Source organism: Nycticebus coucang, chromosome 7 (assembly GCF_027406575.1).
Source record: "Nycticebus coucang isolate mNycCou1 chromosome 7, mNycCou1.pri, whole genome shotgun sequence".
In the NCBI taxonomy this organism is placed as follows: domain Eukaryota; kingdom Metazoa; phylum Chordata; class Mammalia; order Primates; family Lorisidae; genus Nycticebus; species Nycticebus coucang.
The window spans coordinates 44,588,996-44,661,084 of record NC_069786.1 but is presented as its reverse complement, the minus strand read 5'-3'; the positions used below and the strand labels follow the sequence as shown (position 1 = coordinate 44,661,084).

At 37.1% G+C, this 72,089-nt stretch overlaps 1 protein-coding gene and 1 long non-coding RNA gene across 2 annotated transcripts; one reads left to right on the top strand and one right to left on the bottom strand.

Annotated features, from left to right (window-relative positions):
• Positions 1-43,915: 43,915 nt before the first annotated feature.
• Positions 43,916-49,055, bottom strand: LOC128590206 (uncharacterized). The gene is made up of 3 exons (XR_008381241.1): positions 48,942-49,055; positions 47,089-47,311; positions 43,916-44,079 (listed from the first exon to the last, which is right to left on the bottom strand). It is a non-coding gene; the product is annotated as an uncharacterized LOC128590206 (long non-coding RNA).
• A 3,662-nt stretch (positions 49,056-52,717) lies between these two features.
• On the top strand, positions 52,718-71,714 carry MMADHC (metabolism of cobalamin associated D). The gene is made up of 8 exons (XM_053597464.1): positions 52,718-52,884; positions 53,345-53,404; positions 58,199-58,343; positions 61,454-61,671; positions 64,121-64,226; positions 64,808-64,938; positions 68,731-68,817; positions 71,185-71,714. The coding sequence occupies exons 2-8, from the start codon at positions 53,396-53,398 to the stop codon at positions 71,377-71,379; spliced, it is 891 nt and encodes a 296-aa protein (XP_053453439.1). The 5' UTR covers positions 52,718-52,884; positions 53,345-53,395; the 3' UTR covers positions 71,380-71,714.
• Positions 71,715-72,089: the final 375 nt, after the last annotated feature.

Below are 72,089 nucleotides of genomic sequence, written 5' to 3'. Positions count from 1 at the left end.
AAAAGTAAATAAAATAGATAAACCTTTGGCTAACCTAACCAGGAAAAAAAGAGTAAAATCTCTAATCTCATCAATCAGAAATGACAAAGACGAAATAACAACAGATTCCTCAGAAATTCAAAAGATCCTTAATGAATATTATGAGAAACTTTATGCACAAAAATATAAAAATCTGAAGGAAATAGACCAATACTTGGAAGCACATCACCTTCCAAGACTTAGCCAGAATCAAATAGAAATGTTCAACAGGCCCATATCAAGTTTTGAAATAACATCAATCATACAAAATCTCCCTAAAAAGAAAAGCCCGGGACCAGATGGTTTCACGTCAGAATTCTACCAAACCTTTAAAGAGGAATTAGTACCTATATTACTCAACCTGTTCCAAAATGTAGAAAAAGAAGGAAGACTACCCAACACGTTCTAGGAAGCAAACATCACTCTGATCCCCAAACCAGGAAAAGACCCAACAAGAAAAGAAAATTATAGACCAATATCACTAATGAATATAGATGCAAAAATATTCAACAAGATCCTAACAAACAGAATCCAGCAATACATCAAACAAATTATACATCATGACCAAGTTGGTTTTATCCCAGGGTCTCAAGGTTGGTTCAATATCAGTAAATCTATAAGTATAATTCAGCACATAAATAAATTAAAAACCAAAGACCATAAGATTCTTTCAATTGATACAGAAAAAGCTTTTGATAATATACAACATCCCTTCATGATCAGAACACTCAAGAAAACTGGTATAGAAGGGACATTTCTTAAACTGATAGAGGCCATCTACAGCAAACCTACAGCCAATATCGTATTGAATGGAGTTAAATAGAAATCATTTCCACTCAGATCAGGAACCAGACAAGACTGCCCATTGTCTCCACTGCTCTTTAACATTGTAATGGATGTTTTAGCCACCACAATTAGGGAAGAAAAGGTGATCAAGGGTATCCATATAGGGTCAGAAAAGATCAAACTTTCACTCTTTGCAGATGATATGATTGTATATCTGGAAAACACCAGGGATTCTACTACCAAACTCTTAGAAGTGATCAAGGAATACAGCAGCTTCTCAGGTTACAAAATCAACATTCATAAATCAGTAGCATTTATATATATACACCAACAATAGTCAAGCTGAAAAAACAGTTAAGAACTCTATTCCATTCACAGTAGTGCCAAAGAAGATGAAATATTTGGGAGTTTATCTAACAGAGGATGTGAAAGATCTCTATAAAGAGAACTATGAAACTTTAAGAAAAGAAATAGCTGAAAATGTTAATAAATGGAAAAACATACCATGCTCATGGCTGGGAAGAATCAACATTGTTAAAATGTCCATACTACCCAAAGCAATTTACAATTTCAATGCAATCCCTATTAAAACTCCAATGTCATATTTTAAAGATCTTGAAAAAACAATACTTTGTTTTATATGGAATCATAAAATACCTCGAATAGCCAAGACATTACTCAAAAATAAAAACAAAGCAGGAGGAATCACACTAGACCTCAGACTATACTACAAATCGATAGTGATCAAAACAGCATGGTACTGGCACAAAAACAGAGAAGTAGATGTGTGGAACAGAATAGAGAACCAAGAGATGAACCCAGCTACTTACCATTATTTGATCTTTGACAAGCCAATTAAAAACATTCAGGGGGGAAAAGAATCCCTATTTAACAAATGGTGCTGGGTGAACTGGCTGGCAACCTGTAGAAGACTGAAACTGGACCCACACCTTTCACCATTAACTAAGGTAGACTCTTACTGGATTAAAGATTTAAACTTAAGACATGAAACTATAAAAATACTAGAAGAGAGTGCAGGGAAAACTCTTGAAGAAATCGGTCTGGGCGAGTATTTTATGAGGAGAACCCCCTGGGCAACTGAAGCAGCTTCAAAAATACACTACTGGGACCTGATCAAACTAAAAAGCTTCTGCACAGCCAAGAACACAGTAAGTAAAGAAAGCAAACAGCCCTCAGAATGGGAGAAGATATTGCAGTTTATGTCTCCAACAAAGGTTTAATAACCAGAATCCACAGAGAACTCAAACGTATATAAGCAAAAAAAGAACAAGTGATCCATTCGCAGACTGGGCAAGGGACTTGAAGACAAACTTCTCTGAAGAAGACAGGTGCACGGCCTACAGACATATGAAAAAATGCTCATCATATTTAATCATCAGAGAAATTAAAACTACTTTGAGATATCATCAAATCAAAACTACTTTGAGATATCATCTAACTCCAGTAAGGTTAGCCCATATCACAAAATCCCAAAACCAGAGATGTTGGCATGGATGTGGAGAAAAGGGAATACTTCTACACTTTGGTGGGAATGCAAATTAATACATTCTTTTTGGAAAGATGTTTGGAGAACACTTAGAGATCTAAAAATAGATCTGCCATTCAATCCTATAATTCCTCTACTAGGCATATACCCAGAAGACCAAAAATCACATCATAACAAAGATATTTGTACCAGAATGTTTATTGCAGCCCAATTCATAATTGCTAAGTCATGGAAAAAGCCCAAGTGCCCATTGATCCACAAATGGATTAATAAATTGTGGTATATGTACACCATGGAATATTATGCAGCCTTAAAGAAAGATGGAGACTTTACCTCTTTCATGTTTACATGGATGGAGCTGGAACATAGTCTTCTCAGTAAAGTATCTCAAGAATAGAAGAAAAAGAATCCCATGTACTCAGCCCTACTATGAAACTAATTTATGGCTTTCACATAAAAGCTATAACCCAGTTATAACCCAAGAATAGGGGGAAGGAGGAAAGAGAAGGGAGGGTGGTGAGGGAGGGGGGTCGTGGGCAGAGGGAAGGTGATTGGTGGGATTACACCTGCCGTGCATTTTACAAGGGTATATGTGAAACTTAGTAAATGTAGAATGTAAATGTCTTAACACAATAACTAAGAAAATGACAGGAAGGGTATGTTAACCAGTGTGATGAAAAGGTGTCAAATGGTCTATAAAACCAGTGTATGGTGCCCCGTGATCACATTAATCTATACAGCTATGATTTAATAAAAAAAAAAAGAAAGAAAGAAAGAAAGAAAAAGAAAAAAAAGGTAACATTCTCAGGCAGGTCATTTAGGAGGTATCCAGAAGGAGACAGCTCTATATGTTATTACTGCTGAAGACCTTCCAGTGGGCTGAGATGTGGAGGTGAAAAACAGTGATATTCATGATCCTGACCCTGTGTACAGCAAGGCTCATGAGTGTGGCTCTTAGTTTTCAACAAAAAAAGTTTAAAAAATAAAACATTTTTAAAACATAAATAATCTTACAGAATATAAAGAAAATATTTTTGTACAGCTGTGCAGGATGTTTGGACTTTAAGCTAGTGCTATTATCAGAGTCAAAAAGCTAAAAAGAATAAAAAATATATTAAGAAAGTTATAGTAAGTGCAAGTTAATTCATTATGGAAGAAAAATATGTTTTATAAATTTAGAGCAGCCTAACTATACAGTGTTTATAAAGTCTATAGCAGTGTACAGTAATGTCCTAGGCCTTCACGTTCACTCACCTTTGACTCACCCACAGCAACTTCCAGTCCTGTAAGCTCACAGTGTACCCTGTACAGCTGTACCCCATTTTATCTTTTATACCGCAATCTCACTCTACTTTATCTATGTTTAGATATACAAATGCCATTGTGCTACAATTGCCTACAGCATTCAGTTCAGTAGTTTACTGTATAAGTTTGTAGCCTAGAAGCCACAGGCAGTACCACACAGCCTAGGTGTGCAGTAGGCTGTGCATCTAAGTTTGTGTAAGTGCACTCTACAACATTCCCACAATGGAATCATATAATAGCACATTTCTCAGAGCATATCACCATTATTAAGTGCATCATGAGTGAATAGAGAAAGGGTATAAATTTGGTTCAACAATACCTAGGCACAAATTGAGGGAATAAAGTCAATTCTTGGTCATTTTATAACATGACTTTAAAATTAATTTGCTGCTAACTTAGATAATTACCTGATACATTTCAGTAATGTCTGAGGACAATAAAAATAGCACAACTATACATAACCATATGGGTAAAAATGCCTTTCATATTTGTTCAAGTTAAATAGGAGCAATGCTGAGGACTGGAGAAGTTACAAAAACTAACAACAACAACAACCAAAGCTTCAGTCATCTCTCTTGAAAGGGGTAGCAACATCTCTGGTTCACTAAACTTGAATGTTAAACAAATTGACTTAAGAGAAGATAAAGAGTGGAAATGCTATTCTTTTCCATAAATCTACTGCTCTGTTACTGTGCCAGTACCATGCTGTTTGATCACTATAGATTTATAGTATAGCCTGAAGTCTGGTAATGTGATACCTCCTGATTTGTTCTTATTTCTGAGTAATGTATTTGCTATTTGAGGTTTTTTCTGATTCCATATAAAACGAAGTAGTATTGAACCCAGCTACTTATTGCCATTTGATCTTTGACAAATCTATCAAAAATATTCAGTGGGGGAAAGACTTCCTATTTAACAAATGGTGCTGGGTGAACTGGCTGGTCACCTGTAGAAGACTGAAACTGGACCCACACCTTTCACAATTAACAAAAATTGATTCTAACTGGATAAAAGATTTAAACTTAAGACATGAAACTATAAAAATACTAGAAGAGAGCGCAGGGAAAACACTTGAAGACCTGGGCCTGGGAGAATTATTTTATGAGGAGGACCCCTGGGTAATTGAAGCAACACCAAAAATACATTACTGGAATCTGATCAAACTAAAAAGCTTTTGCACAGCCAAGAGCACAATAAGTAAAGCAAACAGACAACCTTCAGAATGGGAGAAGATTTTTGCAGGTTATGCTTCCGACAAAGGTCTGATAACTAGAATCTACAGAGAACTCCACCTAATCAATAAGAAAAGAATAACTAACCCCATTTCTATGTGGGCAAGAGACTTGAACAGAAACTTCTCTAATGAAGACAGGCTCGTGGCCTACAAACACTTGAAAAAATGCTCATCATCCTTAAACATCAGAGCAATGTAAATTGAAACCACTTTGAGATATTATGTAACTCTAGTAAGATTAGCCAACATCACAAAATCCCAAAACTATAGATGCTGGCATGGATGTGGAGAGAAAGGAACACTTCTACCCTGCTGGTGGGAATGCAAATTAATACATTCCTTTTGGAAAGAGATATGGAGAACACTTAGAGATCAAAAAATAGATCTGCCATTCAATCCTGTAATCCCTCTACTGGGCATATACCCAGAAGACCAAAAATCACATCATAACAAAGATATTTGTACCAGAATGTTTATTGCAGCCCTATTCATAATTGCTAAGTCATGGAAAAAGTCCAAGTGCCCATCGATCCACGAATGGATTAATAACTTGTGGTATATGTACACCATGGAATATTATGCCTTTATTAATTATCACTGAGTCCAAAGGAAGTATAAGCCTCAGATGAACCCATTCGTGCAAAAGAAATAGAAGTCTGAAAAAAAGACAAAGAACATGCAAGAGAAGGAGCTGATAAAGATTCAAAATGAGAATAGCTGCCTTAGGAAAATTGTTCTGCATAATTTTCCTACCCTTCACTGAAGAAGTGCACTTTTAGCTATGACCGGATAGTCAAAATGGGAGAAAATTATTTTTTATAAGACAAAATTCTAATAAAAAATATAATAAGAAAAAATCATTCAGTGGTTTTAATAATGCAAAGATAGTATACTTAGAATAACTTAATCTTAAAGATAACTGTCTTTTTAAAAAATCAAGGCCTGGCATGGTGGTTCACTCTGGGAGGCTGAGGTGGGAGGAGCTCAGGAGTTCATACCAGCCTAAGTAAGAGTGAGACCTGATTCTACTGAAAATACAAAAAGTAGCTGGGTGTTGTGGTGGGTATCTTTAGTACCAGCTACTCAGGAGGCTTAGGAAGGAGGATTGCTTAATCCCAGGTGTTTAAGGCGGTGTGAGCTGAGTTGATGCCACAGCACTCTAACCTAAGCCAAGAGTCAGATTTTGTATCACAAAATAATTAATAAATAAGTAATAATAAATTTAAAAATCACAAAGGAAATAAAGAGGCAACAAAAGACTACTCGACATTTATGTACAGAGCACTTAGTATTATTTTATTTCAGTTCAACTTTATGCTTCCCATTTTTCAGACACACAAACCGAAGTATTGAATATAGTTGACTTGGCAAAAATTATAAAAGCATGTGGAAAAAACAGAACTAGAAGTAAATTAATTTCCAATTGCCTTTTTTTTTTACTAATTTCTCAGTCAGTTCCTTCCCCACACATCCTGACCATAAGACTCATTACTCTTAGGACCATGTGAATGGCTTTTAAGTGATCTAACATGAAGGAAATACTCTTCATAAAGCCTTTACTGGATAGACGGTCCTTGAATCAAGTTCCACGTTTTAAGACATTGTTCTGCAAAATCACACAGAACTCCTGCCCCCAAATGTGACTACTATTCAATAGTTAATGGTACATCCTTCAAACGTTTGTATAATACATACAATCATACAATTTTTTAAACCAAAATGAGATTGTGCTGTACATAATGTTCTAAAGTTTTCTGCTTCTGATATATTATAGACATTTTCCTTTTCGGTACTTTGTCATTTTTTTTAATCCACATAGTTTGCCACTCAACAAATGTCCCATAGCTTTCTCAACCACCACCACATCAATGACTATTTAGGTTATATACAATAAAACTATTGCAAATAATACTACAGTTGTATTCTTTGATTTATATTTTACAACTCAGATAATAATTTCACAGGATAAATTCCTTAAGTTAGAATTTCTAAATCAAACATTATTACATTTTTAGGGCTTTTGACACATATATTTAAAAATTACCCTCCAAATCACTTGAGCCAATTTACATTCTCACCAAAAATAAATGAGAAGTCCTATTTTCCCATATCAGCACCAACACTGTTATCAACTACAATAGATCTTCCATAGTTAACCACCTCCCTACATTGACCACCTCCTTAAGTTGAACTAATTTTCATAGACTGGACATGTACTGCATGCACATATCAGTACAGTTGGCCTAGTTCCTTATGTTGACCACCTCCCTATGTTGACCAATTTGGTGGTCAATTTACAGAGGTTCTAGTGAATTTTAATTATGCCTGACAGGAAATGAGGAACATACCTCAATTTTTACTTCATTTGAATTTTTTGGCAAATTAAAGATGAGAAGCTTTTTTTTCTTACTAAGTTTATTTTTTGTTCTCTGCACTTTTGTTTAATTGGTCTTTCCTGGAGTGTTATCTATGAAGTGGAAGATAATAATATTCAAAGTTCTATGACTTAAGACTTAAAAGGTATATTTAAAATATTTATTTGATTCCAGATATTGGCAAATATAATTCTGTGCTGAGTAAAGCATAAATTCCAGTTTTTTCCTAACATCTTTGGTTTAACTTTTCACCAAACAAGACAAAATCAGTCTTATTCCACATAAAGTACTTGGAGTAGGCATTATTTTAATTTGGCCTGTATTCAGCAAAAAAAAAAATTAAAAACTTTCAATATTACCCAATTCAAGATTTTAATACAGTATTTTCATGATTTTTCTCTTCAAAAAATTTCTGTCTTTCATGAACACTGACTCAAATCCAAAAAAGTTATTTTATAAGTTTATGCAAAAATAAGAGAAGTGCTTTGGGAGTAATTGACATTTCTACTATACATCTTAAAGACAATGTGTGAGAACATTAATGAAGTCTTTGAAAGTTTAAGATGCATCAAAATACAAACCATATCCATTAAAAAATTCTTCTGGCATCAATTTGTCAATGTTTCTGGGAGGAAGAAATAAGGTTTTTTTAAAGATTTTAAAATAGTCTAGGATAAATACATTTTATTTATAGAGACTATCTAGATAATTTCACTGTTGGATATTAATGTTAAGATAAAAGAAAAGCAGATTTTTGCCCATAGACATGACAGGAAGTGAGCTACAAAGAAAAAATAATTTTCAGATTATAAGAAATTAGAATGCTTACAGAGTATCATTAGACAACTTTAAAAGATAAACCGTTCAACCACTTATCTATCCAGTGTTGAAATCTTCTCCACAGTAGATAGAGCAAATGTTCATTCACCCAGTGTCTAAATACATGCAAGGATAGGGAATGCAATACTTTCTGGAGAAGGCCATTTAATCTCTTGGTAGCCATGGCCATCAATAAATCCTTCCTGGTATGCTCTACTGGTATTACACATAGTAGCCATTGATCCGCACTGGCGTCACACAGGAACTCTTGTTTGCTTATTCTACAACCTTTTCCTTTCATCATTTACAATACAGGCTGTTAAAGGAAATCCTCACAGAAAAAAACATTTTAATTAACTGGTACAGCTAGTCAAGTTTAAGATGCTCTCACCTCCAAATGTCAACAACTAGACTATATCTATAATATTACCACAATTTAAAAACTATCAGATAGAGTAAAACCAAAAGTAAGAGATTTTAGAGACCCAAGAATTCTGATAGAAGACAATGTAAGCAATGTCTTCATTGTTCCTGGTCAATTCCTTCTTTCCTATAATGTCTTTCCATTCCTGTCTTACTTCACCTCCAAGTTTACATTAAATTAAAATTTCTAACCCTAGAGAAGCCTTTTAGAACAATCCAATTGTTTTCCCTCTTTTCTTTTTTTTTTCAAGTCTATCAGAATGTCAGTTTTCTGCAAATTGTAGGCATATTTTAATCTCAAAGCAGAGCACTAAATTTCAGCTTTCCTAGGATTATCAAATTTCAGCCTCAAGTTGCAATGTCATTTAAAAATAGTTATCTGCTATAAGCTTTGTAGATTAATAGTGAAATACTCTACCAGAAATTTCTAAAACTTTGACCTATTTTTCCAACTTTTCTAAATACATAATACTAATAATGCTATAAGACAATTATTATAAGTAGTCTCTCCTAAGAATTAAAAATATATATTTTAATTTATCCCATAATTTATACCCAACTCGATCCTTTTTATTGTTTTGTTTTGTTTTTTTGAGACAGAGTCTAACTCTGTTGCCCAAGCTAAAATACCATGGTGCCATTTTAACTCACAGCAATCTAAAACTCCTAGGTTTAATCCTCCTGCCTCAGCCTCCTGAGTAGATGAAACTACACGTGCTTGAGACCACATCTGGCTAATTTTTCTATTTTTAATACAGGGTCTCGCTCTTGCTCAGGCTGGTATCAAACTCCTAAGCTCAAGTGATCTTCCTGCCTTGGCCTCCCAGTGTGCTAAGATTATAGGCATGAGCCACCATGCCCAACCTAAATTCAATCCTTTTCAAAGAAAAACTATAATTGTATAGTTATAGAATTCTGATTTCATGGATTGCATTTCTGAATCAATAGGCTTAATTATATATTTCTCATCTACTTCAAAGAGAACTTGACTAGTTAAGATAATAGACTTTGACAGTAAGAATTGAGTTTGAAATTACAGTTTGCCATTATGAGCTGACTGATTTAGGGGAAATTACTTCATCCCATTGAAATTCCTCATCAATAAAAATGGAGTAATTATACCTACCTCTTAGGTTTATTAAGGGGACAAATTTTAGTAATACTGTATGCCTTATCATCACTAGCACATAAATGTTCAATAAATGATTAGCTATCATTGTTTTTAAAAAGGTATTGGTAACTTTTTCTACCTCTATCCTGGTCTCCCTGAATTCTTCATTTTAATTCCAATGGACCAATAACCTTGGTTTCTAGTACTATGATTCAAAAACATTGAATATTTACTATGAATATAAAATGTTTGTAAAATTCCTTTTTTTAAAATCTCTAAACCAATGCACATTCTTTTGTAGAAAGAGAATTTAGGTGATTTGGCAGGTTATTAATAAGACAGAAATAGAGAGTCAAGATGGCTGACAGAGGCTGCCATTCAGAAGGAGAGTTAAAGGACAGAAATTTAGCAAATAACCTGGTGGATTAGAGCTGCGCCAAGAGAGAAGGTTGAAGAATGCACATCAACCCTGCTGAGGCGAGCTGCAACCCCAAGGATACAAATGAAAGGTACAAAAGCCATTGACAAGCAGACGGGAGTCCCCTCCCCATGAGAATGGCTCAGAGTGCTCCATAAAAACAAGCGAGCAGAGTCCAAAAGTCCTCTCATTATATCCCATGGGAGAGACCCTCTAAAACCTGGACCTACTTCCCCTACTAGGGTGCCATGGTGCTCTCCTGACAGGCATAAAACTGTATAAAATTGTACATATTCTCTACCTGCAATTCTGAACTCCCAGTACACCGCTCCACTCTCACTCTGAGGTCTGGAAGCGTGTCCCCTAGGAGTCCAGATTCTTGGGTATTTTCTCGAGAGGTGTGGACAGGGCATGGACTGAAGGGAACCATAGAGGAGCAGTAGTGTCCCAAGGCACAGAGCAAGAGGTGCTTCAGCAACAATAGGGCTCACCCCTGGATATCCTGGAGTCACACCCCCGTCTCTCTGGGCAACCAGAGGAGGCTGGGCATCTTCTCCAGTGGCAGCCACTGGCAGAACAGATCTGGGATGGAAACGCAGGCCCCATGAGTAAAGGGGTTGTCTGAGGCGATACTGGCCTGGGCAGAGCATGGGGACTAGAATATGCACACGCAGAATCAGCAGATTCCCAGGGTATGGGCTGACCCAGAGTACCGCTTTACTGAGCCTGGGATATACTGGCCTCAGGAGATCATTAGCTGAGACAAAAGAGGGCAGGCTGAGGCTGGAACTGACAGCTAACCATGCTGTGAATACAAACTATAGCTGAGACCAGGCAGCACCACAGACAGGGCCTGAGGCACAGGTTCTTCGCTTCTGCAGGGGAATTTAGCTGGGACAGAAACAAATTCCACAAAGTTGTTCTGTTCTATCAGTAACTTCAATCAGGGGCAGAGCTGGAACTGAGTGAAGAGCCCCAGCCTCCATTAAGCATCCGAGGTTGTCAGGCCTCACCTCCCCTTGCTGGATAGTGGCAGAGAGCAGCGGCCTGGCTGAGACATAGATCTCCCTGTGATTCAGGCAGGTGCAAACTCCTAGAGTATCTGCTCATTAGAGTCAACTGGGTCACAGCCCTGCGGGCTTATCAGTGACTGGGTGTGACAGAGGTGCAAGGTGGGGAAGGAGGCATCAACCTTCCCAGACTAATCTATTTGCTGGGTGGCTCCTCCTGGCCTCAGGGGACCGGAGCAAGTCATATTTGAGTTGTCAGCAGACCCCTGTGATCTAGTTGCCAGAGACCTTTTTAACTCTCCCACCTGAGACAGGTGCTGACTGAGACAATTGATTTGGACCTCTTGAACTAGGGCAATCGCCCAAGGACTATCCAAATGGTACCCTGGGTGTGTGGTTGTAGGAAGGTTTGATTTTCCTTTTCCAATTGTTGCCTGTGGGGGGCAGGGTGACTTAATTGCTGATACTTCTCCACAGCTGAGACTTCAACCCAGAGCAACTGATTCACTAGGGTCAAACAGAGACCAGCTGAAAACAAGTCAGAGCCCACTTAGCCCCACCACAGCAAGCAGGTTCCCAGTTTCTCAGGCCGTAGCACTGTACGGGTCCTTGGCAAACCTCCAGGAGAAAAGGTACAGACACCAGTCCAAGCTTTGGGCAAAGGGATGGTTAATCACTACTCATGGAGCCCTGAACCCAACTTTTCTTTATCCACTCTAGTCAAACAATGTAAAATAATCATGGGGTGGAATCAGCAAAAAACCTCTGGTAACATGAATAACCACAGTAGATCAACACACACACCCCTGCCCCCAAGGAAAGATATAGCAGACGCAACTGAAGATCCCATTCATAAACAGATGGCTGAGATGTCAGAAATCAAATTCAGAATTTGAATTGCAAACAGATTAATAGAATGGAGGAAAAGTTGGAATTAGAAATTAGAGGAGCAATTCAAAAGTTGTCTCAAGAATTCAATGAATTTAAAGACAAAATCACCAAAGATTTTGACACATTGAAGCAAGAATTTGCAGCCCTCAAAGATCTGAAAAATACAGCAGAATCTCTCAGTAACAGAATGGAGCAAGGAGAAGAAAGGATTTCTGACATTGAAGACAAAGCTTTTGAATGCTCCCAAACTCTCAAAGAGGAAGAGAAATGTAGAGCAAAAACAGATCATTCTCTCAGAGAGCTCTGAGATAATTCGAAGAAGGCTAAAATTTTCCTCGTATGAATTCCTGAAAGCGATGAAGTGACTTCACAAGGCACAGAGGCTCTTCTCCATGAAATTATGAAAGAGAATTTTCCAGATATGCCAACAGATTCTGAAATTCAGATAGCAGACGGTTTCAGAACCCCAGCATTACTCAACCTGAATAAGACATCCCCCAGGCAAATCATACTTAACTTCACTAAAGGTAATATGAAGGAGAAAATTCTGAAAGCAGCCATACCCTACAAAGGGAAGAATATTAGAATTACTGCAGATCTCTCTGCTGAAACTTTTCAAGCAAGAAGGTGGTCATCAATTTTTAATCTCCTAAAACAAAATAACTTTCAACCCAGGATCCTGTATCCAGTTAAACTGAGTTTCATTTATAATGGAGAAATTAAATACTTTAATGACATTCACATGTTAAAGAAATTTGCCATAACTAAACCAGCTCCTCAGGATATTCTCAGACCTATCCTCCATAATGACCAGCACAAATCTCTATCACAAAAGTAAACTCACTCAGAAACTTTTCATCAAACTCTAACTTCCACAGTGGTGAAAGGATTAAAAATGTCCACTAGACTTTCGAAAAACTCAATACCCAAAATTTTACCAGGCTTATCAATATTCTCCATTAATGTGAATGGCTTAAACTGTCCTCTAATGGCTTAACCTGTCCTCAATGGCTCCACAGGTTGGCTGACTGGATACAAAAACTCAGGCCAGATACCTGCTGCAACAAGAATTTCATCTTACCTAAAAAGATAAATATAGACTCAGAGGGAAGGGATGGTCGTCCATATTTCAGGCAAATGGAAATCAGAAAAAAGCAGGTGCTGCAATTCCATTTGCAGATACACTAGGCTTTAAACCAACAAAAGTAAGGAAGAATAAGAATGGACACTTATATTTGTTAAGGTTAATACTCAATATGATGAGATTTCAATTATTAATATTTATGCAACCAACCAGAATGCACCCCAATTTATAAGAGAAACTCTAACAGACACGAGCAACTTGATTTCCTCAAGCTCCATAATAGTCGGAGATTTTCATATTCCTTTGGCAGTGTTGGATAGATCCTCCAAAAAGAAGCTGAGCAAAGAAATTTTAGATTTAAACCTAACCATCCACCATTTGGATTTAACAGACATTTACAGAACATTTAATCCAACAAAACTGAATACACATTCTGCTTCAGCCCACGCAACATACTCCAAAATCGATCACATCTTAGGTCACAAGTCTAACCTCAGTAAATATAAAAGAATAGAAATTATTCCTTGCATCTTCTCGGACCACCATGGAATAAAGGTTGAGCTCAGTAACAACAGGAATCTGCATACTCATACAAAAACATAGAAGTTAAATACTCTTATGCTGAATGATAGCTGGGTCATAGACAAGATTAAGAAGGAAATTGCCAAATTTTTGGAACAAAACGACAATGAAGACATGAATTATCAGAACCTCTGGGATACTGCAAAGGCAGCCCTAAGAGTTATAGCACTGCAAGCCTTCCTCAAGAGAACGGAAAGAGAGGAAGTTAACAACTTAATGGGACATCTCAAGCAACTGGAAAAGGAAGAACATTCCAACCCCAAACCCAGTAGAAGAAAAGAAATAACCAAAATTAGAGCAGAATTAAATGAAATTGAAAACAAAAAAAAATTATACAACAGATCAATAAATCAAAAAGTTGGTTTTTTAAAAAAGTCAATGAAATAGTAAACCTTTGGCTAACCTAACCAGGAAAAAAAGAGTAAAATCTCTAATTTTTACTCATCAATCGGAAATGACAAAGACGAAATAACAACAGACTCCTCAGAAATTCAAAAAATCCTTAATGAATATTACAAGAAACTTTATTCTCAGAAATAGGAAAATCCGAAGGAAATTGTCCAATAGTTGGAAGCACGTCACCTTCCAAGACTTAGCCAGAATCAAGTGGAAATGTTGAACAGGCCTATATCAAGTTCTGAAATAGCATCAACCATACAAAATCTCCCAAAAAAGAAAAGCCCAAAACCAGATGGTTTCATGTCAGAATTCTACCAAACCTTTAAAAAGGAACTACTCAACCTTTTCCAAAATAAAGAAAAAGAAGAAATACTACCCAACACGTTTTATGAAGCAAATATCACCCTGATCCCCAAACCAGGAAAAGACCCAACAAGAAAAGACTGTTATTGACCAATTATCACTAATGAATATTGATGCAAAAATATTCAACAAGATCCAGCAACACATCAAACAAATTATACATCATGACCAAGTCAGTTTTATCCCAGGATCTCAAGGCTGGTTCAATATATGTAAATCTGTAAATATATTTCAGCACATAAACAAATTAAAAAACAAAGACTATACGATTCTCTCAATTGATGCAGAAAAAGCTTTTGATAATATCCAGTATCCCTTCATGATCAGAACAGTTAAGAAAATTAGTATAGAAGGGACATTTCTTAAACTGATAGAGCCATCGACAGCAAACCCACAGCCAATATCGTATTGAATGGAGTTAAACAGAAATCATTTCCACTCAGATCAAGAACCAGGCAAGGTTGCCCATTGTCTCCACTGCTCTTTAACATTGTCAAGGAATGAGGCACCTGTGGCTCAAGGAGTAGGGTGCCGGTCCCATAGGCCAGAGGTGGCAGGTTCAAACCCAGCCCCAGCCAAAAACCAAAAAAAAAAAAGAAAGAGGATCTTCAGGGCGGCGCCTGTGGCTCAAGGAGTAAGGCGCCGGTCCCATATGCCGGAGGTGGCGGGTTCAAACCCAGCCCCGGCCAAAAAAACCGAAAAAAAAACAAAAAACAAAAACATTGTCAAGGAAGTTTTAGTCATCACAATTAGGAAAGAAAAGGTGATCAAGGGTATCCATATAGGATCAAAAGACATCAAACTTTCACTCTTCGCAGATGATATGATTGTATATCTGGAAGACACCAGGAATTCTACTATAAAACTCTTAGAAGTGATCAAGGAATACAGCAGCATCTCAGGGTACAAAATCCACATTCATAAATTGGTAGCCTTTATATATACACCAACAATAGTCAAAAAACAGTCAAGGACTCTATTCCGTTCACAGTAGTGCCAAAGCAGATGAAATATTTGGGAGTTTATCTAACAGAGGATGTGAAAGATCTCTATAAAGAGAACTATGAAACTCTAGGAAAAGAAATAGCTGAAAATATTAACAAATGGAAAAGCATACCATGCTCATGGCTGGGAAGAATCAACATTGTTAAAATGTCCATACTACCCAAAGCAATATACAATTTTAATGCAATCCCTATTAAAGCTCCACTGTCATACTTTAAAGATCTCAAAAAAATAATACTTCATTTTATATGGAATCAGAAAAAAACTCAAATAACCAAGACATTACTCAGAAATAAAAACAAAGCAGGGGGAATCACGCTACCAGACCTCAGACTATGCTATAAGTTGATAGTGATCAAAACAGCATGGTACTGGCACAAAATCAGAGAGGTGGATGTTTGGAATAGAACAGAGAACCAAGAGATGAACCCAGCTACTTCTGTTATTTGATCTTTGACAAGCCAATTTAAAACATTCAGTGTGGAAAAGATTCCCTATTCAACAGATGGTGCTGGGCGAACTGGCTGGCGACCTGTAGAAGACTGAAACTGGACCCACACCTTTCACCATTAACTAAGATAGACTGACTGGATTAAAGATTTAAACTTAAGACATGAAACTATATAAATACTAGAAGAAAGTGTAGGAAAAACTCTTGAAGAAATAGGCCTGGGTGAATATTTTATGAGGATGAGCCCCTGGGCAATTGAAGCAGCATCAAAAATACACTACTAGAAAATGATCAAACTAAAAAACTTCTGCACAGCCAAGAAAACAGTAAGTAAAACAAGCAGACAGCCCTCAGAATGGGATAAGATGTTTGCAGGCTATGTCTCCGACAAAGGTTTAATAACTAGAATCCACAGAGAACTCCAATGTATTAGCAAGAAAAGAACAAGTGATCCCATCTCAGGCTGGGCAATGGACTTGAAGAGAAACTTCTCTTCAAGACATATGAAACTTCTCTTCCTACAGACATATGAAAAAATGCTCATCATCCCTAATCATCAGAGAAATACAAATCAAAACTACTTTGAGATATCATCTAACTCCAGTAAGATTAGCCCATATCACAAAATCCCAAGACCAGAGATATTGGAGTAGATGTGGAGAAAAGGGAATACTTCTACACTGCTGGTGGGAATGCAAACTAATAAGTTTCTTTTGGAAAGATGTTTGGAGGACACTTAGAGATCTAAAAATAGACCTGCCATTTGATCCTACAATTCCTCTACTAGGTATATACCCAGAAAACCAAAAATCACATTATAACAAAGATATTTGTACCAGAATGTTTATTGCAGCCCAATTAATAATTGCTAAGTCATGGAAAAAGCCCAAGTGACCATCGACCCACGAATGGATTAATAAGTTGTGGTATATACACCATGGAATTTTATGCAGCCTTAAAGAAATATGGAGACTTTACCTCTTTCATGTTTACATAGATGGAGCTGGAACATATTCTTCTTAGTAAAGTATCTCAAGAATGGAAGAAAAAGTATCCAATGTACTCAGCCCTGCTATGAAACTAATTTATGGCTTTCATATGAAAGCTATAACCCAACTATAAGCTAAGAATATTGGCAAAGGGTAGAGGGAGGGGAGGGGATGGGCTGAGGGAGGTGATTGGTGGGACCACATCTACAGTGCATCTTACCAGGGTACATGTGAAACTTACTAAATGTAGAATATAAATGTCTTAACACAGTAACTAAGAAAAAGCCAGGAGGGCTATGTTAAAAAATAAACAAATAAAATTTAAAAAAGACAGAAATATTAAGAGAGTGGTGTTAGAGACATGCCTTGGTTGCCACTGTCCCAGAAGGATACCCCAAGACTAGGATTTGAGTGCAAGTAGTATTGTTGAGAAATGCTAGGAATAATGGTGGGGAATAGGGAAGGGACACAAAGAAGGGTGCTTTATTGATCCCACTCCCACTCTAGGTGGCTTTAAGCTTAATCTCACTGAAGAAACTGAGAGCCAGGGCTTTGAATTATTTCGTCTGAGAGGCAGGGGAGCTGGGGTATTTATATCCCAACTCCAAGACCATGGGTTGCAGAATGTTCCTGGTGGTTGTTAATTCCCTGACATTTCTGACCTGCCGAGCATAGATCAAGGGACACAGCTCTTTTCTGTGCTTCTGGAAGAGAAGAAATCGGATCCTGAAATGTAAATTCTGGAAGATAGAAGTTGGGGGTGTTCACTGAATGATCAGAGGATGGGAGGAAGGGGCACTGATGGCGTGTGCTTCAGGGTACCAAGGACTATATCAAACCGGAAGAACAGGAGCTAAAACCAAGTCATGTCTTGTGACAGGATAAATTCCAAGGGTAAAAATTTTATACAAAAGTAATCTGAGCAGGGGAAGCAAAAGGCTGAAACTTTGGGTGGGAATGCTGGCAGCCCAGGAAAAAGCTAAACTTTGGGCTTAGCGTGTATTGTACGCGTCTGAACCCAAACGATTTCATTTGGGTATTCATTGGCATAAACCCACAGTGCTATAGGTCCTTCTCCTAAAGTCCATGAGAAGTGCCTGGCCTTTGGGTGTACTTTTTTATCTAACTGGCTGTCATAGAACATACGGTACTTCTCAAAGCATGCCCGTGCACGATGCCATCCCAGTTGCACTTTTCAGAGCCCTGGACGAAGTCCACTTGGAGCTCCTCCTCAGTCCTGATTTCTCCACTTTAAGAAAAATTCAGACATATCCAGATTCCAGAAATCCTTTGGTACCTGACATTTTGCATACTGGCACGACATTTTCTGCATTTTGCTGGCCTGCTGCGTGGAATTTGCTAGGGGCTGGGCCCAGCAGCGGAAATCCAGAGAGAAGCCTGGGGCTTCGGGCTAAAGCTCAGCGTCTAGACTGAAGTGGACCTACTATTGTGAGATCTCGCCTACGGTAACTTCCTCAGCAAACATTTAATAAGGAACTTTCTCCCATTTATATCTCTGGTTAAGACTTACAGGGGGCAAGGAAGGCAGGAGTGGAAAATCCCCCATACATAATCTGTCAGTTAGTGCTAAGGTCAAAGATGTTGACCAAATGAGCATGATTAGGTTGTCCCCTATTTTCTACAGTCTCTGAATGCCAAAGTCCGGCTCCACGCCAGCCCCAGCTTGACCCCACATAGACCTCAGTCAAATCCATCTTTGAGATTGGAGACCACAGATACAACTAGCATCAAATAGCTGTGGGGTCCTTTTCATACACAATGGATGGCATTAGCAATCACTTCATTCATGTTCATCAGCAGTAAAAGTGGAATAATCTGAGGGGCTTGTAGAACATTTGCAAAGAGCTATTCAGTAGTTTCTGTTGTGCTTCTCAGGGAACATTAAGAATTTAGGACTTTTTCAGGTAAGAATGACAGAATTTGGTTGTACAGAACAACTTTTTGGGGGGAATTATTATCACTTATTTTATTGATTGTTTTCATTTTTTATAAACCCCTGTGTATTTAATTATGTTAAAATAAAGATCCATGTGAAAAGGGCAATTCTCACTTAAGAGAAATGACTATTGATCAATGAAGAATTATCTTTACAGATTAATGTAAAAATAAAACATGTTTTTGAGGGGAATGGTTGAGACAGAAACTCACTCTGTTGCCCTGAATAAAGTGCTATGACCTCAGCCTAACTCATAGCAACTTACTTCTGGGTTCAAGTGATCTTCCTGCCTCAGCCTCCTGAGTAGCTGCGACTACAGGTACCCTCTCTGACACGCAGCTTATTTATCTATTTTTAGTAGAAACAGGGTCTCACTCTTGCTCAGGCTGCTCTTAAACTCTCAAGCTCAAGTAACCCTGCTGTCTCAGCCTCCCAGAGTGCTAGACTAGTAAGAGTGAGCTACCATACCCAGCCACAAAACATGTTTAAAAACCTACTTGAAATTAAGTTGGGGACATTTTAAAAAGAAAAATTAATTAAGTAGCATGTTTCTAGATCCTTCCCTGAAATATACTAACTTTTCATTTCATATAATGAGTTTTTTTATCCCCAGTCCCTAGAGACGTCAGTGCACATCCAAAATGTAACTGAATCCTTACCTCTTTGGGAGCACCATTATTCTTTTTTTTTTTTTTTTTTGTAGCGACAGAGTCTCACTGTACCGCCCTCGGTAGAGTGCCGTGGCATCACACGGCTCACAGCAACCTCTAACTCTTGGGCTTAGGTGATTCTGTTGCCTCAGCCTCCCGAGTAGCTGGGACTACAGGCGCCCGCCACAACGCCCGGCTATTTTTTTGTTGCAGTTTGGCCGAGGCTGGGTTTGAACCCGCCACCCTCGGCATATGGGGCCGGTGCCCTACTCACTGAGCCACAGGCGAATCAAGAAGATAAAAGTTGAGAACCGTACCATCAAATCAACTCTAAATTACCCATACTAACCATGAAAAATGCTTGTTGAATGACTTTTTAAGTACACAAAAAAGCAATAATTTACAGGGATTTCCCATTGAGAACAGTGAGAAGCAAGGCAAGAAGGAAGAAGGAAATAAATTAGGAGGCTAAATTTTGCCTTCATTATGTCCAGGAAACCAGTGCAGTTTAAGAAGAAAAATTATAATTCCTACTCTGGGCGCCATTTGATTCCAACAGCTTCATGGGCTTACTCCTGTTAGTGCCTTGCAGGAAATTCAATGTGGGCAGATGTCGCTTTTTTAAAAACACCTTTAAGGAGGGCTTTACTTTCCACTTTACCACAGACTCTATCATGCCCAGTTATTCATCACCCAGCCCTGATTTATCCCTTTCTTTATTATGCCCTGTGCTCTCTGCAGGCTTGCCACTTGGGGACTCCTCCTCTACATCCCCCTCCACCCGGCCAAACTATTCTATTTGCTATCCCAGAACAATATTCACTCCAAAATTCCAGTCTCACATAGCTTCCCTCATTTCCTCTCATCTTATCTAAACTCCATTTCTCTGTAAAATCCACTCACATGACAACCCCTTCACAAAGGGGCATCTGTGCCTATCACACTTATTATTTATAAACAGTGGTGTACTCGTAAATTTTTAATAGCTGGCTCACCTTGATTTGTAGTGTTTACCAATTTCTGTGTTATAAATTCTCTCACCATGGCCCATTTCAAAACTTGGAGTTGGAAAGTTGCCTACAGTCTGCTCTGAGAGCTGGGAGAGCTGACTCAAACACATAATGGTTTCACAGGAATTTTTAAAGTGGCATCAAGGTGCTATATTTCTAAGAGAGGTTAGGTAGTGTGGTAGCAGCAGAAACACAGAGCAGAAGAGAACTCTGTTCTAGTTTGCCAGTATGTAATTAGTTAACTGTAAGCCACTTAACAACTTCGGGTCTTGGCTCAGTGCCCAAAGCTCAATGAGTAGGGCACCAGCCACATACACTGACGCTGGCAGGTTCGAGCCCAACCTGGGCCTGCTAAACAACAATGACAACTCCAACCAAAAAATAGCCAGGCATTGTGGTGGGTGCCTGTAGTCCCAGCTATTCAGGAGGCTGAGGCAAGAGAATTGCTTAAGCCCAAGAGTTTGAGGTTGCTGTGAGCTGTGACGCCACAGCACTCTACCAACAGTGACACAGTAAGACTCTTATCTCAAAAAAGAAAACAAACAAACACAACTTCGAGTCTTGAGTTTTCTCATCTGTGTAACAAGAGCTCACTACATAACCTTCTGAGCTAACAGGCCTATGATCATGTATTATCACCTCAACTGAAATCTCCTTGCCCATGAGGCTATGCCATAACATTTTATGTCCTCCCCACACCTAGTGCAGTGACTTGCACTTAACAGGTGCTTCATAACTAGTTGCTGAATATGTGATTCTCCTGGGTAACACTGGAAATAGCCTGAGTACATGATGGGCTAGTGGTATCGACCAGGGTATGGGATTAGAACAAGAAGAAAGATTCAAATGATTAATTGAAAGAATAATTTTCTCTATGAATAAAAATATCTTCCAGGTTGGTAACAGAGTGATTGTGTATCACTTCTGCCCCCTTCTCTCCCCTTCAAGGTCACCCTAAACAGGCACCAAGCCGTCCTTACCTGACAGTGCCTCCTCTTGGAAACTTCCTTTCATCATTTTTCTACTTTCTAGTCTGCGTTTTTTGCATTTCTCTCCATCATATGTGACTGTCAAATTTTTCTCAGAGAAAAGAATCTTTTTCTCTCTACCAGTTTCTTCCCTTTCATTTTTATCATAATGCTACTTGTGAATTGGGGCTGATTGGGGCACTCTTAATATTCATACAGCAAAGGACAAGAAGACCGTATAGATCAAAGTAAATTTGGACATTCAATCGAATAATAAATATGATCCTTTCAACCTTAGCTTTTTAAAGGCCTAGGTATTATATAACAGTGAGGTAAGCAGTGCCCTGTGTAGAATTGCTAAGATTGTAAAACTACTTCTGCCAGCATTAATGATCCCCAAGCAATAGAAACTCTTGAGTTGGAAGAATTAGAGCAGAAGCATCCTGTTGAAAGAGCTGTCAGAGGTATAGTTCTCCCATGGGAGAAAAACTACCTCTTTGCTTTAAGTCAAGTAAGAGGGACTTCAAGGGAACACTTAGAAATTCAGTGTCTCCCAGACTTTAAGGGGATTTAAGCACTGGTAGAAGACACTGGCTAGATGTGCCTGCAGGAGCAATGCAGAAGAAAAGGCAGGAATCAGGTTTTCTGTAAGCAAATGCATGCCACACAGGAGGGAACAAATCTAGAGGTCCCTTGAAAGGACTTTCTAGAAGGGCAAAGGGACTTACTTCCTGCCAGGGATTGAGCACAGTGTCAACGTAACCAGCTGCCTGAGCTATCGCCCCTCTTATAGGAACTATAGTTATAGTTAGAGTCCCATGAGGAGAAACACTCCTAAAACAACCCCCATGATAAAGTCAGCTTTGAATATCTATGACGTCAAATCCAATTTGCATCAGCAAGATCCCTCATCCCACTCCAGTCCTGAAAGGGCCTGAAAACATACACACACTTCAGACACACTCACATACATACATACACACTCAGACACACGCACTCACACACACACTCCAGAGCTCAATCCTCAGGCCTGGCTGAACAATGGGAGAAACTTTAAAGAAGACAATAGGTTTAGATTATTATACTGGACTAGACTCTCTGAAGCTTTAAAGAGATTAGAGCAGGCATCCTCAAACCGCAGCCCGCGGGCCACATGAAGCAGTGTGAAGTGTATTTGTTCCCATTTTGTTTTTTACTTCAAAATAAGATATGTGCAGTGTGCATAGGAATTTGTTCATAGTTGTTTTTTTTTTAAACTATAGTCCAGCCCTCCAATGGTCTGAGGGACAGTGAATTGGCCCCCTGTTTAAAAAGTTTGAGGACGCCTGGATTAGAGGATTATTAACTACCAGAGAGTTGAAAGTAACTTAAAAAGCTATAAGATCTGCTTAAAATTTCATCTTAGAATCAGGGGGAAAACTATTCAACAGAATGTTTTAAAGGGGCAGTAAAAAATAAATAAATAAATAAAGTTGCTTTAGGCATTTTTTCTAATGAGTTGAGCTTTTTTACCATAATGGTTACAGACTTAATAGAAAAAGATTGCCCTTCAACCCTTAAAGTACTTGAATGTTTTCCAGACCACTTTACACCTGGAAATGTTGATTCATCTGCCCATTCACCTGCTCCTAACCAAGCTACAGGCATTCACATTTGAGCAAAGTAAAAACTCTCTTCTTCAACTGTTTTGCCTAATTAACAGTATTAAATCTGTGTTTTCTAATTTTTCATTGATAGAAATGCAGTGTATTTCTACTCCCCTTTAGATTTATAAGTGAGCTAGACACTACTTACAATATTCTTTATAAAGAAAAATGTGTATAACATTCCAAAATCAGAGGTTAGAACGAACAGATCTGGAGACTGTTTTCCTATAATCTGTTCATACTCCAGTGATGACGGTACATGAGTAAAATAAAAATCTTTATTCAAAATGATAATGTCAGTTCAAAACTTATTATGTTAATCTCAGATCTCTCAAAGGGGAGAGGTGTTTGCCCCAGTAGGTCTGGTCTTGGGGATAAGAGAAACTCATTATTCCATCTGTATTAATTTGTCATAGTGTGTACAGTCATGTACCCAGCATGGAAATGACACCAGCAAAGACTTCCAGGGTGACTGTCTCTTGGGGGTCCAAGACACTTTAAGTTGTCAGAGTTTATAAAGATACATTCTAGGAAATATGAACCTGCCTATTATTTTTCTGGGAGTAGCAGCCAAAACCAATAACAAAAAAAAATGATCAAACACTGCCAGGCTGGCAGGCATTCTTTACTACATTTCATGCCAATTATTTCTTCTCACATGAAAAGCAGGCATTAATTTTCAACCCCTGACCTGTGTTTCACATACCTGGGTTTCAGACCAAAATAAACACTAGCTATCATAAAAATGCTTGACAGCCTGCCACATGATGAAGATTCCTTGTAGGCTTTTGGCCAACAAGTTTAGTTTGAGTCTGCAGAACTTTTACAGGGAGGAAAGGGAATGCAAGGGAGAAAAAGGATAATTGTCCTCCTTTCCTTGAATGGTCTTATTTATTACAATATCTACCATGTTCAGAGAGGGAGAGAAAAAAATGATGGAAATGATCATCTAGTTTCTGGTAGTCTCCACAGTGTCTCAGGGGCCTAGCAGACCTTGTCCGGGGCTGCTGCTTCTCTTTCAAGTGCAAACTAATCACTCGAGTAAAATCTCCAAAAAAGATCTACTGTCTGCCTGATATAGTACAAAGACAAGGGATTGGCAGCAGAGAACACGCTGGATAGAAACCTTAGATGGAGCATGTGTAGTTTTTGTGACCAGGATGTTGTGGCCAATGATGCTTCCAGTGGCTGAGCAGGAATTTGAGTATGATGGTTCTTCTTCACTAAATGATTCCCTGGAGGCCCTAAAAAGAAAAAAATAATATCTAAAGGTTCCCAACATCCTCCCAGAGGTAGCTTTCTCGGGGTAATCTAACCCTGTAAAGACTCACAAGGTGTTAGACTGAAAAATGTAATGAAGACACACATTCCCAGCCCTCCAAAGCAGACCTCAAACAGACAAATGCCCAAATCACAAAATACTCTCAAATCATAGCCAAGTTGTACGTGAATATCTACATGCAGCAGAGAGATTAATTTTCTAAAGTAGCAGTATAAGTCAAGAAAGAGGGTTTTAAGTGAAATTATTTTTGCCTGACTACCATGGATCAAGTCCCAAAATGATAAGTCAATGTCTAATTCTATGGTATCAAATTTCAAACTTCTTTATTCTAGACATGATAAGAGAAGCATGGGGGAAAAAGACAGAGGCATATTGTACTGTTATTCAAAGTAGACCCTCAGCATCGTTCTATATGTCATTCATTCGATTACTCAATCATTCACAAATATATATTGATCCTTACAATCCAAGTTCTGTGAAAGTTCTGGGCTGAAATCGTGAATAAGATGGACAAGACTCTTGTCTTCATGGAGAAACAGAGGAGAAAGAACAATTGTACTTTGAGCCAGACATGCTCTAGTTGAGGCAAAGCCCAGGGCCTGATCCCTCATATATTTGGTCAAGGTAGCCAACCTTTGCAGAAAATAACAACTCTAATCCTGTTTCTGCCTCTGTCACTAACCTAATATATGACCTCAACAGTTTCTGGTTCCCAATATGGAGATAACAGCACCTGTTCTAATAGGGAACTAAGACCCAAGGAACATAATAAAATTTTATAAAGTGCTATATAAATAAAATATAACAAATATAAGGAAAAATACTTGCCAAGAGTTAGCATTCTATTTGTTACCTAATTCAAGTCTAACAAAAAATATCCACCCTCGGAAATGAGAGCCAGAAGAGAGAAGGAGGTGGTGCCTGTAACTGAACATTTATACAATGCATCCTGAAGAATAGACAATCCTCAGTTCAGTACAGTCACAAGCTAGAGCATCATAATAATTTGTACAGTATTTTCTTTAATGTTTTCACAAACTATGTGTGAAAAAGAAAATGGATATTTTCCATTCAGCACCCTTCAGAATTAAAGAAAAGAGAAATAGGACAAATAGCCTTTTTTAAATAGGCAAATATGATTTCCTTTAATAAACAAATACGTTCCTTTTTAGTCACTAGTCAATGACTCTAGGGAAAGAAGTTAAGGAAATAATCCATGAGACTTTTTTTGGGGGGGAGGGGTGTTTTAGCTTTCTTTCTCCTCTCCACCAAAAGAAAGAAGGCAAGAATAATGGTGGACTGAGAGTTTCCTTTTTAGTCTCCCATAATTTAATAACATATTTTCCAGCTAACAGGGGAATAAGTACTTATTCAACTATGATCCAGAATGGAAAGTTTCAATTTCAGAGAGTATGATTAAAATCAAATAAATATGTAATGGGCAAACAATTTAAGTCATATACTGAGATTTTTTTTTTCTACATCTAAAATATATACAAGTCTAAATATTTTAAGTGGCTTTACTTCTCCTCAACAGATAGGGCGCCGGCCCCATATGCCGGAGGTGGCGGGTTCAAGCCCAGCCTGGGCCAAAAGCTGCAAAAAAAAAAAAGAAAGAAAGAAAGAAAGAAAATTTTTTTTATTAAATCATAGCTGTGTACATTAATGCAATCATGGGGCACCATATACTGGTTTATTTGACATATTTTCATCACACTGGTTAACATAGCTTTCCTGGCATTTTTTTTAGTTATTGTGTTAAGACATTTAAGTTTCACATATGCCCTTGTAAGATGCACCGTAGGTGTGGTCCCACCAATAGAAAATATTTTTAATAGAGAAAATGTGCAAAAAATAATTCACAGGTAGGTCTATTGGGTTCCTTTTATGGCAATGAGTGACTAGGGGTTCTTATTTTTAGACAGTGAGTCTAAAGGATTAAACATCATACTTCATTTATGTGGTCACGACAAGTGAGGACAATGGGTTTAAATCCAAATCCACCAAGGAATCAGAAAATCGCATTGGGAGAGCAGTCAGTAAAAATATTTCCATGGAATATTTTAGCACCAGGGGCACTGAGATGTCATAGGTCATCTGAGCTGGTTCCTCTGTCTGCAAGTGTTGGCACATGTATATGGGAAAACACCTACCCTTTTGTGAACAAATAGCTTGATTCCCTCACCATTGGTGTCATGAGGCTCACCTTGCCCTACAGCACACTTCCCATAGGGCAGAATATTAGCTTGACATAAGACAATTCATCACCTCATTACTCTGGGCATGGCAGGGTAGCCATGTAAACATTCTAATGTACTCCCGCTCTAGGAAAGCATAGACAAGGTAGAGAGAACAAATCCATTATAAGCATGAATACTTAATAAGTTATTGTTCTTGCTAGCAAAAGTTAGAGATGGACAGAAGGAGTCCCAGAGAAACAATGAGAACCCCCCTGCCACACACATACATATATCAGAATTTAGTCCATGATAGAATGCAATTCTACAAATTGCAGAAAAACTGCATAGGAGTAAGTGTTCAGTAAAGATTGTCAAAAATCAAAAGTATCACTATATAGGTCCTCTAAAAACATAAGAAAAAAGAAAACACTGGGCAGCTGGGTAATCACTGACTCATGAAAAATTTCCTATAGAAACATCAGCATGAAAAGAGACTGCATGTTAACCAAAACCATCTGATGGCTGAATTCCAGTTACCTTGTAAACAGGATCTTTGCCTTTATTTCTCCCAACAGCTGACTGCAATTTTGCTGGTTTAAATCAAAGCTGGAATCTTTTTCTACTGATGAAACCAATATATTTGATGTTTGCATTTCTGAAATCTTTCTTTAGCCATATAAGGCTCTAGTGGGTCAAGATACAAGTATTACTATACATAAGTACACACACACACACAAATTCACATTAAACATTTGACAGACACTCATTCATCCAGATCTTGGGGAAAGGAACACACTTTTTGATGATATAAAGGATAATCCTTTTTAGGGAGAATTTATCTTTTCTGGTACATAAATATCACATAGTTTTATCAGCTGTCTTATATTTTTCAGTTGCTATCTAGGCTAAACAATTAAGGAAGGTAAGTCTGATTTACCTATACTAAATTTTAAATCTTCTGAATTCACCAGAGTTTACTCTGAGCCCAGCCAAGTGCATGATATGTAATATGCACTAAGTAAATTTTTGTTAAATTAATGATTATAATAAGACTAATCAACAAACCCATCTTTTAACCAGTTTTACTGTAATTATTTGTACAAACTAAAATAATTTCCATTATAATACTGCTAGTTATGAGTTAATAAAGATTCACTTAGATTTCACAAGCATGTTTAGATTTTACATTCTCTTCAGCAGCAGCAGCAGCAGAGCCTCTGTCAGTAATTTATAGTGATACATTTCAAGTGCTCATGTCTTAAGCTAACAAATAAAACCAGGAAGGTAAGAAGAAAATTTATGAAGTATTATTTGAAGCATACTTAGAAGACTGCCTAAAAATATTTTTCCTTCACCAATTTACCATTGGAGTGATCTGAAATTGCCATCATCAATCTACTTATTGAACTCAAAGCATTCAAAGACTTTAGTAAAAGGCAAATATGTTACAGCTATAATCTGAATTTTCTTAAGCCTTAACACATGTGAGTTAAAATGAAGTTCCATTTAAAGAAATAATGTAAATGTTCCTAGTTTGTACAATCATTTGTGTTGACAGGCCCTCAGGCCTTCAGCTTTCCCCACAGCACTCCCACTTACTCCTCCATAAACTCATTTCCAATATTTCTGTGACCTCAGAGGGTATCTCTGATCTGTTCTTAAATAATCCCATTCTTGATGATTCCTGCAATGACCTTAGCTGGGCTCAGCCATTGTTCCTGCAAGTATTCCAGTTCCTAATAGAGCTTTCTGAAAACAAATCTATACAAGGACTATGTCACAGCAAAGAAATCCCACTTCTGTTTTGCTTTGAAGAGATTCTCAAGCACTATGCTAAGGTCCTAGAACTCTCTCCACAGAGCTTAAATGTGTGATAGTAGGGCTGAAAGACAGCTCTAGGTGGCCAAACCATGGCACATGCTGGCCCAGCCCACTCCTTGAGAGCTAAGACTCTCTTCTGAGAGTTCATCCAACCATGCTCCTTCTTCTCCCAGGACATTCCTGGGCTTCTGGAAAGCACTAGATAAAAGTTTACCAAGTCTGCCTAAATTTTAGTCTCATTTGAGACCACTTCCACATGTAGAAAGATGAAGAGCCAATTATTAACACAGTATCATCCATAAACATCTTCATGTGAATTCGATTCTGAGACATTGCTGATCTCTGGAGCAGATCTCTGAATGAGAGGACAAATGTGATTTGATGAGGTAGGAAACATGAGAAAGAGATCTAAAGGGTAAAAATTGAGAAGCTGGAGGTCCTGCCCAGGAAGATAAGGACCAGGTACTAGGTACATTAAGGGTGAATAGCCACAGGTTCCTGAGGATATTAAGTGCATGGGCAGGAGACACCTGGGTGTAAGAAGCTGAAACGAGAATAAAGGGACACCAGAGATAAAATGAGCCAGTCTCAGTTCTTCTGGGAGTCAGTCTTGGAAACAAAAATCTTTTCCCTGAAATTCCATATGAAAGTTTTATTTTGCAAATTTGTTATTGGTATTCCTTGTAACTGTATGCTATCTTTAGCCAGTCATAACATCAGTCTACATGACACCGAACAGCCAGTCAATTCAGCCATAATCTAAACTCCAGCTAACCAGCCAGCTGTTTTCTGTACATAACACCAAGCAATCAACCAGACTAACTTCATGCCTGGATTGATGGGAATGACCAGATGTTTTAGCATTATGCAAATGGTAAGTGCCCATTAAAAACAGGAATGTTAGCTGCCGTTTTAAATGCAGTCTTAAAATGAGCACTTGAACTTGTCTCATGACTAGGACATTTGTCCAACCAAGATTTCAGCTAATCATACACAAATACAGTTTAACATACTCACACTGAAAATGGCAGAGCATGGGAGTGCAGGAACACGTGGGAGCCCACAAGTATTTCCCAGAGAGTCAGGCCAGCAGGTCCAGACATGCTGCCACATCCATGTCCCCAAGACTCTAGGAGGTTGCTAATGGATACAAGGGGAGATTTGGAAGCTGGATTTAGGAGGCAAGGGAGCCTGGGTGGTTGGAACTAATTGGAGAATAGTATGGGGCTCCAAGATATGGCCATCTGGGATAGGACCTATCACTTTCACAGGAAAGCCAAGCTGTCAGACTAGGGTGGGTCCTCAGGCAGGGAAGATCCCAGCCCACGGTGCTGCAGAAAGTGAATGCAGCACATTCAGCACCTGCAGCAGAGCAATAGCTGCCCCTCCCGGTTTGGAGATCCTCCTTGACCCTCCTCCCAAGAACTTTCCCTGGCGGCTGGGAAAACAACCTTGGAGCCCTGTCAAGGCTGAAAACCATGTTGTGGGACTAGGGAGGGTCCCCTGGTGGGGAAGATCCCAGCCCACCGTGCCACAGCAACTGAGTGTGCCACGTGCAGGCGCCTGCTTGCAATCAGACACCAGAAGGCAGAGTAACACAAGAAAAACAGACCTCACTCCTGATAGCCACTCTGGGGGATTTGAGACCTCTTCCCCAAGAGCAGTCATCCGAGTTTGGAGAGTAGGCCTCCACCCTTCTTCCAGCAGCTCCTCCAGTGGCCTGGAAAATGATCTTGGGCCATGCTGAGGCTTTGCAAACCCCAGCAGGCTCGCCCAAGCTAACCACCCCCAGCCTCTCTCTTCCACCCATCTCTGCTCAGATGTAGAACAAAGCGGGGCATTCAGGTGCTCCTCCAGAGGGACTAGAGTTTATCACAGGCACAACAGCACATCTCTGCAGTTGACTCTTTCCAGGAAATACAAACCACTGACAGGGAGAAAAACTCTGTAGCTCCTTACAGGATCTACTAGCAGGGTGTGGCTGATTCTAGTCACAAACATCATCCGCCATCTTGGAGATTAAGCTGGGGATCCCAATGCACTTCCCCTTGCTGGGAGGAGTAAAGACAGCAGGATAGAAGCAACCTGAGGGGACTCTACTTTTAAGGAGAGAAATAAATGTTGCAGGCAATCTGTAAGGGGTCTCCCTCTTCCACTGCAGACGTCTGGGCTGACTGGGAGCTGCTCCCAGTCTGAGCACAGACGTTCCAGCAGGTGCCACAGAGATCCGGTCAGCCTACCAGTACCACCTTTCTGCACCCAGCACCATCCTGATCAGCAATAGTCTTTGTATCACCCATGCTGAGCCAGTGAGGGAACAGATACTCCTCCACATCATGCCCTGTGACTGGTGGCCAAGCATGCCTCCCTCACAGAATGGGAACTTAACAGGAGACCCAGACACCATAGGCAATACTTGGGAAGCCTGGAGAGACTGCCTCAGTGGGTTTCAAGTGTGAAGGGAGAACCTTGGCCAACCAACAGCTCCAGCTATGGTTGATAATCATGTATTGCATATAGTATTTCCAAATAACTAAGAGAGTAAATTTCAAATATCTCACTATAAAAAGCAATACATGAAGTGACAAATATGTTAATTAAGTTGATTTAGTCATTCCACATTGTATCAAAACATTATATTGTACCTCATAAATATATGCAATTGTCATTTCTCAAGTAAAAATATTTAAAATATACATTTTGATGCATAAATAAAATTAGGTAGTGATGATGGTTGCACAATAAACATTGAATTATACAGTTTCAAAGGGTGACATTCATGACATATGAATTACAGATCAATAAAGCTGCTATCAAAGAAATAAAATCGCCTACAAAGTTATTAAGAAGAAAAGAAGGTCTAGGGTTAAATTCTTAGGATATCATTAAATTCTCCATTTTTAAAAGTTCGGAGGAAAAGTCAGCAAAAGATAGTGAACGTGATAAACCAATGAAGTAGAAGGAAAAGACAGAAGGCTATATGTCTTTGAAGCTGAAGAAGAAAGTCTGTGTCAAGAGGTGTGAAGTGGTCAACTCTGTTGTGTGCTGCTGAGAAACTGAGTAAGAAGAAAATAATAAAGTGACCACTTGATTTGAAAAGTGATGCTAATAGCAGAGTAATATACATATTTGATTTCTCTTTAGGATATTATTGATCTACTCTGTTATTTAAAACTACTAACAAATACTATTGGACACCATGGCAAAAGAACAATGGTGTTTATGGTGTCACCTTTTTAAACTTTGTAATCTGTGAGAATGTCTTAGCCAAAATAAATATTGATTTCAGACCTAAATAAAACAAAATCTTAATAGAAGGATTAGAAGGAAAAAATGAGTATATATTCTAAAAGCAAGACAAAAGGAAAATAGGAAAGAAAAATCGTTAAGATTAAAAGAACAATAGAAGGATCAAATGTTTGCATAATAGGAGTTCAAAGGAACAAAAAGAAATGGAGAGGAGAAACTCATCAAAAAAGAATCCAAGAAAATTAAAGTTGAAGGACATAAGTTTCCACATTGAAAGTGTCCAGTTGGTACTAAGCATAAATGAGGCTCACACCAAATGCTATCACTATGAACTTTTAAAATATTTACTGCGTGGGTAGAGGTGGGGGACAGAAAATTCAATAAGAGTCCAGAGAAAGGTAGGGAGGGATTTCAAACAAAGTTTTAAGAATCACAATGGCAAAAATCTCTGTAACTCCAATCTGAAATCAGACAATGAAAGTTTGCCTTCAAAATTTTTAGGCGAAATTATTTCTAACCTAAAATTCCATATGCAGTAAAAATTACAATTATATGTGAAGGTAAAATAAGGGCATTTTCTAGAAGTACATAAATATCAACAATTTTACTTCCTATACAAACTTTCTCAAGAAGCTACTGGAGAATGTGCTTCTCCAACACAAGAAAGTAAGAAGGGATAAGAAATGAAGTTCAGGAAACAAGGGAAGACAGACAAATGGCCAAGAAACACATGAAAAAATGCTCATTGTCTTTAATCATCAGAGAAATGCAACTCAAAACCACTCTAAGTTATTACCTAGGATATTAGCCCATATCACAAAGTCCCTAAAGACCAGATGCTGGCGTGGATGTGGAGAAAAGGGAACACTCCTACACTGCTGGTGGGACTGCAAACTAATACAGCCTTTTGGGAAAGAAGTATGGAGAATCCTCAAAGATCTAAAAGTACACCTTCCATTTGACCCTGCAATCCCATTACTAGGTATCTACCCAGAAGAACAAAAATCATTTTACCACAAAGACATTTGCACTAGAATGTTTATTGTGGCTCAATTCATAATTGCCAAATCATGGAAGCAACCTAAGTATCCATCAACCCATGAATGGATCAACAAACTGTGGTATATGTATACCATGGAATATTATTCAGCCATTAAAAAAGATGGAGACTTTACATCTTTTATATTTACCTAGATATAGTTGAAATACATTATTCTTAGTAAAGTACCACAAGAATGGAAAAATAAATATCCAATGTACTCAATACCAATATAAAATCAATATATAAACAATTACATTCTCGTAAGAACAATAAAACACTAATATAGTCCAGTTTGGGGGTAGAGAGAAGTGGGGTTGGAGTGGGGGAGAAGAAGAAAGGAGTGTATGAGGTGGGATCTCACATAATGTGCACATTGTGAGGGTGTATAACATGCCCCCTGGGTGAGGGGCTCTTCTACAAATGGAACTTTACCGTGGAAGCGAGAACAACGTTACCTAAACATTGTACCCTCATATTAATTTGAAAAAAAAAAAAAATAGCATAGGGAAGAGGAAGCTCCTGAAGGAAGATCCCAGGATTGCATGCCAAGGCTAGAGAATGAGTGCTCTAAGATTAGAGTAGGTCAAAGGTGTCGGGAATATTTCTTCAAGAAGATATAGTTGATAAAATATCTAATGTGTCAAAAGTTTTGAGAATATATTTCCACAATTGAGGAAGAGTTTGATCTAAAATAGGAATATGATTATAGAAAACTAAAAGAATAATAATGGATATTTATTAATAACTTCAAGGAGAATAAAACATTTTCAATACTCAGCCCTACTATGAAACTAATTTGGGACTCTCACATGAAAGCTATAACCCAGTTACAACTTAACAATAGGGGGAAGTGGGAAAGAGGGGGTGGGTAGAGGGAGGGGGATCGGTGGGATCACACCTGTGGTGCATCTTACAGGGGTATTTGCAAAACTTGGTAGATGTAGAATGTAAAGGTTTTGGCACAGTAACTGAGATAATGCCGGAAAGGCTATGTTAACCACTGTGATAAAAATGTGTCAAATGGTCTATGAAGCGAGTGTATGATGCCCCATAATCATATCATTGTATACAGTTATGATTTAATAAATAAATAAATAAAAACATTTTCAAGAAAAAAGTCATCATGATATACCACCTAACTCATCCATGAGTAATTACATAATCATAGAAATATAAACCCTGATTATTGGGCTAATCAAATGATCATTTAGCTACCTTAGGAGATGAGTGGAACCAGAAATGGATGAAGTGTAATAGAGGGAAGAAGTTGAAAATGGTAAGATCTTCATCCTCCAGGGTGGTAAATCAAAACACAATACTAAAAATCGTTGCCACTTAAACATCTCTCTTCACTGACTTTGTAAAGGCTCACACTTTCTCCATATTTCTATATGTGAAGTATATAATAGGTGCTAAATAAAATTTTGTAGAAATCAATTATTTATTTATCTGAAGATGGATTATAAAGGAAATATCAAAATATTTGACCTTAATTTATGTAAAATTCCCTCAGAAGTAGTTGTGGAATGGAAAAAAAATTGAAAGTATATATTAAATTTTTGAATTACCTTTTGCATTCTCTTCACAGAACTATTCTCTAATAAAATATGTAAGATAAGAAAACATACACTTTAAATGTAATTAAAAAGAACAAATAATTTATGTAAGGTTATGTAGAGTTGTCCCATAAATCCACAAGTAGTGGCCATCTTGTTGGTCTCTATTCCATATCCATTGTTTCAATCACAACATCTGACTATGTATTCTAGTAGGGCAGTCAATAGAGGGTTAAAGTATTAAAGCCACTGAAAATCTCACTGTTTTTTACATTTATATGCATTTGGTTTTTATTAGACATACTAAAATGTCCTCCCTTTTACCTATGTGCAAGCCTAGAATCCGACACTAAATTATCAGGGCCATTTCATGATAAGATTGTAGAAGCTTAGCCTACACAATGGAATTAGAAGTGCAATGGCCATCTCTAATCATTTCTGCCTCTACATCTTCAAATCCTTTGGAAATCCTTATCTATTATCTTTCACTGCCCCATAGCTTTCTAATTTTTTCCCTACCAAATGAAAAGCCTCCAGAAATTTGAGTGAAAGAGAAGCTATGAGTCTAATCAAAGGAAGATTGATTACTTTTGTGACATTCTGTAAATCCTGACATTCTATAAAAGTAAGGATAGCATATAAAGCAGCTAAATGAATTTCCTTATTCATTCATTTTTAACATAAACCTGTAATTGGATCATTCGGTTTTAACAGCTCCTTTGATTTAGAGAAGCAGATTCATTATAATTGGTATTTATAAATTCATGTCAAAGAGAAATTTATTAAGAATTGTGGTTAAATTTGCAATTGGCCAATATAAGAAAATGTTTCTATTAATTCTGAGATATTTTTCTAAAGAACAGTGTTTAAATTATTTAGCACTAAGATATTGTAACTGAAGATATGAACCATTTTTTAAAGATAGTCAAAATTGCCACAAAACAGAAAAATCTTCCCAATATATTATTTCATACAACAATAGAAAATCGTAGCAAACTCTGAAAGAGCCATGAATTTACATATTACTGCCTAGAAAAAAACTCTAAGTGCACAATAATAGAGTATAATTTTATTTGAAAACTCAAGATACCCTAAAAGACCAATAAAAAGAAAATGTTAAAATCATTATGCTTTATAGAGTTTGAAGCTATATATATATATATATATATATTCATACATATACCTTTACATCATCTCTGAATTGCATTACTATGCTCATAAAAATGCTGTACTCTTTTTAAGGAGAAACAGACACTGAGTTCTGCAATGAATCCTTGGGATTTAGGCCAAAGCTAAAGCAATACACCAAAGCAAAATTCTAGAAGATTCTTGTTTTAAACAAAAGTAAATTTGTTTAATTAATGTATTTATCTATTAATGACTCAAACATACAATCGTTTATGTTGAAGTCAGAACATTTATGTTGTCTTTCATTTATCTATACCACTATACAACCCATTAAGGCAATTGGCTTCTAAGTTCTATTTGGCCCTTCCTGCCAATTGCCTGCCAGAGAGAAATATAATGACCTCTTTGAATTTCAATTACTGCATCTGAAATAATGAGATCAATGCTTTCTAAAATTCTAAGACTTTGCAGAGACTTAAGAAAAAGATTATGCATTTTATGAAACTGTTTCAACACAGTTGATGTATAATTCAAATAGCTTTCTAATTCAGCAGACATTTGTGAACTTTTTATCATTACTGAGGAATCGATGGAATATACATATATGCACTGATCTTATCATTAACTTAATGGTTATTTTCTCTTATCTCCATGGACCCCTTTTGCTTCAAGCCAAAATGGAGGGCCACTGTTATCTCACTTCATGTTATAAACAACTAGATAAAATCAGATAAATATAGGAAATAAGGGTTTACAGATATTAGAGAAGAGATATAATAAGACTATGATTCCTAAGAGAAAGAAAAGAGAAAATAAAAGTTTAACATGCACAGCTTACTTCCTGGAGGCAGTTTCCAATCAACAACACAGAGTCTGTTTGAGTTGAAGAAGCACAGATCAAAATTCAGGGAAACCAAGAAAGTTAAAATTTGTGGGGCCTAGTATCACAGGGGAAGGAGCTGCAGAAAGTATGAATTTTGGAGATTCTTCACTGGGGTACTCACTCATGAGACTGCCTAAGTACTGATCTGTGTGTGCATGAGCGGAAACAACCCAAGTTGAGGATAGAACCACAAGAAAGGAGCAGTCAGAAAAATACCTGCAGCTTATAGAGGGCTAGAAATTATTCATGTTCCTACCAGCAAGAATAAAACGGAAACAAACCAACCAAACAAACAAAAATATATAGCATATCAAGGAGAAACCTGAGAAGGGTATTACACGCCAAGGTACCACATAATCAATTTGCTGAAAACATAATAAAAAGAAAATCTTAAAATAAACCATGAAAGTTTCATATTTTGGGAAAGTGAAACAAAATGGGCCATGAAAATAAATTACATTGTGATGCATTACATTTAAAGCAATGAAGAGAAGAATAACAGCAGACTCCTTGTCATAAACTATGCGAGCAAATGCATATATATTGCAGGGGGAAAAACTACGTACCTACAATTTCCTATAAGAGAGAATATCTTTCAATGTGAAGAAAAACCAAATGAAAAGAATCCATTGCCAATGAAATTGCACTTCATTGTTAAAGGAAGTTTCTTAGGCAGACCTAAAATAACATCAGATGGAAGTTAAACCTTCACAAAGGATTGAAAGAATCCAGAAATGGTGACTATGTAAGGAAATGTAAAAATTATTTTAAAAATATCATTTCAAAAATATCATCAAAATATAATTGAGTGCTTAAAGCAAAACTGAGAACAATGTAGTGTGGGATTTACAACAAATCTTGAAGTAAAATATATGACAATGGTACCACAAAGGACAAAGAAATAGATGTATACTATTGCAAGGTTCTCATACTTCCTAGGAAGAGGTGAAATACTATTTTAAGGTACACTGTGGTAAGTTAAATGTGACTATTAATAACACAAGAGAAGCTAATGAAAAAAACAAAACAAGGAGGTACAATCCAACAATGTAAATATAATGCAATTATGAAAAATAGTCAATTCCAAGAAAAAGAAGGGAAAGGAAAAAAGAACAGGTGAGAGAAGCAGAAAATAAACAGCAAGTTGATCAATGTCAATCGAACCATGTGGGCTGGGCATGTTAGCTCAGCTCATACCTGTAATCCTAGCACTCTGGGAGGCCTGAGATCCCTTGAGCTCAGGAGTTCAAGATCAGCCTGAGCAAAAGCAAGACCCCATCTCTAGAAAAAAAAAAATTAGTGGGGCACTGTGGTGAACACCTGTAATCTGAGCTACTTGGAGGCTGAGGCAGGAGGATGGCTTGAGCACAGGAATTTGAGGTTGCTGTCAGCTGGGCTGATGCTGTGGCACTCTAGCCCGGGCAATAGAGTGAGAATCTGCTCAAAAATATATAAATAAATAAGTTAATTAATTAATTAATCCAACCATATGAATAATGACATACTTAAACTATGGTTTAAAGATACAATTAAAGGTCAGGCATGGTGGGTCATACCTGTAATCCTAGCACTGTAAGAGGCAGAGGCAGGTGGATTGCCTGAGCTCACAGGTTCAAGACCAGCCTGAGCCAGAGGGAGACCTTGTCTCTAAAAACAGCCAGGATGGGTGCCTGTAGTCCCCGCTACTTGTGAGGCTGCAGCAAGAGAATCACTTAAGCACAAGAGTTTGAGGTTGCTGTGAGCTATGATGCCATGGCACTCTACCAAGGGTAACAAAGTGAGACTCTGTCCCTAAAAAATAAAAAAATAAAGATATCAATTAAAAGGTAGAGATCCCAGGGTGGGTAGGGAACTTGCTGCCCTGGGGTCACATGTGGCTTTCTGGATTGACTAAATTGGTCAATCCTACTGACCAAATCCAAATTTTACAAAATCAATTCTTTTAACATATAATTAAATTAAAAAAATTAAAAAAAAATCTTACAAGGGTACATGTGAAACTTAGTGAATGCAGAATATGATTATCTTAACACAATAACTAAGAAAATGCCAGGAATGCTATGTTAACCAGTGTGATGAAAATGTGTCAAACCATTTATAAAACCAGTGCATGGTGCCCCATGATTGCATTAATGTACACAGCTATGATCTAATACTAATAAAAAAATAATAATTAATAAAGAGACTTGTTCTGTGATGTTTGAATTTGGGCCACATGTGGTCTCGAGGCTCCCCATCCCAAACAATTGACTACAAGAAATAAAATTAAAAGAATGGGAAAACACATATCATGCTAACACTTATCAAAAAACAATTTGAGTGGTATTTTAGTATCAGATGAAGCATACTTCAGAACAAGGAATATTATCATGAATGAAGAGTGACAATTCACAGTGATAAAGAGGTTAATTCATCTAGAAGACATAATTATCCTCAGTGCATATGGACCCATTATAAACTGAATTTTGGCTACTCACCAAAATTCCTATGTTGAAATCCTAACCTCCATGTTACTATACTGGAGATAGGGCCATTAAAGAGGTGATTAAGATTACATGAGGTCACCAGAGTTTGAGTACTGATTGTTAGAATTGGTCTTTATTTTTAAAAAAGGGAGGTACCATGGAGCTTTCTCTCTCTGCCATGTGAAAACAAGGAGAAGGCAGCCACCCGCAAGGTAGGAAGAGAGCTCTCACCTGAAACTGACCATACTGGCATCAAGATCTGGGAATTCCCAACCTCCAGACCTTTTGTGTCATTTAAGCTACTCTGTCTTTGGTATTTTTTTATGGTGGCCCAAGCACACTAACAAAATACCTGCTAAAAGAACTTCAAAATACGGAACTGACAGAACTGAAAGGAGACATAGACAAATCTTCAGTTACACATGGAGACTGACACCTCTCTCTCAGTAATTAACAAAACAGAATCAAAAGTTCGGAAGGATACAGAAGACTTGGACTATTCCATCGACTAACTTAGCCTTCATACATTTATAAAACACAATGCCCAACAACAGCAGAATACACAAACTTCTCAAAAACACATTAAACATTCAGCACATTCAGTACCATAAAATAAATATCAATTCATAAAAATTGAAAATCACATACAGTATGTTCTTAAAGTCAACAGCAAAATAGCTAGAAAATGCTCAAATATTTGAAAATTAAGCAACATACTTCTAAATAACTCATGAATAAAGGAGAAATGACAAGGAAAAACAGAGAATATTTGAACTAAATGAAAATGAAAAACAACATGCCAAAATGTATGGGACACAAGTAAAGCAAAGCGCAGAAGTAAAAATGCTTCTATTAGAAAAGAAGAAATGTTTCAAATCGATTAGCTAAGTTTATTCCTTAAAAAGCTACAAAACGTTTAGAAAATTAAAACCACAGCAAGGAGGGAGAAGAAAAGAAAAAAGAGCAGAAATCAATGGTGATTAAAACAGAAATACACCAGAAAAACAAGGAAACAAAACTAGTACTAAGAGAAAAATCAATGAACTTGCTAAATCTGTGGTCAGACTGATCAGAGAAAAAAGAGAAGGCACAAGTTACCAATACTGGGAATGAAAAGGGAACATCATTGGGAGGAATGCACCCTGCCCCTGCGGAGTTTAGAATCTAGTTGGTAGGATAGGCTCTACTCAAAAGGAACAATGAACAATGTTATAATCATACCAATAATAATAATAAATAATCCCAGTTATGATGATGACTGATTTAAGGGATACACAGATAACTGGTAAGGCATTATTTATTCTCAATCTCTGTATTAATTGTTCTCATTGCTTCAGTAGGCACTAAATCAATCCCTTTTCTACTGAAAGGGAAACCCAGGTGGTTTGTCATTTGATCAATATGATTGAGCCACTGAAGGTGTTTCTATGAAGGTGTTTATGGAGGAGATTGACATTTGAGTCAGTGGACTGCATAGAGAACATCCACCCACAATGTGAACAGCACCATCCAATCAGCTGGGGGTCCATATGGAACAAAAAAGGCACAGAAGGGCAAATTCTTGCTCTGTCTTCCTAGAATGCCCTTCTACTCCTGTCCTTGGATGTCAGAATGCCTTATTCTGAGCTATTGAACTCTAGGACACCTGCCAGTGCAACCCAGGCTTTTGGGTCTTTGGCCGTACCCTGAGAGTTAGGCCATGGGCTTTCTAAGTTCTAAGGCCTTCCGACTTGGCCTGAGCCATGCTACCAGCTTCCCTAGTTCTCCAGCTTGGAGATGGGCTTCCATAAGGGAGTGAGTTAATTCCCCTAATACATCCTTGTTATATATCTCTATGGATAATAAGAGCTGTCTGTCAGGAAAGTATCCAGCCAAGTAATATGAAAAATGGAGATATACAAGGCTGGATACTTTCCAGACAGCCTCCTATATCCTATCAGTCTGTCTCTCTGGAGAACCATGACTAAAACACTATTGATCACTTAATTGTGTGCCAGGAAAATTTCTAAGTGATTTATATGTAAGAAGTTATTTAATCAGCATAACTCCATTTAGGTAGGCACAATTATTATTCCCATTCTACAGATGTAATCCTAAGGCAATTGTCCAATGTAGATATGATAAGATGCTTTAGTAATTCAGAATCAGGAGGAGAAATGAGGATTGTATAAGCCTGGGGAGGTTGTCATGGAAAAGATAAGGGTTGAAGGCCGTGTGCAGTGGCTCACACCTGTAATCCTAGCACTCTGGGAGGCCGAGGTGGGTGGATTGTCTAAGCTCACAAGTTCGAGACCAGCCTGAGCCAGACCAGCCTGTGGCAGGCGCCTGTTGTCCCAGCTTCCCACGAGGCTGAGGCAAGAGAATCACTTGAGTCCAAGAGTTTGAGGTTGCTGTGAACTATGTTGCACGGCACTCTACCGAGGGTGACAAAGCAAGACTCTGTCTCAAAAAATAAATAAATAAATAAATAGAAAAGAAAAGAAAAGGTAAGGCTTGAGCTAGCTCTTGCAAGGTCTATTCTGATAACTACCAAGTTTTTCACACTAGATGTCACAATCTAATATTATCAAAGATCAGCCAGGTACTACAGTACCAGCTACTTGGGAGGCTGAGGCAGGAGGATTCATGTTTATGCCCAGCCTGGGAAAAATAGCAAGATTCCATCCATCTCCAAAAAAATTGTAATAAAATAAAAATTGTTATCAAAGATCTTGTACATCAGCAGAGTAGTTTAAAGCAATTCCTCCACTGTCTCAACATTCATCGAACATCTACTATGTTCTAGGTTCTGAGATCACAGAGATGGACAAAATATGGCTAGCCATTGAATACATTGTATATGTAAAATACTTACCAGCTTGCTGTACATCATTGAGGTGCACCTTCTCTTAAAAAGCTCATAATCTATTTGATCATGGGTATGCACCTGTGTGCATATGTGCACTTATACAAACAAATGAAAAAGCAGCTGAGATTAAGTTATAATAATGTACTACATGGAATAATATTATATGAGTTCAGAAAAGCAGAGCAGTGTGAATTATCCAGAGATAGCTTCATGGAGGAGATAGCTTTGGAGCCAAATACTGAAAAAGCAGCCACATTCACGTAAGTACAAGAGAGAGGAAATATATACCAGCTGGTGATAAGATGAGATAAGATGAGAAAGACTCAAGTGGGAAAATAAAGTAAAACACATAAAGAGGGCAAGAAGGATACAAATTGGGCATGAGAATTAACTTAAATCCCAAACTACCATTAATATATAGGCCCGATAACTTTCATTCTCAAATTCTAAGTCATTCTGCTTTACTTATGCAGGAGAAAGCACACGAATATGACAGGGAGTGCAGAGAATATCCAAAACAATAGGAAAATGCTGTAAAAGATCATTTGAAATGCATGTAATTTCCTGGGAGCTGGTATCAATAAAAATTAAAACAAAGAACTTTACCTGATCTAAGATCTTATTTTTTAAAGCCAAAAGCTTCTCTAAGCAATTCATAGATGTGCATCACTGATTCCACTAAACATCCTCAAACTGCATAGAAAATAAGAAGATTATACCAAAGAGCAGCATAAGCATTGCTACTTCATGGACTGATGAATTGCCTGCTTTTCTCAAATGGCAGGACACTGGGCCTTCCATGCATCCAGGAGATATTCCCACTGCAGTTTGTCAGCATATTAGCAAATGTTCTTGGTGATAGGAGCTCATAGCCCAGGTACACCTTCTAACCCTCGCACTCAACTCAGATCAGCTCATTGCAACATCCCTCTGCTCTCCTGGCTCCCTCTAATGGCCCCAGCTGTCAGGTAAACACCTGCATCATCTCTGTGTCTAAATTTGGACACAGGTATCAAGTTCAGATGCCTGATGAGACTAATTAAGTACTTCCCTGAAGTGTGAAGTAATCACTCCCAGAATGAAAGAAAAAGAAAACAAGAAAGAAACCCCCAGAGGTGAACCTGATATTGTTCCTGTTTCTATTGAAGATTCATAAAATCACAGCTGAAAGAACATTCTACCATAAATTGAGAGATTCTGTGTTAACAGCAGGAAACAAAACCTCATCTCCACTCTTCCCTCACTAATTCAACACACCCACCTCAAGTCCTAAAATCATTCCCCAGCCATATATCGACACCTAGTGTCCAGAGTCAAGTGAGCCCAGAGGCCACATTTTCCTTTTGTTATCTACCAAGGGCTTACCATTAGACCTGGCTCTCTACACCAGGCTTCCTGGTGGGACTCCTCGCTATGCTTCTGGATATCCCTATGAACGTGCAATTAGGGATTTGTTGCATTGTATTTGAACTCCCAGTGTAATGGACTTTGGAATTTCCCCAGGGTGACTCTTTCCAACCCTTTCTTCTCCCCACTCTTCTCTGCTATCTATATATTTTAACACCATCATTTGCTGCACAAAATATAACCGAAAAGAGAAGGCTGCACCAGAAATGCATCAGAATTGATCACAATGGCAACATTTAAGGGTTTTATAATTGTTTCTTTACTTTGTTTGTTTGTTTTCCCCCGGCCGGGGATGGGTTTTGAACCCGCCACCTCTGGTATATGGGGCCAGCACCCTACTCCTTTGAGCCACAGGCACCACCTTAGGATTCATTTTAGAGATTCACATTTTCCTCCTTCTAATCCCATAATCACCATGGAAGGACAGAGAAAGAGATGCTAATGAGTAATCAAAAACCAACAGAATATAACAAAAATCAAAAATAAGCCCAAAGAGGAAGTACTTAAGAAACCCTATTTTCTTCCAAGAAATCTTTATAAAGATAAGCCCGAGACATATCTAGACAGGAAGTGTGAACATTTCTGAAGATGTGAACTTTCAGATAGCATTAAGTTCTCTCAAAGCATTTGTAGATTTATATTATTATTTTGGAGTCAGACTTTTCCCATACCAGGCAAAACAGAAGATTTGAGCAGTTAGGTGATATTGGTGTGTAGAAGAATCATGAACATGGACAGCATTCCTAGTTGGTGCTACAGTCCTATTTGCAAGTTTGCCAGGCATTATTTGGGTATTTAGTATTTCATACTAAAAGTTATTCATTGTTTACATGAAACTCAAATTTAACTGGATGTCCTATAAGTTACATAGGATGAAACAAAAGATCTAACTAGGAAAAAACTACGCGGTTTCTAGCAGAACCTGAGTCATATTTATGTAAATGGTGCATGGGGTGGGATTCTAAAGATCAAATATCAAAGCAAAGGCCCAACAGTGTAAGCATTCAGATAATACTTTGTATTTGTTTAATCCCTTATAATTAAGAAAGCATTTCATATTTATTCTATTATCCAGATTCTCCTCATGACAACCCCCATGTGGGCATTTTTAGCCCATTTCAAGGCTTTAGGGTGTGAAGAAATTATCATCATGATCCACATGGAGCTCTCTGGAAAAACCAGAACTTGAATCCAAGTTTCCCAGTGTGTCCCAGTATCTACAAATAAATAAAAAGTTCACATGAACACTACACCAGACTTTTAATCCCTGGGCTTCTAATGAAAATTAAACATCTGGCAAGCCTAATATAAAGCTAGTGTTGCGACACCAGGCCAAGAAAATGAAAAAGATATTCACAGAGTCACTGACCTGCCTTACAGACTTTCTGACTGTAGGGTCCAGTTTGGTTTTTAAACCACAAAGCTATTCACTTTATCTCCCCAATACAGCGAGATATTATTATTCCAACCTAAGCTTATTCGCACATATACAAAATCTCTAAATCTCCAGCCACTACTCTCTGTAAACCATTTATGTGCTCTAGAGATCTTTAATCAAATCACAGGATAATCCAAATCTGTTTAACTTAGAGCTCATTTTCCCCAGATCTTGGGTAAGAAAATGTAGAAAATGTTCTTGGGTTCATTTTTTTCGTTATTAACTATGAGGGGTGTTTTTAAACTGTAGAGTAGTGACAGCTGGTGTTCAGAGTGTAGATTGCACTTCTCAGTTTTCATTCTTTACCTGTGGTCCTCAAAAGCTTGTGTTCATAAAAATTCCCCAAGGAGCTTGTTAAAATGCTGATTTCTAACTTCCTGCTGTCATAGATTCTGAATCTATACATTTGAGGAGATGTACATTTTGCTATCATCCATTTTTCTATCTCCTGGTTATTTTCATTCAAGAATCTGCACCAGGGTTTCTCAAACTTTATTGAGCATGTGAGTCACTAGGGATCTTGTTAAAATACAGATTCTGGGACAGTAGTTTAGGGAGGGGGCCAGAGATCCTGCATTTCTATTAAACTCCTGGAGAGCTTTATACCTTCATTTTAAACCAAAGCATTCCTTTCTTTTTTTTTTTTTTTCAGACAGAGTCTCTCTCTGTCACCCTGGGTAGACTGCCATGGTGTCACAGCTCACAGCAACCTCAAACTCTTGGGCTTGAAAGATCCTCCTGCCTCAGTCTCCCAAGTAGCTGGGACTATAGGCACCTGCACAACGCCGGCTAGTTTGTTCTAATTTTCATAACGTCAGGGTCTCGCTCTTGCTCAGACTGGTCTTGAACTCCTGAGCTCAAGCCATCCATCTGCCTTGGCCTCCAAGAATGCTAGGATTACAGGTGTGAGCAATGGAGGCTGGCCAGCATTTTTATTTTCTTATATAGCTAGATAACCACACACTAAATCTTCTGAGTTTACAAAATGTAACATAGACACTTTTGGTGTCTCATTGGTGTAGGTATTTTGCTTAAATTTTCTCCTTACCCCTATTCTTGACTCTCTGTCCACAGCTTGAAGTCCTAAAGGAGAGCCACAGTCACCTAAAGAGGTAGCTAAACACTAGGTGAGCCAACATCCTGATGGGAGGCTCCCCAAAACTCTGCCTGCTCTTCTCTAAACCAAATCACATCCTGATACCAAAGACATAGAAAAGCCAATGGAAGTATGTATCTCATTCCCTATGAGTCCTGTGCACGTATCTAGGAACCAAAGCTTCTCACCGCATTACCACTTCTCTATAAGAATGTACATCATAGAAGTTTAATGATGATGATAATGATAATGTTGACAATGTTGGCAAAGTATCAGCTCACATTTACTGTACACTTGCTAAGTTCTATGCAGGGTGCTCAATTCTTTACATGGAGTATCTAATATAATCCTCTAAGTATCCATGAAGTAGATAATACTAGTGTCCCCATCAAAAAAAATCTCTCAACATTATTTAGAGATGAGGAGAGAGAGACAGAAGAGCAGACAGGTAATAAATAATATCTAATATCACAGTAAAGGCCCAGTGATAGATCATATGAGTTACCTTTCACCTAAAAACAAAAATATTATGGACCAGGTGTGGTGGCTCACATCTGTAATCCTAGCACTCTGGGAGACTGAGGCAGGTGGATTGCCTGAGCTCATGAGTTCAAGACCAGCCTGAGCTTACAGAGAAACCCCATCTTTAAAAATAGCCGGGCATTGTGGTGGGTGCTTGTACCCCAGCTACTTGGAAGGCTGAGGCAAGAGAATCGGTTGAGCCCAATAGCTTGAGGTTGCTGTGAGCTACGATGCCACGGCACTCTAACCAGGGTGACAAAGTGAGACTCTGTCTCAAAAAAAAAAAACAAAACAAAATGCAAAAATATTAAATCAAAGGCTCTTTTTCCATTGTGTCTCAGAGTCACAGAACATTAATTCTCTGAAACATTTCTCTATATCATCTATATATTGCCACCTTGCATTAGATGGCTAGAACAGACAATGGGTTTCCAGGACAGTCTTGGCTTTTCTACAAATGACCAGAGCAGATGCCTATCTTTATGTATCAAATACTAAAGAGCTATCACACCACCCAGGCAGGTAACTTTAAAAGATATATTCTCAACAGTTGAGTTCTGTGACTAAGTCTAAGAACAAAATTGTTCACATGCTTTTCTTTTACTCATATCCCTTTTTATTCTTTTTATTAACTACATTTTTAATACATGCTACTTATTATTTTGCAACTAGGTAGTAGTTCTATACAACCTTTTCTTAAAATAACACTAAATAATGTCTCCCAACTTTTAATGTGCCTTAGATATGGTTTCTGACCAGAAAATATTCCCTTTTATCTCTTGATTTTATAATGTGATTTTCTTTATAGAGAGAATAGGTTGAAATACAATAGTCTTTTCATGTTGAGCATCTAGTGATGACTGTATATGCCTACATTTGCTTAAGTGTGCTTCCTTTGTTATTGAGAACAAGTGTTTTCTAGAATAAAAAACATATGTTTATCAGAAAGCATTAATGCAGACAGCAGTGAGAATGAGATGAGAAAGGAAATCCCAAGGATTATACATTATAGCCTCCGAATAATCTCATAATCTGGTACTCTGATCAGCTTTTGAAGCTCTATGAAGGCTCTGCTTTACCTCTGAAGGATAAGAACAAGCCGGGGAGAGCGAAAGGGGAAAGCATGGAGATGAGGGAAAGTGGAAAAACCATTGAGAGACAGCTACTTACCTTTCTCTTCTCCTTAGTTTTGTTGTCATGGAAAGAAAAGGGATTTTGAAGCCAGACAGATGCAGATCTGAAACTCATCTCCATCGCTGTGTGTCACTCCACAGCATCAGGCAGTTTGCTTAGCCTCTCTGAGTCTCACACAGTCTCTTCATTTATGAAATGTGGAAACTATTCCTTCCCTGGCAGAGTTGTTGGGAAGATAGATGTTAGGTAGGTATTGAGCCTGGAAATAGAACAACAAAGAACAGCTATTATTAATGGCAGCTGTCACCACTTCTCCCTCTATTCAACTTTCAACAGTATTTATTGATGACCTCTCCATGGCAAGAATATAGAAGTCTTAGAAACACTGAACAGACAAAATCTCTGTCCTCAACGGGTTTGTGCTTCATCCATTGAATCCTACAGTAATCAGAATTCCACCCCCCATCCCCCACTACTGCACTAAAACGCCTCCAGCAAAGGCACAATCCGTTGCCCTATGTATCAAATATGAAGGACTCTTTTTGGCCTTCAAAAAGACCTTTGTGTAGCATCTAATAATGTTGAGCAATTATCTTCTTCGTATTTAGAATATTCCTCTTTCTCTCTCTCTCTCCCAATTTCCTACTACCCTGTTTCCCTGAAAATAAGACATCCTCCGAAAATAAGACCTACTTACAGGAAAGATAAGACGTCCCCTGCAAATAAGACCTAGTGCATCTTTGGGAGCATACCTTAAAATAAGACACTGTCTTATTTTCGAGGAAACAGGGTACTCTCTGACTGAAACTCTTCAGCCTCTTGCTATTTTTTTCTTGTTCTGTTAGCCCTTTAATAAGTATTTCCTAGAGTTCAAACTTTTTCTTTTAGACTCTGTACCAGTGGTCCTTGATCTTTTCAGAGGATAGAATCCTTTAAAGTCTTGAAGAATCTCTGTACTCTCTCTCTGGGAGAAAAAGAAAATAGACCTACTTGTAAATACACAAAAACTTATCTTCATTTTTAGGAGTTTCGTGAATCATCTTCTCTCCCTGCAAAGCCTATCACAGTACTCCAGTCTAAGGGGTTCCTGTGTCTTCAATTATTACCCATATGTTAATGATTCTCAAGTCTGTATTTCCCACATAAACCACTTTCCTGAACCACAGGCCTGCTTTTAAATGACTTATTGCGCTATTCCAAATGCACTCTCTCAGGCATCTTAAATTCAAAATATCCCAAAGCAAACTTACTATGTTTCTCCTCAAACCTGTTTTCCTTTTGGGAAAGAGAACACTTGGCTGGTTCAGGGGCTCACGGCTGTAATCCTAGCACTCTGGGAGACCAAGGCAGATTGATCCCTTGAGATCAGGAGTTTGAGACCAGCCTGTGCAAGAGTGAGTCCCCTATTTCTACTAAAAATAGAAAAATCAGCATGGCAGGTGTCATGGCAGGTGCCTGTAGTCCCAGCTACTTGGGAGGCTGAGGCAGGAGAATCTCCTGAATCTAGGAGTTTGAGGTTGCTGTGAGCTATGACCCCCTGGTACTCTAGCCTGGGGCAACATAGTGAGCCTCTATCTCAAAAAAAAAAAAAAAAAAGAGTACTATTTTTGGACCAAAAAAACCTAGATTTAAATCCAAACCTGAAGTTTCAGTAATATATTTAATATCTTTGTGCTTTCATTTCTTCATTCATAACATAAAGATAATAATACCTACATTTCCTGCATTACTATGAGGACTGAAATGGGTAATGGAAAAATGTCTGTCAAGTGCCTGCCACATAGCATATATTTCACAATATTAATGTTACTAGATTCACAATCTTGGTAAAAGCAACTCCATTCACAAAGTATCCTGAGTCAAAAATTTAGGAATCATTCTCAACTTACCCCCTTTTCCTCATCTGCAAAATGGAGGCCATGTCATGTTGATTCCTCAACTCTCCCCTGCTCTTAGTTCAGGTTCTTGTATTCTTCCTTGTGGATACAATCTACCTGGCTGATCCAACTGCAGTCCCAAACTCCTGCAATTAATTCACCAGAGCCAGAGTAACTTTGAAAATGAGTGGAATGTACACATATAAGACGAAAAGTATAAGAACTATACATAAGCATTGCAATTTAGTTGGTAAATCTGTTTCCCATGGGTAGCCCTGGTAACAATTCTGAAACCAAAATACATGTACACTGAATATGAGTTAACAGTTCTGAATGCACTACACATATATACTAGAATTGAACAGATAAGTAAATGGGTGCAGATGGTGAGAGCCAGGTGTCTCACACTGGACTGGAAGGTTAGAAACAAGTAAGGAAAATGCTAGAATTATGTATGTATGTATGTGGTGCTGAATTAGAGCTGGAGATTCCAGTCCTGTTTAGCCACTACATATATATATATATATATATATATATATACACATACACACACACACACACACACACACACACACACATATATATATGTAGTGAAGATTCCAGTCCTGTTTAGCCACTACACACACACACACATATATATATATATAGTGTGTGTATATATATGTATATATATATAGAGAGAGAGAAATTTGGACATTTGTGGCATGATTGCTTCTAGGCCCTCGGCTGACAGAGCAAGGAAATATATGTGTGTATACTAACACAAGTAAGTATACTTATTTCTAAACATATACGTCCAAATCTTCATTTCTAACATTATTTTCCATTAAAATAAGGACCCATGGCTCCTTGGAGAAGTGGCTCATCATTGTGCTGGAGAAGGGAATATACCAGATGAGTTTGGAGCACCTTGTAATGCCTGAAACTAAGAATATACTCAAGGGGAAAAAATGAGGGTGTTGTTGCGTGACTGGAGACGCGAATGAACAGCAGCTTTGCTGTGGGTGTAAACTCGCTGCTGTAATTATTAAGTCAAGAAACAGACTACACACAGTTAGATGAGATGAAATGGCATGCAGCGAAAATCCTTATTCCAAATTTTGGTTTTATACTCTTCCAGTCACGTACACACTTAATCTATTATCTATTAGTTTCATCATCATCTTATCTTTTTTACATATCTGAAATTTAACTTGAAAGGAAATATTTATCATATCAATGCAATCACCTGTGTAGTCAATCTCTTCTTCTAAACAGTGACTAATTTCTGAGCAGGTCACAAAGACGAAAGTAGCCACAGGGGAATTGAGTATCTTCAAGCATTCACTCAGTTTACTCAGTATGAAGTAATGACTGTGTCCTTCCTTCAGGGCAGAGTACCTATAGACCTCGGACAATATGTTGTTAACATATGTCAACCCTCTGGCCCGTATCTCTGAGGAAGGGCGGCATGCCCTTGGATCTCAGGCTTCAAAGGGTGTATAGCTTCAGAGAAAAGGCCTAAGGAATTTACAACTCCAAAAAAGCCTAACCCTGCAAGTAACCCAGGGGGGTCCAGATCTCTTAAGCCTCTGGAAGAAGAGCAAGTCATTTTAAACTCACACTGAATTTACTTTGTGTGCTTGATGTAGAATATGTTTATTTCTAAATATTATCCTACAGTGTGTAAAAAAGACACAGGCACTAACTAAAAGAAATCCTAATAGCTAAACCTGGAACAACTTAAACAATAAAATAAAATAGTGTTGGATTACAATCCAAAATGTAAAACAAATACCTATAAATCCAAACTGGTATAAATCAACAATTGAATAAATAAATGGGGGAGAACAGAAAAATCTCCCATGCAGAATAATTCCAAATAATGTATGAAGATAGTCTACCTTCACAGAGGAGCATAACTTCCTATTCTTACAGTTTGGGATGTACATAATGATATCCTTGGGAAAAGTACAATATGGAAAGAGAAAGAAAAGAAGTAACTTCACAGTGGAGAAACCTGACAAACACTACCTTTGCAAGGTGATAAAGGTTAGCATCAATAGTGATAAATCATGTTCTAAGTATGTACTTTTTTTTTCTTAAGACAGAATTTCAGTCTGTCGCCCAGTCTAGGGTGCCCTGGGATTAACCTAGCTCACAGCAACCTCAGACTCCTGAACTCAAGAGATCCTCCTGCCTCAGCCTCCCAAGTAGCTGGGACTACAGACACCTGCCACTACACCTGGCTAATTTTTTTTTACTTTTAATAGAGACGGAGTCTCACTCTTGCTCAGGTTGGTCTGGAACTCTGAGCTAAGCATCCTCTGTCCTTGGCCTTCCAGAGTGCTGGGATTACAAGCTTGAGTCACTGCTCCTGGACTAAGTTCATGCTTTTGGTATGACCTGATAAGAGGGTACGTTACATCAGGAGGAAAAAAAGAAAATAAAAACATAAACTAGTCAATGCATGAGAAAAGCTTCAGGCAAAATCCAATAGAAAGACATTCGACAAAATACGCAATGAGTGCACCCCAAAACTGTTAAGGTCATCAAAAGCAAAGATAGTTTGAGAAGCTATCACAGCTTGAGGAGCCATGACGACTAAATGTGATGGATTCTGGGTAGGAGCCTGAAACAGAAAAGAACACTAGGTGAAAAACTAAGGGAATCGGAATAAAGTATGGGCTTTAATTTTTTTTTTTTTTTTGAGACAGAGTCTCACTATGTTGCCCTCGGTAGAGTGCAGTGGCATCACAGGTCACAGTAACCTCAAACTCTTGGGCTCAAGCTATTCTCTTGCCTCAGCTTCCCAAGTAGCTGGAACTACAGGCACCCGCCACAACGCCCGGCTATTTTTTTTTTTTTTTGTAGTTGTCATTGTTGTTGGCATTGTTTTTTGTAGTTGTCATTGTTGCCCGGGCCGGGCTGGAACCCACGAACCCCAGGGATATATGGCTGGCACTATAACCACTGAGATACAGGTGCCGAGCCGAGCTTTAGTTATTTTTTTAAAAAACACATCAGATAGGGCAGCGCCTGTGGCTCAAGGAGTAGGGCGCCGGTCCCATATGCTGGAGGTGGCGGGTTCAAACCCAGCCCCAGCCAAAAACCACAAAAAAAAAAAAATCAGATAAATGATAATTATATACTATTTATAAATAAGTCCCGTTATTTATTGAGCCTATCGACAGCCTGGCACTTTGGTAGGCTGAAGACACAGAAAAAGACAAGCATGCTAAGCTCAAAAACAGCAAACCATGAAAATAAAACAATGACCAAAGAAGAAGACTGTATCTTTTGCAAGCAGTAAGAAAAGCTTAAGGAGGGAATAATCTATTAAATGGATCAATGAGTCAATGAATTAAATTAACTAACCCACCGGCTCGTGGCCTGTAGCTCAGAGGCTAGAGCGCCAGCCACATACACCGGAGCCCGCGGGTTCGAACCCAGCCCGGGAGGCCGAACAAGACAACTACAAGCAAAAATAGCCGGGCGTTGTGGAGGGTGCGGTAGTCCCAGCTACTCGGGAGGCTGAAGCAAGAGGATCGCTTAAGCTCAAGAGTTTGAGGTTGCTGTGAGCTGTGACGCCACGGCACTCTACTCAGGGCGACAGCTTGAGACTCCGTCTCAAAAAAAGAAAGAAAGAAAGAAAAGAAATTAACTAACCCACCCAACCAAACTCTGAAGCCCTTTCCTCCATCCCTGCAGGTCACTCCTCCCCCAACTTTTCTCCTCCGCGTCACTGTGCGCATGCGCATCATCGGTTCGACGATCCTTCACATCGACGAGCTCGGTAGCAACTTCTTCAGCCTAGTCACTGCCAACGTAGGCGCTACCGCGGCTGCCGTCGTTGCCGCCATTTTGACGGCAGGAACAGTCAGGTTCTGGACGCTGACGCCTTCGGTGGTGGCTTACGGATGGTCTCCGCCCGAGTTAGGCCTTCCAAATTCGCCCATTTGGGCCACGTCCCTCGGTATTGCCCCTGTGCCCACTGGGTCCCTGTCATTGTCTCTAGTCCTCCTGTTACTCTGTGTACAGGCTCTTTTTCGCTTCCTCACTCTTCAGCCCAGCCGGAAACTTACAGGGAGCTGTTTACAGCCCTCACCTGCGTTAAGGTGTCTGCTTCGACCCTCAGGACTCTGAATCCTGGCCGGCCGCCCCCGTTCCCTGCCGTGATCTGGTCCATGTTGTTCTTGAGCTGTCATAAACCGGGGGTGGGGGGTGCCCCGACCTGCACGGCCTCGTAGGGGTAGGGGGGGTCTTTGGCCCGGACGGACTGGGGGCGAACTCTGCGCTCCCGAGGTTACGGGGAAGGCTTGGACTTTGGTCCTTGCGCGGTGAAGGGACACACAGAAGAGTGGACGTTACCCGGGCTGCTGTTTGTTGTTAGAGTTTAATCTGTCACTTGCATGTTTTGTTTTGTCTTTTCTCAGGATTAACTTTACAAAAGAAAAGCTATTTTCCGACAGTCCTCTCCGCTAGAAATGGCCAATGTGAGTAAATTTCTCTTAAGAATCAGTATAGTAAACAAGTTTGGAAACTTGTTAGGAAATGGAGGGCCGGGTTTAATGGTGGCATTGGTGGCATAACGTTGGACTTTGGGGAAGCAAGGGGTGTGAAATGTTATGCTTTGGAGGTAGTTTGAATACAAACGCTGTTTTCAATGTACTTCTCCAATTTAATTTTTATAGATAACATTCAGTGCGAGCACCCTTCTAATATTTGTAAAGCACAGTATTTAAGTAAATATTAGAGTATATATTTCAGCCCTCCCCCCACCTTTTCTTTCTTTGATTTTTTTTTTTTTTTTTTTTTTTTTTTGAAACAGAATCTCACTCAGTCGGCCTGGGTTGAGTGCGATGGCGTCACAGCTCCCTCAAACTCCTGGGCTCAAATGATCCTCCTCCTTCAGCCCGAGTCCCGAGTTTGCTAGTTTTTCTATTTTTAGTAGAGAAGGGGTCTCGCTTTTTGCTCAGGCTGGTCTGGAGGCTCCTGAACTCAAGGGATCCACCTGCCAGGGCCTCCCAGGGTGCTAGGATCATAGGCGTGAACCACCGCACCTGGCCTATTTAAGCCCTTTTTAAAAATCTTTCTGTTTAGCTAAACTGAAGACTTCGCAACAGTTTTGGTATAGGAAATGATCTTCCAAGTCTTACAAAATGAAAGCAAAAGATATTTACACACACCAGAGCTAACTGCTCAATTATTAGACATATCCAAAAATCAGTAATTCATGCAATAGCGGACATAAGACATACATACGGAAAGAACTACAAGAAGAGTGGAAATCGTTCTTTGAAAGCTACACAGAGGTACAGTGTAGATTCAGAACTTTGTGAACAGGAGTTTGGGATTTCTTAATGAAAGAAGCATTTAACTTGAATTTTTGAAAGTGTGTGGAATTCTTACAAATTCTAAAACTTTGATGTGTTGGGTGGAAGGTATATTCAAAGAACTCTTCACTCTATCCTACCGTGTTCAAAAATTAAGAAGCCATTTTTGCCTTCCCATCTGAATGTCAGATGTATGAAAGAGGTTAGTGAAAGATAAGGTTAGATGTGGTAAAGTAATAGAGAGCCTTAATGCCAAACTCAGTACTTTAGATTTTATTTCTTAATTTGTGATGATTTACCCAGAGCTATGTGCTAGATTAATATAACAGTAGTTAGCTAAGGTGGTACTCCTGTAATTAAACATGATATATTAAGTGTCTAAGGGTATGACTACTTAAGCCACAAAAGTAGACTACTAGACTTGGCCAAGTTTTAAGGTAAATTTTTATGTATCCATGACCTACACAGAAAGGGAATGTTGTAAAAGAAGTATGTAATACTTTCAAAGGAGAGATTGAGATAGAATAAAATGCTAATGGTAAACCTGGCTTTATTTTGGTTTAATGAATACATTATTTCAGTAGGGTGAATGGTTTTGGAAGATCCTTTCGTAAATCATTTTTTAAAAAGAAGTTTATATTAAATATTAATTTTCGTATTCAAATGTATTTTTTAAATATGTTCCTATTCATTTATATACATTATAAATTCTGAATTGATGTTAGTAATGAAATACGCAGATAGGTGTGTCAGAGCAAAGTCATAATGTTCATTCTTTGGAGTTAAGACAGGTAAATTGAGACTTTAGTAGGGACTATGTCAAATGCAGATAATTATTTCTAATTGAAAGGGAACAGCCTTCCTTAGCTACAGGTTTTTGTTGCTATTTGGGTGTGTGAATCCACTGTTTTCAAAAAAAGACAAAAATCTGAACTACCTTTTCTGTAAATCTTGCAGTTTCTCAGTGTTAATATCCAATTCAAGTTTCTTAAACACTGTGGGCCAAAAAAAATGTTCATGGATGGATGTGGATGTACTTAATAGACTACCAGTTTTTGATCTGTGATACAGACCAAAAGCAGGGACTTACTTCTATGTAAATGCATGAAAGACACTTTCTCTTTTTATACTAATAAGAATTTTACAGTTAAAGAGATTAATTGTTACAATTAAATCCTAACAGCTTGTCCACTTCCCAAGTCTAGAATCTTCTGTTTGTTTGAAGTTAATCAAATGTGAAATATGTGCTTTTTCACAAACTAAAGTACCTGCTACAATTTCAAGCTATTTACTGGTTATTACTTTTAAGCATTATATTCACCAGGTAACCCAGTGTTATATAATCGGTCACATTCACAAAATATTTCACTTCCACAGTATAGGATTTGAGAATCTTATAGGTTAAATGTTAAGATTAGCTATATCTTTCAGTGGGCAAATCAGTGGTTGGTTTTGCCATTAAAATGAAATTTTCTAATTGGATTTACTTAGACTGGGAATAAAACTTACATTTTATTACTGACATATAACTTACATTAAAAGTTTTACTGTTAAGAAAAAGCAAAGTACAATCTAGTAGCCTTGATACTAGACTAAATAATAATTAATATTAGGCAATTTTTAAAATAATTCAGATAATCTTCCTTTTCCTTCTCCTTTTGCTTGTGAAGTACTGTGAATGTGAATGATCACATATTTTAACCATGCTAGAGCTAGTGTTAAAAATAGTATGTAACATATAGAATTATGAAAATTACATAAAACAATGCATGTAAACCAGTTAGTACACAGGACCTGGCCCAGTAGTGGCCAAGATAGATTTATTATTTACTGGTACATGCTTTTAAATGAATATTACACCCTTAGAAAATCTCTTATTGTGTCTCTTACTATTTTGAGACTTTGCTCAAAATATTTTGGAATTAAAAATTTTTAATTGTTTTTAGATCCTGAGGCATGGCCAAGCACCATGGCTCACGCCTGTAATCCCAGCACACTGGGAAGCCAACATGGGTGGATCACTTAAGCTTCAGAGTTCAATACCAGCTTGAGCAAGAGCCAAGACCTGTCTCTAAAACTAGCTAGGTGTTATGATGGGTGCCTGTAGTCCCACCTATTCAAGAGGCTGAGGCAAAAGGGTCACTTAGCCCAAGAGTTTGAGGTTGCTGTGAGTTATGACAGCACAGCACTCTACTGAGGGCAACAAAGTGAGACTCTGCCTAAAAAAAAAATAAAAATCCTGTGCATATCTTTAAAGGTTATTTTATATTATAGAAACACCCCAAAACCCGTGTTAAGTAAGTAAAAAGCCAAATAATTACCATTTTTGCCTTTTGAGTAGGTTGAATATACACCCCAAGAGAAGATGCTTATATTTTCAGGTGGCGAACACAGTCTGGAGACAGAAGTCACAAACGAGGTTATATTTATCCAGGTCTTAAAGAGTAGACATTTGCCAAAACATTTGAGAAGGAAAAGAGTGAAAGAATACGGAGAAATATGAGGGAGATATTTTTATGTGATTATAAAGGAAACAAGAGTGTGAGGTTAGGCAGACCAGTCAGGATGTACTCCTATATTTACTGTGAAAAATATAGTTGGAAAGAGAAATGAGTTGGATCTCAGAATACTGTACTATGTGAAAGGGGAACAATGATTCTGAAGTATCAAATAGTTGAACTTTTCCAACATCTTGGTAACCTAGTTTTCAAACCACCTCTGTATCTCTATTCAAGTTCATTCTCTATACTGCCCTTAGTGCTACGTTCTTTAAGATATTCCTTACTTTTGTCATTTTTCTTTGTTTCTTTCTCGCCTATAGGTCAAAATTCTGACTTACTGTCTTGATGTAACAGGGCCTTTCATGTCTTACATCAAATATAAAACCCTTTATAGTTGTCCACAAGTTAACTTTCAGGCCTGTTTTTTCTACACTCCTTAATATTCACCCTCATTGAACTTGCCACTATTTTTTTTTGTCTCTATACCTTTGTTCCTAGAAGTCTTTCATTGAAATGTGCTTTTCCCAGCTAATTTCTCCTATTTTTTTCAAAACTCGATATATCCTCCATGAAACTTGTTACCTCCTCTCCCAAAGAACTCTTAACAGTTATTGAAATCTTTTAATAACTTTTTACAGATAACATGGTATTTGTTTTTACATCTTTTCTAATAAACCAAGGGTTGCCCTTTTTTTTTTTTTAAATGTAAAGGACCAGATAGTAAATATTTTTAGGCTTTATAGGCCATAAAATCTCTATTGCAGCTGCTTAGCTCTGCCATTATAATGGAAAAGCAGCCACAGGCAATACATAAAACTTTATTTACCAAAACAGTGAGTGGTATTGAGAAATAGTTTGCTAACCCCTACATTAAATTATTATTACTCAAGTATTTTGCTAAAAGTTTATGAATGAAAGATATTTACGCATTCATACATTGTAATTGACCTCACAGTCTAGGAAATGAACATATGTGCAGAAAATGTACCATAAAGGATTATGCTGAAATGGAAGAAAATGGACCTTATCATAAAACTAAGGAACAACGTGAGATAATGAGCTCAATTTATAGTGGTAAAAGAAGAGAAGAGAGTTAGAAAGTAAGAATATTTTGGTCCAAAGAGAAATCTTGCAAGTTATTTATTGAGGATCAAAGAATCTTGCTGGTTAGTATTTAGGATAAATAGGACAACTTCTATTAAAGATTTCTATTTTCTCATGTATGACATTCTTCAGTTCTAGTTTTTACTAGAAACACCTTTACCCACAGTAATTTTGTACTTGTTTTAATATTCATTTTTATTTTTAAAATTATATATAATCCTTTTAGGTATATTTAGTAAGAGTGGAATAAATGTTAGTTTAAGGGAACATTACTAAGATCTGCCAAGGATTATCTGTGTAAATATAACTTTTATATCCAAAATAAATAATTTTATTTTGTCATTCTTAGGTGCTTTGTAACAGAGCCAGACTGGTTTCCTATCTCCCAGGGTTGTGCTCTTTAGTTAAAAGGGTTGTCAATCCCAAAGCCTTTTCAACTGCGGGATCCTCAGGTTCTGATGAGTCTCACGTGGCCACTGCACCTCCAGATATATGTAAGTAGAGATTGTTTACTTATAAATGTTGTTTCAAGACATTTTGAGTTGTATTTCCTGTAGTAATTTCTTCTAGAGGTTTTATAGATTTTCTAAAGTTATGTTCATTTCATTGAAAATAGACTTTTGCCTAAATAGTTATATCAGGAAGCTATAGTATAAAAAAGAAAGAATGAATATTGGTTTCTGGAACTTTTGTTTGTTTTTTAATGGGATCTGGGAACAGGAGGTGCCGCCACTGCCTTCCTAACCCACCACTAAAACTTATTTTTTTAAACTTCAGTTTCGTTCTCTCTTCACACACATTCCTTTCTGAAACAAATTTTTTTTTGATCCTATTAATTTATGTTATTACTTGACATTCTTTAATAAATTTCATAAATGTGGCTTGAACTTTTTTTGTATTAGTGTTTATTGAATCAATAATTTACCTCCTGTCTACTACTTCTACTTTTTCTAATCGGTTTTATACATTGCTATCATGCTAGTCATTCTAAAATATTTTAATTTTTTAGTATTTTTTCTTTTTCTTTCTTTTATTTTATTTATTTATTTATTTATTTATTTATTTATTTATTTTTTTGAGACAGAGTCTCACTTTATCACCCTCGGTAGAGTGCCACCAAGTCACAGCTCACACCAACCTCCAGCTCCTGGTCTTAGGTGATTCTCTTGCCTCAGCCTCCCAAGCAGCTGGGACTATAGGCGCCCACCACAACACCCGGATATTTTATGTTGCAGTTTGGCCGGGGCCGGGTTCAAACCCGCCACCCTTGGTATATGGGGCCAGCACCATACCCACTGAGCCACAGGCACCACCCCATCTTCTTTTTATTTTTATTTGTAGAGGCAGGGGGTCTCACTTTGTCACCCAGGCTGGAGTACAGTGGCCTGATCATAGCTTACTGCAGCCTTGAACTCCTGGCCTCAAGCAATCCTGCTGCAGTCTCTCAATGTCTGGGACTCCAGGTGCATACCACCATGCCAGGCTTATTTTTCTTATTTTTTTGTAGACACAGGGTCTTGCTATGCTCAAGTTGATTTCCAAACTCCTGGCCCCAAGCTTTCCTCCTGCCTTGGCCTCCCAGGTGCTGGGATTAGAAGTGTTATAAAAGAAGAAGGGAGGATTTCTATGGTTAGGCCAGTTTAAGAAATCTTATGAGCCATATTCCTATCTTGGAGGTTTCTAATACACACTAAAACATCAATGTTAAAGGCTCTTAGAAATTTAATGTGTCCTAAAGGTACTATGCATGGAATCCTTTTCTCATGGAACACATTACTTACAATGTAATTTATTTATTTATATTTATTTTTGACAGAGTCTCACTATGTAGCCCTCGGCAGTTTTGTGGCATCACAGCTCACAGCAACCTCAAACTTTTGGGCTTAAACAATTCTCTTGCCTCAGCCTCCCAAGTAGCTGGGACTACAGGTGCCTGCCACAATGCCCAGCTATTTTTTTGTTGCGGTTGTCATTGTTTTAGCTGTTCCAGGCCAGTTCTAACCACCAACCTCAGTGTATGTGGCCGGTGCCCTACCCACTGAGCTATGTGTGCCGCCCCTTACATTGTAATTTAAGTTCACTTGGGCATTCATAGCTTTCCATCTTGCTCCAGTTTTCTTTTATAACTTCATCTTTGACTACTTTCCAATTTGTGTCGCCTGAAGACAACCACGTATGTATCTTAAATGAAAGATTTGCCCTTCACATTATTTAGGAGGTTAGTATCCTGAGTATATAAAGAATGTTTGTAGATCAATAGGAAAAAGACAACCCAGTGGAAAATAAAAAAAACAAACAAAAGGATATGAATAGGCCTTTCATAGAAGAGAAAAACTTAAGAGGCCAGTAAACATGTAAAAGTGTTCTCAAATCCACTATAAATATGAGGCACATATTTTCTCTAAAGAGACCTAGAGACAGACCTGAATAGTCTTTAAAAACCATTCTGTTCAAAAATAGCTAACAGTTCTTAGGAACTGCCTCTAGTTAGTGGTTAGTGGGTATCTAGATAGAACCCTGGTACTCAACGTGGTCTGCGTCAATATCATCTTGGAGGTTATTAGAAACACAGAATCTTGAGCCCAACTCCAGACCTATCTGAATGTGCTTTTTTTAACAATCTCTCAGATGAATCTGAAGTACTTTAGAGTTTGAGAAGCATTAGAGTCCGTGTGTTGAGAATTTTGAGTGTCTGGATTTAACAGGAAAAGTTTTAAAATTGATGAGTAATGTGTGCCAGAAGTGTAGAAGAAGGATGATGGCTCTGATGATCTACGAGGCAGTCATATCTACATGACCATTTTCAGTCACTCAGTTCTGACAGGATATTAAAAAAATACCCTTTTTATTGCCAAGTAATGTGCACAGCAGTTGTCCCTCCCAAACTCTCTGAGCAATTACTAGTTGTCTGTTTTGTTCTTTTCTGGATCTTCTTAATTTTTTTGTAAGTTAGGATATTTAGTGTTAAGTGGATAAAGTAATGTGAGCTATCCTGCTGTATTTGTAATCTGTATAAACTCATGTGGCTGGTAAACAGAGCATTACATCACATAGTGCACAACTTTTCCTAGCCTATTAATATCTTAGGCTACCAGGTGACAGCAGCTGAATACCCCTCCCCAAGGATAACCACTATTAAGTTTAGTGTCTTTCCTCTTAGATCTTTTTGTTTGTTTGTTTGTTTGTTTGTTTGTTTGTTTAAAAACATAATTATTAGGATGTAAAATAAATGTTGTCATACATGCTATATTTTAACTTAGCTTTTTGTTTTAATGCAGAATATCCTGGACTTCATTCACTACCATTACATTAAAGGTTTATTGTTTCCTTTTTAATGACTACTAAGCATTCCATAGTATGGATTAGAGTACTTTATTGAATCTTTCTCCTAATAATAGTCTTGTCTGTTACCTGACAACTGGTTGCTTTGATTAGTGTTTTGGAAACAAGATGAAACTAAATTACTTATATTCACACAGGAAAGCAGATTTCAGATCTATTTTATAGATTAAAAAAATACATAATTTTAAGAAGAACCCATTCTTTCAGTCTACCAATGCAGTTGACTGTTCAGGTAATGATTTGTTTTGCTGTTTCTCTTCAGGCTCTCGAACAGTATGGCCTGATGAAACTATGGGACCATTTGGACCTCAGGATCAGAGATTCCAGCTTCCTGGGAATATAGGTTTTGATTGTCACCTCAATGGGACTGCTTCACAGAAGAAAAGCCTGGTTCATAAAACTTTGCCTGATGTTCTAGCAGAACCTTTATCAAGTGAAAGACATGAGTTTGTGATGGCACAGTATGTAAATGAATTTCAGGTAAATTAACATTTATTATGCTTTTCTAATTGTCAATGCTGTATTACTTTTATTTAAATTATTATGAGCATAGTAACTTCCATTGAAACATTGTCCTAAACATAGTATTTGCTGTATAATGTATGTAAAGTACTTAAATTATATGCTGTGTAATTATTTACTTAATTTTAAATTACGGTCTCTTCTTGGTAATTAAAAATAATTTATTTTTATTAACCTTGAATGCAGGTTTGAACTGCATAAAAATAATTTTAAAAAATATCTTTATCTGTATTCCAGATACAGATAATTTAATTATTTCCCTTTTACTGGAAATTTAGCTTTCCTCTTTTTCACTTTTATAAATGACAGTTGTACGTTGTATCTCTGTCTAATTTAAGTCAGTTTTGTACTTCTCTAGTCATTTAAAACTTAAGAAAATTTTAGGATTTCTGAAATTGTTTGGATAATATAAACAAAAAAAGGACTATTTTTAAAAGTTATTTTTTAAAAGATAATTTCTAAGGGTTTGGATTTTTTTATTTGCTTGAGCTTTCATGTAAGTGGAAAGTGCCATGCAGTTCAAGGTTTCTTTTGAACCCTTAATCATTTTTCACATTTCTGCATAGTTGTAGGACAAACTTTTGATCAAAGACATAATGTTAGAAGCAGCCATTCCTCACAATTATTAACTGTATCAGATGACCTGACATTGGAATATAGTTGACCTCCCCTATCTTTTTATCTCAGGTAATTTGTTCTTAGTCCTGTTGGCTCCTTGTTCCTCCTCAGCCCAGCAGTTATAATATTGCATTTCTCATAGGTTTCTGTCTTTCAGCTTCTCATTTGAGTTTCTTCTAGTCACTTCACGTCTTGCCTTCCTCCACAAGGCCTTTTTTAAAATAATTTCTAATTTAATATTTTTATTTCTAACATTTCTGGCTCTGTTTTTAATCTCAAAACCTGTCTTCACTCCCATGTTGTAGCCAGTAGTATAAATGGCATAACCCTCCTGCCTTTTTCCCAAGATAAAAATTATAGCACCAAATTTGAATCTTTTCTCCATCATACCCCTTAAATAATGTGAAAATCACATTGCTTCCATCTCTGACTTTGCTCCAAATTAGTGTCCTTTCAGTTCTCTGCCAGAATTAAGGCCTCTCACAATATCACCTGTGTTCTTAGAGGCATTATGGTATGGGGGACTATGGAGGTAGAATACATCTAGATTCAAGGGTTAGCTCTGCAATTTACTTAATTTCGTGACCTTGAGAAAATTACTTAACGTTTCTAAGCCTCTATTTCTTTGTAAAATAAGAATAACAATAACCTCATTGTTACTGAGATTATAATAGAGATCCAGTCTACAAGATTGCTATGAGAATGAAATGTGAAGATGTATGTAAAGTACTTAAATTCACAAAGTAGTCAATAAATTTTACTTGTTCACTGGTATATCGCCTGCTCCTCGTTACCATACATCCTCCATGCTAATGCTAACATTTGTTTTTTATATTTTATTTTCCTATTTCTTGTTGCCTATAGACTAGTCAGAATTCCTTATCATACCGTAATGGCATTTCACAATTTTGATCCCTTATCTCCCACTACTTCCTCCTCCCTCTGTACTCCAACCACAATGTTTTTTGTATTTTTCTCAAATAGAACATTCTGTGTTTTGCCCTGTTGTTAATCTCTTGTTAGACTATTTTTTCTTCCTGAATTCCTAGCCTACGTACCACCTATTCTTTATCTGTCAGACATACACATTAACATCTAGTTCACGTATTTCAGTCTTCTCCTGAATCCTAGCAAAGCAAGGTTCTTCCTCATGTGTGTCCCCAGAAGACTTTACTACAACTCTAGCACTTTTCATGTTGAATTGCATTTCTTTCATTATCCTTATTTTCCTTCCACTAAAGCTGATACACCTCTGAGGTTTAAAGGCTGGATTTTTTTTTTTACTATTGTAACACCTGTTCTTTTATAGTGTCTGGGTATATGGTAGGCTCTTTAGTAAATTTCAGTTGACTAAAAGCCTCAAGCCCTTCCTGATAGAGAGGCTATACCATTTATATTTAATTATGTTATTATATAATTCAGTGGTATTATCCCCATTTTATGGATTATAGAAGAAAAATAGATATCACAAAATAGAAATGGTAACATTGTAAGACACAGCATTTTAGTTTCTTGGGCAATTTTTGTTTAAATCAAGTATTGAAATATCAGTATATTTACATACTCAGGTTCTGTTTCATTCAAAATTTTTGTAGAACTTTCAAATTTTATATTCATCATAGAGAAAAAAATTGAGTTTATAGGAAAATACTATCACTGTACTTCATTCACCAGTTAGATTATAACTACTTATAAAAAAGATTTTCAAAGGAAAACAAGTTCTTAACAGGCAAGATATCATTTTATTTGAACTCCAGATTTTGTTTACTTACATACTTATTCCCCTTAGGGTAATGATGCACCTGTCGAACAAGAAATTAACAGTGCAGAAACTTACTTTGAAAGTGCCAGAGTAGAGTGCGCAATCCAAACATGTCCAGAATTGCTGCGAAGAGGTATGTCATACTTTATACATTGAAACACTAATATGAATTAGATAATATTACTTAATTTTTTAATAATTTGAATAATGTACTATGGGAATTATAATTCTTAATATTTTAATGTTTTGTCTCTGGCTGGAAATGATTGTATGGCCTAAATAAAAGCTTTCAAATATCCCCTGACATCTGATTGTATGCTGCCATGCTTCATATATGGAAGAGCAAAAATTATAACTTTTTCGCTAAAGCTTTCAAGTCACTTTTATGCCTGGTGATTATTAGAGTTATAATTTCATGAGTTAGCACGTAATACTGAGAAAAGTCTTCATAATAAACATTTTTGAAAAATTATATTAACACCAATGATGTGTAACCTTATCCTTCAATTGTTGGCAGTAATATTTCAATTCATGCCAGAAAAGTATAAATAAAACTAAATACATTTTATCCTTTTCAAAAATAATATGCATTTATAAAAATAGAACACAATAATTTAACATAATCATTTTTCTAAATAAGTATTTTTATGCACTTTTTTTCTTTAAAAAGCAAAATGGTTCTCCATAGAATTTTTGTTTTTATTTTATTTGTAGATTTTGAATCACTATTTCCAGAAGTAGTTAATAACAAACTAATGATTCTGACTGTAACACAGAAGACTAAGAATGACATGACTGTTTGGAGTGAAGAAGTGGAAACTGAAAGAGAAATGCTCTTAGAAAAGGTAATTTTTTCAACTGGTAACAGTTTAACTTTGTGGTGCTATTTAAATACCAGTGAACCAATATTTTAACATGGTAAATGTCCTTTTCAGCCTTTATTCATTCTCTGCTAAATTTTTTTTTTTTTTTGTAGAGACAGAGTTTCACTTTATTGTCCTCGGTAGAGTGCCGTGGCGTCACACAGCTCACAGCAACCTCCAACTCTTGGGCTTACGCGATTCTCTTGCCTCAGCCTCCCCAGCAGCTGGGACTACAGGCGCCCGCCACAACGCCCGGCTATTTTTTGGTTGCATTTTGGCCGGGGCTAACTTTGATAAAAATAGATTATGTAAGACTTTTTTTTAAATCGTGCAGTTTTACTCAAAGTACTATGAGTCAATTGTATTCACAATTTTTAAGAGTCCTCTTTTTTAAGAATAAACTGCCACTTACTTCTAGTATCTTTATAAAATGTAGGTTCTGTCCAGGATCTTCCTTAGTTTTTTTTTTTTTTTTTTTTGTGTGTGTGTGTGTGTGTGTTATGTTTTAGGCAATTTGTAATATAAGGTCCAAAACAAAAAAGTAAAGTTAACTCTTCCTATTCATGTCTTTCTTTTTCTTCTTCTGACTCTCCATCTCTCCTCCTGCCCTTTCCTTTCCCCTCCCCCTACTCATACCTGTATCCCTACCACCCTTTTCTCTCTTTCTTTCCTTTTCTTTTTTCTCCCATATCCTGTCTCTTCACCTTAAGAGAATGTCAAGAACACTCCTTAAAACATGTCAAATAAAAATTACCCCAGCCCTTTCTAAGAGGTGACAGTAACATTGTATGGTATAATAAGAGTATAATCTTATGTACCCACACTTTTTTCTGTCCTTTGCTCCTAATCTACAAATATGTTTTGACAGCTTTCCATGCAAATACACAGACACGTTTCATTCATTGTAAAATCTGCATAGTATACTACATGAGTAAACCATAAATTTTTTAAATTATTTAAATATTGTCCTAGAGGTTTGAAAATTCAAGTTTTGCTATTACAGGCAACACAGCAGTGGCAATTTTTGTTCATAAATTTGTATGCACACTGGTATCTATAGAATCCTAAATAGAAAATTGCTGAGTCAAGGGATATGCACATTTTAAACTTTGTTTTTTATTGTGGGGATTCATTAAGGGTACAAGAAGCCGGGTTACACTGATGGCATTTGTTAGGTTAAGTCCCTCTTACAATTGTGTCCTGCCCCCAAAAGGTGTTTCACACACTGAGAACCCCTAACCCCTTCCTTCTTCTCTCTCTCTGCTCTTCCCTTCTCCTACCCCACTCCTGCCTTCTCTCTTTCTGCTCCCCTTCCCCCAACCCCCACTGTGTACTAAGTCATCAACTGTCTTCATATGAGAATTGAGTACATGGGATTCTTTACTACAATGCTTTACTAAGAATAATGTGTCCCAGGGCTGCACCTGTAGCTCAAAGAGTAGGGCACCAGCCCCATGTACCGGAGGTGGCAGGTTCAAACCAGGCCCTAGCCAAAAACTGCAACAACAACAACAAAAAAGAATAATGTGTTCCACTTCCATCCAGGTTAATACAAAGGATGTAAAGTCTCCATCTTTTTAATGGCTGAATAGTATTCCATGGTATACATTTACCACAGCTTGTTAATCCATTCCTGGGTTGGTGGGCATCTAGGCTGTTTCTACATTTTGGCAATTGTAAATTGAGCTGTGATAAACAGTCTAGTGCAAGTGTCCTTATGGTAAAAGGATTTTTTTCCTTCTGAGTAGATGCCCAGTAATGGGATTGCAGGATCAAATGGGAGGTCTAACTTGAGTTCTTTAGGGTTCTTCATACTTGTTTCCAAAAAGGTTGCATTAGTTTGCAGTCCCACCAGCAGTGTAAAAGTGTTCCTTTCTCTCCACACCCACGCCAACATGTGCAGTTTTGAGATTTTTGTGATGTGGGCCATTCTTGCTGGGGTTAGATGATATCTGAGGGTGGTTTTGATTTGCATTTCTCTAATAATTAGGGATGATGGAGCATTTTTTCATATGTTTGCAAGCCATTCATCAGTCTTTTTTTAGAGAAGGTTCTGTTCATCTCTCTTGCTCTTGATATATGGAATTGTTGGCTTTTTACATGTGAGTTAATTTGAGTTCTCTATAGATCAGCAGTTCTCAACCTGTGAATCGTGACCCACAGGAACTGTATTAAAGGGCTGCAGCATTAGGAAGGTTGAGAACTACTGCTATATAGATCCTAGTTATCAAGCTTTTGTCTGATTCAGAATATGCAAATATACTTTCCCATTGTGTAAGTTGTCTATTTGCTTTGGTGGTTATCTCTGAAGTTTTTCAGTTTAAGTCCAATTTGTTTATTTTTGTTGTTGTTGCAATTGCCACAGAAGTCTTCATAAAGTCTTTCCCTAGGCCAATATCTCCAATGTTTTTTCTATGCTTTCTTTGACGATTTTAATTGTTTCACGCCTTAAATTTAGGTCTTTTATCCATCTTGAATCAATTTTTGTGAGTGGAAAGAGGTTGCAGGTCCAATTTCCGTCTTTTACATGTGGATATCCAGTTCTCCCAGCACCATTTATTGAATAGGGATTCTTTCCCCCAGTGTATGTTCTTGTTTGGTTTATTGAAGATTAGGTGGCTGTAAGATGTTAGTTTCATTTCCTGGTTTTCTATTCGATTCCAAATGTCTATGTCTCTGTTCTTGTGCCAGTACCATGCTGTCTTGACCACTATGGCCTTGTACAGCTTAAAGTCTTTTTATTACTAAGAACTGCCTTAGCTATACAGGGTTTTTTCTGGTTCCATAGAAAATGAAGAATTATTTTTTCCAAGTCTTGGAAGTATGATGTTGGTATTTTAATAGGGATAGCATTTTCAATTTACATATTACAATAATGCTTAGGAAATACAGACTTATTACTATCATTGAGGTGCTATAGAGCTCTCACATGTTCATTGTGTTTGTGGTCCTAGTTTTTGGTCAGTTAAATATGCTGAACCTAATTGGATACTGTGAGTCTAGTACAGTTATTTCCAAGTCAGTTTTCAGGATTTTTAAATGGCAGAATGCTTTATCTTGATTTTTAGTTGTATGACTAGAGCTATTTTATTTTCTATGAAAAAATATTTTCTTTTAATTTAAGTAATTAATTTGATTATTAGTGAGTATTCTATATGTAGATGTTTTATGTTTTATGCTTTAAATGTGTACTGATTTTTTTCCAGTAGATGTCATTGTTTGCTAATGATGAACAGAAATCTTAAGAAAAATACTTAAGCTGGTTAGCTGGTTCTTTCTATGATAATTGGAGATTCTTTCAGTTAATCTTTATAATATTTGATTGCATAGCATAGTTTTGTTCTCCACGTAGTTTTTATTTATGGCACATCTGTTCATTAAATTGAAATATATCCTAATGACTATTTTCTATGCCATACTCAATTTTTCTATTTTCAGAATTAAAAGAATTAATAAATAAATATGTTGTCTCAGAGAATACAGTATTATCTGAATGTTTATTGTTAGTTTAATAGAACGTATTAGGAGAAAATAAGTTAGCTTAGGTGGTGTACCAGTATAGTGGAGATGAGCAATATTTTTCTTTAAGAGGCAAAAGACAGACTTTTAACAAATTTTAATTAAAGATCTAATTTATCATTGGTTTTTATTTTTTGTTAATCTGAGTGCATTCTCTATCTGAAGCAAAAGATACTCATATAAAAATTTATTAAAGATAAAACAATCTTTAGTATTGCTATCTTAAGCATATTCTTTGTACCTTTTTCATTATAGTTCATCAGTGGTGCTAAGGAAATTTGCTATGCTCTTCGAGCCGAAGGATACTGGGCTGACTTTATTGACCCATCATCAGGTTTGGCAGTAAGTAATTACATTTTCAAAAGTAAATTATATAAAGTAAAGATATTTTTTATTGTAAGATTGTTCACAACTTTGGTAAAAATAGATTATTTAAGACTTTAAAAATCTCACAGTTTTACACAAGCACTACGAGTCAGTTGCAGTCATATTTTTGAGGGACCTCTCATTCACAGATAAATTTCTCTTAATTTCTTTTTAATTTTTCTTAGTTTTTTTAAATTTAAAGAGTTTTTAATTTACATTCTTCCTAGTAGATATTAGCATTTGATTTGCATTGAATTAGTATGTTTATTTTTTGGAAGTTCAAAATTATATGTCAGTATGCTCTCGTTTCTTTTTTTTTTTTAATATGCATGTGTTTATTAGGTTTCCAGTTTCTGCCTTCACAATTAAAAAGGCTTAAAATTTAATAACAATAACAATATTTAAGATAAGGACTAGAAACAAAAACCTCGTAAGGAACGAACGAAGATAAATACATTCAGAAAAGAAATCAGACGATTGCTGCATTGAAATATTAAGCAATAATAATAATAATGCAAAAAAAGTAACATTCACATTGTCAGATAAGAGTATGTCTATTATAGAATAGAGCTTTGACTCTGAGGTTCAGTATGGAGTCATCAGTTAACTTATTTTTTTTTCCTAAAGTCTCAAAAAATAGACAACTAATATTTATGAATGAAAGTAAAAGATTATTTCATAAAACAGAGCATGCCAAATCTTACAGACAATAGAAAAAGAAGAAATACTTCAAAATCATTCTACTTAATCTGGATACACCTGATATTAAAATTGGAGAAAATATATTATTATAAAGGGGAAATTACAAATATATTTCACTTATAAATGAGGATGCAATATCTAAACAACATATTAAGCTGAATTAAAAATCAATGTTTAATGTACTTTGGTCAAAAGTACTATTCTCACATAATTCTCACAAAAGTGAGTAATTCTCTCATAAATTGGATTTAATTATGCTCTTGTTTCTTAAAGGAAGAAATACTAGAATTGAAGAAAATGTAAATGGTAAAATATTTAGAAAATAACTTTGGAAATTAATATAATTTTAATTTTAGTAATATTAAATATATTAAATTTAATTATATTAAATTATATTAATTTCCAAAAAGTTATTTTCTAAATATAAAAAGTATAATATAAGCTGACTTTATTGACCCATCATCAGGTTTGGCAGTGAGTAATTCCATTTTCAAAAGTAATATACTTAGTAATTTTATACTTTTTATATAAAAGTATAATATACTTAATATAAAATATATATTAATATAAAAGTTATTTTATAAATATAAAAAGTATAATATTATAAATATTAAATAAATTTGAAGAAAATAACTGAACCACCATTGTGGTCATTTTTTTTAATTCTGGATATATCTTTTCTTTTCTTTTTTTTTTTTTTTTTCTTTTTTTGAGACCAAGTCTTACTCTTCCCTGGGCGCAAAGTGCCATGGTGTTATCACAGCAACCTCAGTCTCTTGACCTCAAGCAATTCTATTGCCTCAGCCTCCTAAGTATCTGGGACTATAGGCTCTCACTACAACAGCTGGCTAGTTTTTACTATTTTTAGTAGAGACAGGGTCCCACTCTTGTTCAGGTTGGACTTGAACTCATGAACTCAAGCAGTATACCTACCTTGGCCTCCCAGAGTGCTAGGATTATAAGCATGAGCCACTGAGCCAGCTTAGATGTATCTTTTAATTACAGATAGTAATAAAATCATTTTTTTAATTTTAAGATAGGCATATATACTGCACTGCAGTAGTACCTCCATAGTGGACTACCACCCTACATTGACCAGCTCCTTAAGTTGACCTAATTTTCATAGATACAGATATATATATATATATATATACACACACACACACACACACACATACACCTAGTAGTTCCTTAAGTTGACCAGTTTTCTTACAGTCCCTTGGGTGGTCAATTTACAGAGGTTGTGTGTATTTTTTTCCCCAAAGTCAAATAAAATAAAATAGAGACTAGAAATGGAAGACTTGCTCTAGGCTTTAGTTTTCTTATCTTGAAGATGATGAAGGTGAATGGTAGATGATTGTCTAAAGTTTGTTCTTTTTTTAAAGGTTGTATAATCTTACACATTTGATTCCAGGTAACATGGAATTTGATCATTTCACATTTTCAGACACAGTATTGGGGAGAGGAGGTTTTAGGACAGTTGAGGCATTACATATGACATTTTTCTTAATTAATTTTGTAAATGTTTACAGTATTAAAATAGATTGTATTTGTGTAGACTAGATGTATACTCTTGTTTACCTAAAAATTATTGCTACACTGTCTTGGTAATGAAAATATTCATTTTTTTATTTCCTTCAGTTTTTTGGACCATATACAAACAACACTCTTTTTGAAACAGATGAACGCTACCGACATCTAGGATTCTCTGTTGATGATCTTGGATGCTGTAAAGTGATTCGTCATAGTCTTTGGGGTACCCATGTATTTGTAGGAAGTATCTTCACTAATGCAACACCAAACAGTCATATTATGAAGAAATTAAGTGGAAACTAGCAGTAACGTCAGTTTATTTGCAGAACTGTTTGTATTAACATTTGAGTTGATCTATAAACATTGTCAAAGACTTCAATTTTTAAAAGATACTTATTTCTAAGTATTTATTTCAACATTTATGAATTTACAACATTCTTAAGTGATTTGGGATTTTAAAATTACAAATGCTTATTATTTGTAATATCTTTGAATACATGAGCACATCCACATCATATAGAATGTGACAATTAGCATGTAACCAGGGTATAATCTCTTATTGTTATTTCTCCCCTTTATTGAAAAAAAAAAAAAAACTCAGTTTTGTGTTGCTCCAAAATAAACCACACATTTGGTTATGATAACGTGTTTTGCATTGTTATTTTTTACAATAACAGTTCTTGAGTCTTAGGAATCATACTAATCTTTATCAAGTGTTTTTAATAATTTTTAATTCAAGTGCAATTAAAAATTCTAGATTCATTATAGATTTTACTTTTTCTAATTATTTTCTTTATTATCTCTTAAGTGTTCCTGAGTATTATTTTGAAATAATATGTGTGTAGGAAAAGAAGAATAAGGATAATATGTCTTTACATGAATCTCATCCTTACATACTAAAGTAATTTTTAACTCCTGAGTTGAGACAGATGTAGTCTATTTTCAGATAAGCTATGCTTCAGCTAAAAAATTACATTTCTTCGATTTTAACAGTAGGTGGAAAGTGCAGTACT

Coding starts and splice junctions, on each gene's coding strand:
- MMADHC (XM_053597464.1), top strand. Junction 58,344..61,453: donor CACTGCACCTCCAGATATAT/GTAAGTAGAGAT, acceptor GTTTCTCTTCAG/GCTCTCGAACAGTATGGCCT. Junction 64,227..64,807: donor TCCAGAATTGCTGCGAAGAG/GTATGTCATACT, acceptor TTTTATTTGTAG/ATTTTGAATCACTATTTCCA.